A 72089-nucleotide genomic window follows, 5' to 3' on the forward strand; every position below is an offset into this window, starting at 1 on the left:
GCCAATTGACAAATTTCATTGTTATATTTGAACTCAGAATGTGAAATTCATTAAGAAATGGATCCTTTTGTTTCCAAAACTGGCAAAAAATAAAAATTTGTTGAACAGTGTTATTAGCTGAGGGCAGGATAGGCTTCCTTGAAGAGATAGGTTTTCAGAGATCGCCAAAAAGTGAGCAGAGTGGGAGATAGTCTGATAAATTGGGGTAGAGTGCCAGGGGATAGGAGAAGCTCTGGAGAAGTCCTGGAGATGAGCATGGGAGGAGGAGACCAGGGAGCTAGAGAGCAGGAGGTCTTGCAAGGAGCAAAGAGTACAGTTTGGGTGAAATTTAGCGATAAGATCGGTGATGTAATTTGGGGCCGAGTTATAAATGGCTTTATACGTTATTGTTAATGTTTTGAATTTTATCCATTGGGCAATGGAAAGCCAACGGAGGGTTGGGCAGAGAGGGTGGCAGATACAGAGCGGTTAGTAAGGTGGATGATTCTGGCAGCAGCATTCATGATAGACTGAAGAGGGGATAGCCTGCGGTGAGGTACGCCAATGAGGCGGGAGTTGCAATAGTCAAGGCGAGATGAGTGAATAGGTTGCTTAGTGGTTTCCGTGGTTAGGAACAACCGTATCTTGGAGATGAAGTCTACAAGATTTGGACAGCAATTGGATTTGGGACTGAAAAGACAGATGGGAGTCTAGGATTACACCTAGTACCCTGGCATGAGGGGAGGGACCGATGATTGTGTTATTGATCTTGATGGAGAAGTCAGGGGAGGGGGCACGGGCTGGGGGGAATACTAAGAGCTCAGTTTTGGAAAGATCGAGTTTGAGGAAGTGGAGCGACATCCATGCAGATATGTCCCTTAGTAGGTTAGGAATGCGAGAGGAAACTGAAGGGGTGAGGGGGTAGAAAGATAGATTTGTGTGTCATCAGCATAGAGGTGGTACTTAAAGCCATGGGAGTTTATCAAGTGACCAAAAGGGAGGAGGTGTAGATGGAGAAAAGAAGGGGTCCAAGGACAGAACCTTGAGGGACCCCTACAGAAAGAGGTAGTGAAGAGGAGGAGGCAGCAGCGTTATAGGCAATGCTGAAGGAGTGCTGCGATAGGTAGGAGGAGAACCAGGAGAGAGCAGAGTCTCAGAGGCCAAGAGTGGAGTTTGAGGAGGAGGGGATTGTCAACAGTATCAAAAGCCGCAGAGAGGTCAAGTAGTAAGAGTACAGAGTAGTGGCCATTGGTTTAGCAGTTAGTAGATTAGTGAGTTTTAGTAGGGCAGTTTCAGTGGAGTGTAGTGAGCGAAAGCCAGACTGTAAAGGGTCAAGAAGGTTGTTGTTGTCAGTGAGGTAGGAGCTCAGGCAATTGTAGAGTAAGCATTCTAGGAGTTGAGGTAAATGGCAGCAGGGAGATGGGTCTTGAGTTGTTCAGGTTGGTGGGGTCCAGGGCTTTTTAAGTATGGGAGTGATGTGCGCAGGCTTTAGAGGGGAGGGGAAGGCACCATTCGAGAGGGAGAGATCGAAGATGTGAGTGAGGGAGCATAGGATAAAAGAAGAGGGTAACCGTAGTAGTTGTGAGGGGACAGGATCCAGGGGCAGGTAGTGAGATGGGCTTCTGAGAAAACCTTAGTGACCTCCTCGGTAGTAGCAAGGTCAAAAGAGGAAAGTGTTGAGGGAGGTTTAGTATGAGGTATGCCAAGTGGGATGGATGTCTGTGCAGTGGCGATGCCCCTACGAATTGCATCAATCTTGTTTTTTAAATGATTTGCAATCTCATGAGCAGTGAGTGAGGTACTGGGTGGAGGTGAAGAAAGTAGAGTTAAAAGTAGAGAAGAGACGACGAGGACTGGATGACAAGGTATTAACCTCCCTAGCGGTATTCCCGAGTGTAGCTCGAGGTAAAGTTTCAGTACCAAAAGCGGTAACCCTGAGCTACACTCGGGCTTACCATGCGGCGTTGCACAGGAATTCCCTACAGCGCTTACCTTGTCCTTCGCTCCCGCGATGCGTCCCCGGCCATCTCCTACGGCCGATGCCAGCATCTGGCTTCCATGTTCCGGTCCCTGTGACGTTAGGCGCAGGAACCGGCAGCAAATTTGAAAATTTAAAAAAATACTTTTTTTAAAGCTATTATTTCATAGCAAAACATTCCTGTATCAAAGCATTTCACATACATTTTGTCCCTACTGCTTTGTCCTGTGCCCTGCCTGCATTTTGACTGTTCTTTCTGCCTGGAAACTTAGAAAAGTCCACGGCGTCCAAAAAGCGTCCCTTTAGGTCAAAATTGGTTTTAGACCGGCTAGAGAACAGCGATAGTAAATCAGAACTACTTGCAGAATTGAGTGATAATGATTCATGGGGGAAATTCGTCAGACACTGAAAACGATTTTGCGACTTTGCTCAGTGATGTGCGAACTTGGCGCTATATTTCAAATTTCAGTGTTTTTGGTTTGATTAGATTGAATTAAAATTATTATTTTTTATGAGTATTTATTAAATTATAATTTATGATTTTGTGTTTCAAGTTTTATCATATCCGGAATGTTTGCTAGACTCTTGTTGGGACAGATTTCAGGGAGTTATTTCTAAAATTACAGGCCTACAATTTAAAAACAAACAAAAAAAAAAAAAACATTTCCATGCAAAAAAATGGCACCGTTCAGCACCAAAAATCTGAAATCATACCGCCAGGGAGGTTAATAAGAGTGACAAAGTAGGCTTGTTTGGCAGCATGAAGGGAGGAAGTGTATGCTAAGAAAGCAGATTTATCTGTTTAAGCTTACCATTTCTGATGTCTGCTCTTCTTAGTGTCAATGCAATAGCAACCAGTTCTGTGGTTGCTGTGTTGCCACTCACTCTGTGCATGCTCCACAATGTCTTTTCAAGGTCTTCACTTTGCTCTGTTTGAGCCTCCACACATGATATTTTACATTAGCTGGGGGGTTGCAAAGTTAGAACTGTGCGAAACATGAAACCAGTAAACCAGAGAAAGAAATCCTATATAAATCATGACTCCCTGTGTAAAGTGTGGTGTGAAGATAGTGAAACAAAAGTCACATTACTATGGTGTTCAAGGCATTAAAGAGGCAAGAATCCAGGTATAATGTGCTATATAAAACATGAAATAATAGTGAAAATTGTGACAGTGAGTTTAATGTCACTTTAATATGAACCAGTTTCATGGCATCTGGTAACAATTCAGTGGTAGCATTCGATTACATAGTGCAGCCTTATCTTAGGGATTACGGATTGTGGGCTTGTATTCTCTTGTGGAAAAACAAAAAAAAAACAAAAACATTAAAGCTGGGTACACACAAACTGAAATTCAGCCTGGTATGTACCCATCTTTGACAAAAGCTTGTCATTTAGACTGGCTTCTTTTGGAAACTGTCCTGCTAGAAAACCAGCATGCGATCAGTGCATTCAGCCAACGGCTGCATCTGTGCACTCAGTTCTGGGAATTTGCCCCTGATCACAATACAAAAACAGGAACAGTTGGTTCAGCCTCTCAGCAGCACACCAAGAGGCTGAGCCAGCTGCCAGTCAGGCATCTGGGTGGATCCAGACATTGTCAGGATCCCTTTAAAGTCTGAAGTGGATCTCTGACAGCGGATTCCGAGTCACGAGAGCACACGTAAATGCACTCCTGTGACCCAAAACAGTATGTTGTACAGACCTGACAGCAGGGTTTTTTTTATACACAATCTGGTGGCTGCAGCCACTGGGATTGTGTATAAAACTGACAGGCAGACTCTTGCCCATTAGGTGGAAGCAGTCGGGGTGGCTGCGTTGCCGCATGATTGCTTCCACAGCCCCCGATAACTGCAGTATGAAATGCAATACATCCAGTGGAGTCCAGTAGGAGACATGCAGGATCTTTTAAAGAGAACCTGTCACAGTAAAGAAGAAACATCCAGTCAGCCGCACATTCAATAAAAAGCACTTTTATTATTTGGACATTTTCAAAATAGTGAATATGTACAAATAAAGGTGATTTTTATCGGATGTGCAGCCAACCGGATTTTTCTTCTCCAATATGATGCCTGCTAAGAACAGGGCCAGCACCTGCTAGTGTGCAGTGCAGGAGATACAGGTGGAGACCAGCCTTGAGCAGCGATTACTTTTCATTAAAGAGAACCGGTCACCTAAAAATAATCATATAGGGGATTTTGTACCCTCCTATGTGATGGGGGGGGGACCAAAGAACAAGTTAAGCCCAAGCACATAACATCCCCCCGCCAAATAAAATTGAGGCCCCAACTCCCATATATGCAAATGTAAACGCACATGGGTGAAAACAGTTTGCGACATATGTAACATATTGCCGCACACGATTGTGTTGCAGTTGTGTAGGGCACTTATTGCCAAGTACTGCATGCTGTACTTTTTCTCTAACACATGCGGTGTGAGGCAATCCACTGGCTCACACCACATGGCAACCGATACAACTTAACTGTCATGTCACATTTTAATAAAATGTTAAAAAAAAAAAAAAAATCGTGGCGCATCTGCACTGCAGTGATCCCACTGTTGTAACGCAGCGATTGGTGTGCATAGACCCTAAATCTCAAAGAATAAAAGCAATCTATTGTGCTAAGGCTTTTAAATTCCAGGATGTGACCTGCTTGAATGAACCACTAACCAAAACACAATACACCTAAATCACAGAAGTTTAATTTTGACAAGACTGTTGTCAGATAAAATACATTTATTTAATAAAGCAGCATGGTGCTTTGTAACCATTTCAGACTGGAGAGTATCACAGTAGCAAGATCAGTCCGACAGGAAACTGGCAATAAATATATGAAATAAACCTGACAAGATGGAAGCGTGACTTACGGCATAATGATGGATTATTCCTAAAAGAAATAAAATGACTGACAGATAATTCATTTAGTAAAAATTATTGTGGACATTGTTTTAAGTGCAGCAGTTGTATGCAATTAATACATCAGAATGGTTAATCATTCTGGGAATGACAGTCTATGTAAAATGTCAAAAAAAGTCTGAATTCTTATTTCTGAAGCTCCTTCATGCGGTTGAGAGCACTGCCAGCCTGGAACCACTCAATCTGTGTTTCATTGAAGGTGTGATTTAAGGAGATTGTCTCTTGGCTACCATTCTGATGGGTGATAACGCATTTGAGAGGCTGTGGAAGGGAGGGACAAAAAAAAAAAAAAAAGCAAAAAAAAGCAAAAATTATTATTGGCAAAATAAGGACTGGAACCAGAATGCTAGTGATAAAACAGACAAGTGTTTCTATAGATTTCCAAGGTACTCCCTGTACAGGATGAAATTTACTAGGGGAATATATATATATATATATATATATATATATATATATATATATATATAACCTAGTCCTATATTCCTATATCAACTGTACCAAAACAATCCTGTAAACCTCTTAAAAACATAGGCAGTAGGCTTGTAGATCTGCATGGAATTCTACCATAGGTCTACATGGCAGCTTCTACTTTTGTATGTACTGGGCAAGGATTGAACCGGTCAGGTTTTTATGGCAGTCTGCATCCCCATGAATCCCCATTTAGTGATAGCCATTTCTTCTGCATTTCCGGTCTAAAGATTAGGTCTGCTTTGAATGTTGCAAGAAAACGGCTGTTAAATGCGCTACGTATGATGTCTAGAGTAATGTTCAAGACGAGACCTACATGAACTAGACCTTAAAAGAGAAAGTAAAAAGGCAACTTTGTTTTGGATGAAATGAGTATTAAAATGCTCTACCAGTCCTACTGCTGTGCCCATGTTGGTGTATTAACCCTTACTATTTGTCTGGGAGATCACATCTCCATTTTAAAGAGGGCGTGCTCCAGACTTCTACCACCCCCCACCATTCTTGCTCATGTGGTTGATTGTTAGTCAGAGTTCATGCAATTTCCTTTCCTTCAATAACTGGTTGAAGGAAAGAATTTCTGATGTAAGATTTGCCTGTTGATGGGGGAATCTCTCCCGTTATGCTATTTTATTCTGACAACACTGTTCAACAGGTAAAAAGTTTTGGGCATAAAATTAGCTAATCTTACATAATTTTGGGGTGCTGAAAACGAAAATGACCCTAAAAAATGTTGATTGGCTCTAGTTTCCATGATATATTCACCCATCTAACGACGTAAGCCATTCAAAATTATGATGCAACTTCAGCTGCATATTGCGCAATTGATACTGGTGACCAATAGAAAATTGCATGTATACTGAGATGATGCAATATTAGCCTTTAATTGCATCACTTCACTGCATAAAAGCTGCAGTATCTGTAGCTGATTGTAGTTCGACAGTGTCTTTACATTTCGTTTTATGCTTATATAGGCTACTCAGTAATGCTTCGAACTTGTGTGAATAAAGCAGATAATTTCTGCTATATCTGCGGTGAAATAACTTTTATCTCACAAAAAAGGAGGATAACAGGAATGATTAAGAAAGCCTACAACTTGTATTTTGGCTGCAAGATAGGAGACCAGGACAGGAGCTGGGCATCACATATATGCTGCAATTCTTGTGGGACGGCACTGGAGCAATGGTTGAATGGAAAAAAGGCATCTATGCCTTTCGCTGTGCCAATGATTTGGAGAGAGCCAACAGATCACGTTAGTAATTGTTACTTTTGTATGGTGCCTCCAATTGTAAAAGGGCTAAATAAGAAGAAAAAGTTATCTGTGCACTATCCAAATATTCCATCGGCAATACGTCCAGTTCCTCATGGAGAGGGGCTACCAATTCCTAAAGCACCAGAATCCTTTGTGGTTGAGGCAAGTGAGGAAGAACCTGAAGCGTGTAGTCACGTGCAGTTGTAAGAGATAGCCCTTTCCTCGAATACAAGAGAAAAGCCAAGAGAAGCAAAACCGACACAAACTGAAGACAAAACTAGTGAGAATCCTAAGTATTAAAATGATTCAACTTAGCTTATGGCTATAATTTTTCTTGGTAATCCTATGCAATATATTATGCCATTTAGGCTTTGTTATGTAGTCAATATCACTTGCTTTATATTTGTGGAAAGACATCTATCTATATAATTATTGTGCATTATGTAGTCATTACGCCTATAGTAGAAAACTTTCCGTTTACAGAAAAACTAGAGCCAATTGACAAATTTCATTGTTATATTTGAACTCAGAATGTGAAATTCATTAAGAAATGGATCCTTTTGTTTCCAAAACTGGCAAAAAATAAAAAATTTGTTGAACAGTGCAACGGGAGGTTTCCCAGCCCTCAGAATACAATGACCACTGCTGCCAGCTATACCCGTGTGCAGTGATTGAGCTATTGAAGGACTTCAGTACAATCACCCTGTCAGGTTTTTTTGTTCAAATTCTGCAGAACCAGCCTGCCCAAAGATGGATTGAAATTCTGCAGAACCAGCCTGCCCAAAGATGGATTGAAATTTGGCAGATTTCTTCTCAACCACTTGAATTTCAATCCGTCTATTGGTAGCTTTAGAGGCATGTGGACTTCATAAAGAATCCTTTTACCAAAGTCTTGTATTTTTTTCCCCCTTGAATTAGACTAGGATTAGGTTACTAACTTTCATAGCAATGTCGATTACTGGGAGTCATGCAATTTGTTCCAATTCATTGCTTTGTTAACCCTTAAATATTTTAGAAATTAACTCTACAAGAACTGAAAAATGTACTAGATCAATTACTTTGCAAAAATGTCTGTTGTGCTCTCTTCCACATAATGTGACATAACTGTATCTGAAGGAGGATGGATAATGAAGCGATCCAAGATTTTCAGCAAGATTGTCAAATTAAACAATGTATCATTAAGTACTGATGCAGTCATAAAGGTGATGAAGACAAAGCTTTTTGAAGATTACCTTTCCTGGTGCCAGGTCCTTTAAACCAGCAAGTGTAATCTTGTCCTCAGGGTGAATCCTCTCATAGTCTGCTGGGTCAGAAAAGGTGAGAGGCAGAAGCCCTTGTTTCTTTAGGTTTGTTTCTAGAGGAAAAAAATAAAAATACAAATTGTAGCTTTATCTGTAATACAACCCCTGGCAAAAAAAGTATGGAATCGCCACTCTTGGAAAATGTTCAATTGTTTAATTGTGTAGAAAGCAAAAACAAACAATCACAGACATGCCTCAAAACTATTTTCATTTAACATCCCAACCTTCTAGCTTTACGAAACACTTAAAGGAAAAAAACAAAAACAAAAAAAAACAACAGCTTGATCTGCAAAAAACAGTTGCTGACTACAGAGGGGAAAAAAAATATGGAATCACTCAGTTCAGGAAAATATTATGGAATCACGGAGAGAAAATAAATAAATAAAAAGGGAAGATATACAAACAACTACAGAACACCACTAGTAGTTTGTTGCACCACCTCTGTCTTTTATAACAGCTTGAATTTAACTGCTGACAAACCGTATTCTTCATCAGTCCGGCTCCAATTTTCTCTTACTGCAGTTGCCAGATCAGCTTTGGAGGTTGGAGCTTTGTCAGACCATTTTAATTTCCACCATAGACTTTCAAATGGATTGCGGTCCAGACTATTTGCAATCCATACCATTGACATTATAGGTCTTTTAAAAGGGAAAGTTTTCACGGCTTTTGCCCTATGGCAAGATGCATTATCATCCTTTCAATTGATGGATACCAAACATCCTTTCAATTGATGGAAGAAAAAAAAAATGTCCAAAATCTCAATATAAACTTGTGCATTTATGGAAGCTTTAACGACTGTCATTTCCAGTTTCTGCCCATTAGTTCCTCATTTGGTTTGTTGTGCATTTACTGTTTTCAAAGCATATTGCTTTACGTTTCCTATCTTGATGCTTTGGTGTCTTCCTTGGTCACCAATACTCTTCCCTTTTACACCTTCCCATTTGATTTGGGTCTAAAATCTGGACCAAGATCTTTTGCAATATTCTGTGATGATTTACCTTCTTGAAGAAGTTTTATAATTCTCTCCTTTTTTTTTTTTTCAACAGACATCTCTCATGTCGGAGCCATGATTCATGTCAATCAGCTTGGTGCAACAGTTCAAGGTGTGCAAGCACTCAACTGCAGACTAATTAGCAGATTTAATCTGATGCAGATGTTAGTTTTAGAACCACAAAGTACATGGTGATTCCATAATATTTTCCTCAGAATCGAGTGATTCCATATTTTTCCCTCTTCTTGATCTACAAAAAAAAACAGTTACAACGGACTACAGTTTTATTTTTTTTTTTACGTGTTTCTTAAAGCCAGAAGGTTGGACTGTTAAATGAAAATAGTTGTGAGGCATGTCACATCGGCCAATCAGAGAAAGCCTTGTATTTGTTGAAAAAAAACAAGGCTTTCCTGAATGGCAGAAAAGCACTCAGTCCAACTCCAGAAGCAGTCAGGAAGTCACCTGTACGGCTTCTGAAAAGCAGCACCACTTTTCGCTAATTCTACTACAGTTCATTACAGCACATGCAGTGGCTGTTAAACAGAAAGCCAATCATCTTGGCCCAAACTAAAGTGACATTAAACCTCTCTAATTGGTAAAGCAGATGTCTGCACCAGCCTCAACATAAAGAGGCAAATAGATAGCACAGACAGCGTAGCGAAACTTTTTTTTTCCATAATTATGAAGATTTTAGGATGACAAATCATTAGTGCCAGTGAGCAGTTCCACTTTAAGGAACCATGTACTGCTTAGGAATACTTCTTCAGATTGAGGAATTGGTCATAAATTCACATCTTTATTAGTATTTTGACATTCCGTACAGTAAAGACTTGCTCCTAGACCATGGGTTTTATGCAGGCTACCTACAGATGGACTGGCAAAGTAAACTGCCTTCAAAGAGCACCTATTCAACCTAGCCCACTTTGAGAGACTCAATTTTTTTTGAGTGCTAAAAAAAAAAAAAAAAACAAACAAACACAACCCTGATCAAGGCACAGAGGGAAGAAAGCGGTGTCCTAAACTTTATTCCAAGATAACCACTGACCCTCCTGAGAATTTACCCCCCTTCCTGACCAGGCCATTTTTTGCATTACAGCACTGCGTTAGTTTAACTGACAATTAAGCAGTTATGCAACGGTGCGCCCAAATTAAATTTATGTCCCCCCACAAAATGAGCTTTCTTTCGGTGGTGTTTGATCACATGTTCGGTTTTTACATTTTGCACTATAAAAAATACAAAACATAATTTAGGCCTAAATGTATTCTGCTACGTGCAAAAATTAATTGGTTTACGCAAAAGTTATAGCGTTTACAAATGGAGATATAGATATATATATATATATATATATATATATATATATATATATCTCAGCGACTTATAGCGGGACTGCGGCAGGCATTCTGACACTGGGGGGAACTGTCACCAACATCCCCAGTGACACCAATACAGTGGATCAGTGCCAATAAAAACGCACTGACATTGTACTAAAGGCACTGGGCAGAAAGGGGTTAACATGTGGGGCGATCAAAGGGTTAACTGTGTGCAGTTTTACTAGGGGCTGTGTGTTAGTGCTTCACTGCTTGGCATGGCTGTACTGTGCACAGCCATACAAAGCAGTGTACACGAGATGACAGGGAGGAGAACTGTTGTTTACCAACAGTCTCCCCCCCCCCGTCGGAGATACACTGCAATCACTGGCCGGGACCCAGTGATTGACAGCCGCGGCTACAAATGGCGGCACGGGTAGGGAGCGCCGCGCACCCCCTACCCGGAAATGGATAAACACAATTTTGCGCACCCGTGCCACCCTGTAGCAGTATATCTGCTATAGGGCGGACGGGAAGTGATTACTATACCCGCTATCCATTTTTTTATTAATTTTATTTTAACAAACTGGCACAGCCATCAAAACAAAATTACAAAAATCCCACCCCCCACCCCCTTCCTTACAATAGTGCAATGCCTTCAGTTAAACATGCAGTGCAGGTGCCTCAACCATACCAAATATTATTTTCACATCGAACATACCCGGAGAACCACATGCAAGGTGACTATAAACAATGTATCTGAGCTAATTTCACGCAGATACCAAGAACCAACATAGTAGTCACAGAGGAGTGTTCACTGTGAGCACCTAGGCACCAACTCCTCCACCAATTCAAGAAGGCACATAGATCTAGTCTGCGGAAATTGCAATGTTGTCAACCAGAGACCGAGCCACCCCACTCCAAAAATCTTGAATCTTTGGACTGGACCAAAAAAATATGATCAAAGTCCGCTGAGAAAGACGTACAACGCCAGCAATCCGCCGAAGCGGAGGCATATATACGTGCCAGCCTAGCAGGCGTGTAGTATATCCTATGGACCAGTTTATATTGGATGAGTCTATCCCTGGCCCACACCAAGTTGTGGAAGGGACAGTCCCACATGTCATCCCAGTCATCTCCCTGTAAATCTGGGACCACAGCGATCCATTGCGCCCGACATTTCTCTAAAGACAGGTCTGGTAACAAAAAGCTCTTTATATACCACTGAAGGTTTTCTTAAGAGTATCAGAGCCAAGCAACTGCTCCAGCTCTGAGGATCTGGCAACTAGAGTCTTACCCCCAAACTGCGCTACGAAAGCATGATGGAGTTGAAGATATCTAAAAAAAATTCCAGTTGGAAAGGTGAAACCTGAGTTTAAGTTTGTCAAAGGAAAGAAGTTTATCATTCTTCAGTATATCCCTCAACTGCCTAATCCCCTTAGTAGCCCAAACTGCAGGATCAGGAATAGTGTTAAAATGCGTCAGAGGGGGATTAAATCATAGCGGGGAGGCAGGGGAGTATACAGTCCCATATGGTTGAAGAAGATGATTAACCTTATCCCACACTCCCAAGGTGACGTCCATGGAGCCTGTAATAGGGGCAGAAACATGGCAACCTCTGAAAAGCAAAATTTTGTAGCCCCTTGTACGAGCCCATTAATGCAACCTCCAGAAGAGTAGCAGCATCTTGGTCGCTACCTATTTTTATTTCTAACTTCAACTCAGTCACGCAGTTGCGGCCCAATTTGGCCTCCGGGAGGTGGCTCTGCAAATGTCCGCACTAGAGGCTGCTTTGTTGGTGAAAGAACACTCTAAGCTGGTATCTACATATCAGCTACCATTACCCCTCCAAACTCCCAAGATAGACAAACTTGAAGAGCAGTAGCAATCTGATCTCCCAACACTACAGGATGACTCATGGCCCAGAGGTGGTGGGGTCCCAAGTAGCCAGTGTTATTGCTGCATGGGATAAGGTCAGTTGAAATTCTTTCATTGGATTTATTACACTCCACTACGGTTATATACTATGGGGAGGCTGACACCTGCTCAGTGTCATAGGTTCTCTGCTGATGGGAATTTCTCATATTGTATGGGCCTCTCCTGAGGCTGCATCCTTCTGGTCTCCTATCACTAAAATTTATGGGGGGCAAATTAGCTTTGCCTAATATATGTAATCCTAAAAGGATTACTTGGCCACTTGGGGGGGGGGGGGGGGGGATTATATTGGTTAATGAATCCTTGCTACAGCACAAATTGGCTTATATTGCTAGAGGTTGTCCCCGTAAATTTGATAAAAGTTGGTCTACTTGGACCCCCTGTAGCTTATTTAACCATCACCCCTTAGGGGGCACCTTATGAGAAGGGAAGGGATAGAAGTGAGAAACATTTTTCTACTTAATTTTGTGCTATATGCCATCTTTGCCATCTTTACCAGTTAAGAAAATTTTTGTTGTATTGTAACAATGATGGGACTTCATTCGAATTTTGTTGCTTTTCTTGACTAAGCAATAGGATATTTGTCTATAGCCTGCATTTTATACCCATCATTGAATACCCCAATTACCTTTGTTTGTACTTTGTTCATTTGTAAAAAGAAAAAAAAAAAAAAACAAAAAACACACTGCACAGTGTGCTATGCACTGCAGATTGTGATTAAAATCCAGCAATCAGTGTCAATATATAGGGAATCCCTGTCTTGCCTTTGCATGGCGCTGAGCCTACTAAGGGTCCAGGATTTTGCCTGGAGTCAAAACTACAAACTTGTAATCACACCTAGAGGCCTGGGGACCACATCCAGCATTCTCTATCTGCGACATGTCCTGAACACCTCTGGGTAAAGAAACTACTTCCCCAGTTCTAGGTGCTGTCGACTGAGAAGTCTAATTGCCAATTACCCATGCCTAGGACATGCACCGTTGAAGTAGAGGAAACCACGTTCTGCCTAGTTCTACAGCATCCAAACTACTGTAGCGGTGCTTCTGGTACTTCCGTGAAGGTTGGTGTACGTCACTGCCACGGCATCTGATTGAATCTCTATTACATGACCTGACCTTCCAGTGGGACAGTCCAGTGCTGCAGAGACAGCCAAATTGCACCAGAGTTCAAGAATGTTTGAGAGATGGGATACTTCAAGACAAAAAAAAAAAAATATTAGGACTGCAACAAAAACATGCTCGGGACTCCTCCCCAGCCCATCAGGTTGGCACCAGTCCTGAGACTCCTCCAGAAAATGGGAAGGATTTCTAATACCAGAACTAGGATTTCTGAACCACCAGGCCAAATAACCTGGTCCTCAGCGCCAGTGTCAAACCCATCCAGGTACTCCAATGAAAATTGTCTCACTCCCAACCTATACAACATTTGGTTGTGGAATTCGACCAAAAATAAAAAGTAATTCGAAATCTTGCCTAAGGCTAGGTTCACACCTATGCAGTTTGCGTTTGATCAGTTTCTGCCGTGCTTTCTGCAGTGAGTTTTTGCACGAGTGATACTTTTTTTCCCTTTTGCTAGGCAGATTAAGAATGCAAAATGTATTAAAAACGAACTACATTCTTTTCTGCAGCGTCTCCACTGAAGTCCATAGAACCAAAAAATGCAACTTTTTTTGCATTTAAAAAAGTCCGACCCTTTCCAAAAAACGCACTGGTTGAAAACGTGGATATGTGAATGTGTCCCATAGGAAATAAGTGTTTTCCATTTTGCAGAAATGCACTACAGTCCATTTAACATTAAGTGTGAACCTAGACTAAAAAGGTGGATTTCCACCAGGTTCAAGACTAATTCAAAGCAGAGGGTCAGACGACTCCCAGACTGGAGAGCTCAAATCTGAAATTAGTTAGGCCAGACCATCTCCCACAGGATCTATAGTCAGAACTTAAAAAGAAAAAAAAAAAAAAAAGTTTGTTTGTTGATTTCTGAAGATTCAGGATGCATTTGGAGAGTCAAAGCCACGTTATTCAACACAGCCTGTGCTGACTGTTTGTTCAACAGGAGGGCATCCAAGTATCTCACAATGAAAATGTCACAAGAGCATAGTATGGTAATTCTGGTGTCAGAACCCGAGTTAAGACCCAAAGTATGGACAACAGGTTGAGGCAGGGCCTGAACTAGCAAGGTATGTACCACAAGCAAAGTGTAGAAAACAAAAAAAAAAATAAATTTTACATTTGTTCTTTTCCACTATAATCCCATTGAGATATTTTGACAACTTCCTAGAACCAGGGATAAATTCAAGCTAAAAACTCACCATGAATTCTTGCAAAGCTCTTTGTAATGATGGCTCTGCCACCTAAGTGTCGTGGTTCAAGGGCAGCATGCTCTCTGCTAGAGCCCTCTCCATAGTTCTCATCTCCAACTACCACCCATTTTATTCCATTTGCCTACAATAAATGGAGAGAAGAAACCAGAGTGAGTCATCCTTTGGAGCACTAGAGTACACATCAGCTGACAAGCTATTCTGCACCCAAACATATACTGTATGTAAAAATCTCACACAAAACGCTCCTTATACAAGTAAAAATACAAAATTTAAGTCCACTAAATTCTTCAAAATGGTAGCATAGTTTTATATTGTTTTTATCTAGTTAATTTTTAATTATGCAGGAATATTGTTACCCATGACCAAACTTTTAGATAAGATTACAATTTTCTTCAAGTGTATATGGTACAAATTCTCTCATCAATACAGCGGCTACAGATGTCATGGTAAAACTAACATTTGTTTTCAAAAGTTTGTAATGCTCAGAACCTTTAACATTTTTATTGTTTTTGTGCAATTTTTAATCATGTAGTGAGATGTGTGGGTTCCATTTACAAATTAATTACCGTATTTTTCGCTCCATAAAAGACACACACTAAGGCCTGTGCGTCTTATGGAGTGAATATGGAGTGGCCAGCCCACTATTTCCCCCCATGTTAGAGTACCAGGCCAGCCGCTCGGCTCTTCTCTGCAAACCTCCAGCGGTCCTACCCGTTCCTCAGTCCAACGGTGTTCAGTCTTCTCTCCCCGGCGCCAGCACGGGCACCCGGATGTGACAGCTTGTGGCTTCACAGCCGGGTGCCCACTGCGCATGCGTGAGAAGCGCTGCGCTTTGTGAATGGCCCCGTAGTCTGAAAAAACTGTCATGTGTCCCAGAAGATTACTAGGATGAAGGGGGAAGGACAACTTCGGGAAGTGGGAGCGGGTATCTGTCAAAGTTCAGGTACCCGCTCCCCAAAGTTCCACAGTCTCTGGTCATCCCCTGTACTGTGTCCGCAGTCCATTGGTCCAGAATATTTTTTTCTGGTTTTCCTCCTCTAAAATCTAGGTGCGTCTTATGGAGTGAAAAATACAGTAAAACAAGGTTTACATATGGAAACGTATACAACATGTAATTATTTTTATGTTCATCGTCCACGCTCCAAGTATCATAAAAGAGGTTAAGAAATTCAGACAATATATGTTCGAGATTAACAGGGACATACAGGATCAAAAATTGTGTGCCTTCCTCACTTTAACAGATTAAACTCCAATGACAGAAACATAACAGAGGTTTACTGCGGTTTTTGATGACCTCTATCATCTTAGTGCTCACTGGGACAAGATGCATGATATCTCCAAAAGCCACCCACAGCAAAAATCTAACATTCTAAAGCTGGCCATACACTGGTAAATCATGTTGGTATGTTCAATATTGCGAACAGTCTTCTCTGCGACGGTCGCTTAAAAGTACTTCAGAAATCAAATTTTCTTTTAACAAATTGATATTGGATTAAGTGGAATTTCCTGAAAGAAAGCCACATACATTGAAATGGCTGTGTTCTATATGGTGTAGATTTGTCAACACATCTCAAAAATGACAAGGCACAGTAGTAATACTGCAGCATCTTTTACAAAACGCAACAGCTAACACACGGAAACAGAGTACCAACGTGTTCCTGTGACACTGCCCTACTATAATACAGGACATTTCTAGTTCTTTATGTAGGATTGATCATGGAAAAAAACAACAACAAAAAAACAAAACCCGACAACCTTCAGCTTTGCAGTTTTCCTGGTCATAATATTCTGCTTATGCCCACAGTATTCCAAAAATGCATAAACACTAACTAGGCACAAAGAATGTTACCTTATAATAACGAGCAGTGTCAGGGATAGGTCCATACTCTTGGGTAGCACAATTCTTTACACAGTTTGCCTTGTTGTTTTCAATGTTGATAGCACCAATCAGCAGGTTGTTCGAAATGTTGTCCAGGTGACCCCTAAATTTCAGCCATGGCCCAGCAGCTGAAATATGATCTGTTGTGCACTTGCCCTTCACCTATAAAAAATAAATAAATATACAACAGAATCCGTCATGTGATTGTCAGTCACCAGCAATCTGTTCTGCCCCCCTAGAGCTCACTGGAGAGCAGAGCTGGGGAGGGGAGGGAGTGGCTGGCTAAGTCTGCCAGGAGCGCAGCTGAGAGGCTGAGTGTGCTGCCATTCCAGGCTTCTGGGTGCATCCTGATCAGAAGCCTGAAAAAAACCTGACCCTTAAGAACAGGTCACAGGAGTGCAGAACAAACTGCACTCCTGTGATCCATAGAAGTTTATCCAACAAAAGCTTTTAACTATACTTTTACTTATCTGTTGAAGCTTTTCATAAAGAACCCAGCATGTGTAAATTGCTACCCACACAAAGTGGATATTAACTCTACCTGGATGACAGTTTGCTAAACCAGCGTGTGTCAAAGTTGTGTTTTTCCCTTTTAGAAAATAGCATTTCCAACTTTTTTGCGTCTCATGACAGCAGATCTCTTCTAGCTTACTTACTATATACATGCACTGCAGTGACTGCTACAATCATTGCTCAAGACAGGCTTCCCAAATGGCAAAATATGCCTTTGCAATGAGCATTGCCACAGCAACTTCTAGTCTTCACTGCATGTGCATGTTGCAAAATGCCAGAATGACGATAGGTATTTAACAAAAGCTGTAGAAAAAAAAAAAAAAAAAAAAAAAAAAAGATAGAAAATGAATTATGACATTAAAACAAAATGATAAAGAGGGAGAGGTATATCCAGTGTGGTCCCTTGGCAGAGGCAAATTGTTTGATAGTTTTTTTTCATCATCTCCCCTTTTTTTCACCCCCCTTTCTGTTGCTCACATTATTTTGATCAATTGACATTGCTTGTTAAATATCTTCCAAATCCCTTGCTCAGTCTTAGAGATGGTCATAGCTTGACTGACAGATGGAAGACTCCTCATGGGCTCACCTATCTTCTGCCACTATATCCATATACAGCTGGTAAAATAAGCATTGAACATGTCACCATTTTTCTAGGTAAATATATTTCTAAACGTGCTATTGACATGAAAATTTTCATATGTAACAATCCATGCAATCCAAACAAAGAAAACAAAGATCCAGAATGAAGTTATGTGTAATAAAATGGAATGACACGGGGGGGGGGGGGGGGGGGGGGGGAAAAAGGATTTGAACACATGAAGAAAAGGGAGGTTCAAAAAAATGCATGGAAAGCCAAGAGACAGGCTGAAATTTATCAGTAATTAGAAAGCAATCCTGCCCCTTGGCAGTGCAAATTAATATCAACTAGTTCAGTCTGAACTGATGGCTTATAAAAAAAAAAAAAAAAAAAAAAGTGTCTCATTTACGAAGGTGTCACAAACATCTCATGATGGGTAACCGCACAGAGTTCTCTCAAGACCTTCGCAACCTTATTGTCGCAGAACACACTGATGGCATTGGTTACAGAAGGATTTCTAAACTTCTAAATGTTCCAGTAAGCACTGTTTGGGCCATAATCCAGAAATGGATAGAACATCATTTCACCATAAACCCGCCACGACCAGGTTCTCCTCGCAAGATTTCTGACAGAGGAGTGAAAAGAATTAACAGAAGAGCCGTCCAAGGGCCAAGGACCACTTGTGGAGAGCTTCAGAAAGACCTGGAATTAGCAGGTATAAGTGTTTCAAAGAAAAAAAAGTAATGCACTCAACCGCCATGGCCTGTATGCACGCTCACCATGCAAGACTCCATTGCTGAAGAAAAAGTATGTTGAAGCTAGATTAAAGTTTGCAGCCCAACATTTAGACAAACCTGTTAAATACTGGGAGTATATAGACTGGTCAGGAGACCAAAACTGAACTCTTTGAATGCCACAATACACACCATGTTTGGAGGTCAAATGGCACTGCACATCACCCCAAAACACACCATACCAACAGTGAAGTTTGGAGGTGGGAACATCATGGCGTGAGGCTGTTTTTCAGCATATGGTACTGGAAAACGTCAGATAATTGAAAGAAAGATGAAGGGAAAAAAATTTACCAAAACATTCGATAAAAATTTGCTGCCATCTACCAGGACGATGAAGATGAAACGAGGGTGGACATTTCAGCAAGACAATGATCCCAAACACAAAGCCAAGGAAACTCTCAATTGGTTTAAAAGAAAGAAAATAAAGCTAGAATGGCCCAGCCAATCACCTAAACTTGAATCCAATAGAAAATCTATGGAAAGAACTAAAGATCAGAGTTCACATAATAAGCACACGGAACCTTCAAGATTTGAAGACTGTGTGGAAGAATAGGCCAAAATCATACATGAGCAAAGCATGAGATTAGTTTCTCCTTACAGGAGGGTGTCTTGAAGCTGTCGTTACCAAAGGATTTTGTATGAAATATTAAATAAATTTCAGTTAGCGTGTTCAATACTTTTTCCTTGTGTCATTCCATTTTATTACACATCTTAATTTTTGAACTTGGTTTCTTTGTATGTATGGATTGCATGAGTTGTTACTGACATGTGGTGAAAATATCATGTCAATACCACCTTTAGAAATCTATTTACCTAGAAAAATGGTGGTGTGATCAATACTTGTTACCTGCTGTATCTATATCCAGATAGAGATTTATATAAAATGTATTATAGTTTTATAAACTATCCCCACTAACCTTGTGCTTACATACCCTTTCCATGTTTTAACATGAAGCCTTGCTCATTTGCTATAAACGGATCTGTTTTTGAACTATAGTAGTCAACATTATTTCCTTGTTTTCTGAAAAATTCAATACTTTTTTTTTTTTTCCCATTACTAAGAAAAACACAAACTGGTTAAAAGATATGAGAATTTAGTGACTAAATGTTTAAACCAACTATACCCCCTTCCTGTTTTCCTGAGTGTCCCTGTAACTGGGCAGAAAGAAGTTGAGAGCATAAAGACAGGCCTAAGGCAGAGGGTCATTTGCAGTTGAAGGAGTTCACCTTTCCACAAAAAAATAAAATGCAAATTTTTTTTATTTTCTTAAAATCGGAAAAAAAAAAAAAAATGTGCATTTAATATTTTTTTGTGTTAGGAGCTTCTAAAGCATTGCACCAGTGATCAGCAGATTGCTGATGTCATGCGGGTTCCCTGCAGACCGGTCATTGTATCAGCTTGCCCTTACATCCCTGTCGGGGATCGCCGCGCCGCTGGGCTCGGCGCAGTGCACCGCCCTGTGCAGGGACGCGGGCGCCGGGACCTGGCCGACCACGGCAACCAAGTTCGCGCATGCGCAGTAGAGACCGCGGGCACGCGCCTGGCACCAATGACAGCACAGGGCGGGATATTTAAACGGCCCTGAGCTGTCATTCAGTGCCTTCTGGTCTCTTTGTATCCTGTGAACCTGTTAAAGTAAGTTACTTAATCTTAGTACATTGGTTTTAAAATGTAATATTTTTAATGATATTACTTTTTAACCAGAGTGGTTTTAATTTATATGTTTGACGCATTTGATGTATTTTGCCTTTATCTGTACATTCCTATTGGAGTGCTATAATCGCTGTAAAAAGTCGATGCACCTTAGTATTTTCTAGTTTAATATATTTTTTAATATTGTTTCACCACGCTGTTCTTGTTACAATGGGGCATTAAGTATGTTCCATGTGTAATTTCAGCTAATCCACTTGCCCCGTGTTGATTTAGGAATGCAGTATCTTGTTCCCACTAAGATTACTGCTGAACCAACACTTGTATGTCCATAATGTGTTTTGGCTTCTTAAAAATGGCCGCCGCGAACGCTAGTGCGCATGCGCGACCGCTACTGCGCATGCGCGAACCGGCAATAACGGCGGCGCCGCATTGCGGTGTATTTTGGCGCTTTTTTATGTATAAAAACACTCCTTTTACCACTGGCACAGTCCCTCTGATGATGTGTACTCACACGATACGCGTTAGGGAAGTGCCAAGCTATTTATATCCTGTGTACATGTACCTCTGGTCTGGCCGTTTATGAGCAGCTGAACCGTTGTTAGTAAGTTCTTTTCTGATTATTTACCTACTTTAATAAACGATATCACACTATTTGAGGCCTTTTTCCACGGGCTCTTTATTTCTGGGGAGCCTGTAATTCTGAAGGTCCTGGGGCTGTGCTTAGCAAAGGACACATCTGCAAGTGACATCCCTGGATCCATGACACAGCTCCTCCTGGAACGGATGACATCTAGTGGTCGCCCTATAGATGACATCTCCTGGATACAGTGGCTGAGCACCAGGGGCAGGTCTTAAATGCTCCATGCGCTTTAATATGCGCTATCTGGTTAGTGCATTATTTGGCTATTATCATTTCTGAAAGTCACTACTTTTGGTTCTTTACATATTGGAGACTGTATGCATTTTCAGCACATCTGATGAACTTACACTGACATTTTACTGATCCACTATCATATGTGGTCTATCATATGTTTAATCGCTATTTGGGTTGGCGCTGCACTCTCATTCTTTATCAATTACTTTGGAGGTTCCCGAGGTGCCTTTTTGTGCAAGCAGCTACCGTACTTACACCTATACACTGCGCTCGATTTTATATATAGATTTTATATATAAGTTTATTTTATAAGTTACTGACCCGGATTGTGCCCTGACTTTGCTGCTTTCTCCTGTTCTTGACCCTTGCTTGCCTGACCTCTCCCCTGAATGCCCGCTATTGGATCTGACCTGCTGTTGCTGACCTGGCGTGACCCGACTATTCTTTTCCCGCTGCTCTGTACCGCACCGTCCCCATAGTTACCGACCAGGCTTGTCTGACCTTGCACTTGCTCAGCCATCCATCCATCCATCCCTCTCAACGGGGTCTCCAGACCTCCTCATACCTGGCTCTCTCCCGTGGGAGCCCCTGGCGAATACCCCTACCACTGACGGGTGTCCCCAGTAGTCACGACCTGGTCCCGGGGTACTCCAAGTCCATCCCCACCATCAGGGGCTCTGGTGAACAAGTACTCTGGGGCTTAGACTCCGTACGCTGGGAACGACCGATCAGTGGAGTGCTAGTGGTACCGCCAGGCGGTCCCTTACAATCCCATACGAGAAAGCCAATATTTGTGACAGGAAGAATCAGTGAACTACCACCATGGTAATTCACTGAGGACTACAAGTTGACTGTCACTAAGGCGGTTAGGACTTGTAGTCCATTAATTCACAGAGGACTGTGAATGAACAACGTGACCGTGTGGGCAGAGCCCCGTTTTTGAAAAGTGACAGCTAGTATGGGGAACGTCTACCCGTACTTCTGTTATAGGGAGAGGGGGCAGCACGGGGCGGCTGCAGGATTAGGAATAGGTTCCACCCTAAAAGCAGGTGTAACATGTTCCTAAAAGGTGAACTTTTGCTTTAAAAATCAACTTCATACACATTTGATGAGAAACAGGAAAAAAAAAAAAACCAGGACAACACAACTAGTTTTTTTTCACCTTTATGAGGATCTGCATATTTTCTAAGTCCTTTCCATTCCACTTGTCAAAAGGCTCCAAAAGCTGCAGGCGCTGGCTGGTGGGACTCACATCAACTCGTTCAGAACTCCCATCCTTTGGTGGGTACTGGTAAGTGTCCTGACCAGGGTCGAAGTTCTGAGGAAGAAAAGTTATCCGTATAAAAAATGCAGTTTACTAAAAGCACACAAAGCATGACAGGTTCTTTTGAAGGAGCCCCAACGTCACCTCTGCACTCTGTTTAAAGTGGTTCCAAAGCCATGACATTTTTACCTTCATGCATTCCCTGTATGATGGTTAAAAAAAAAAAAAAAGTGTCCCAATAGCTGTATTGCCCTTTTAAATACTCTGTGCCCATCTGCAGCGGCTCCCTCCTCTCTCCACTCTCCCTGGCTTTACTGAGATAGCAGAATGAGCCAATGGATCCCGCTGTCAAATCAAATCCTGTGAGCAGAGAGCAGGGGCAAAGCAGTGCTGTGTGTCTTTGGATGCACACAGCCTGACTTGGTAGAGAACCCACACATCTGCTCCCATAGAAAGCGCTTGCTTTCTATGCAGACACAGAAGAGGAGGAAGAGAAGAACACCAGCAGGGGAACCCAGAAAAGGAAATTCTTTACAATCACTTTAACATGACTGAACACAGACCGAGTGCCTGGGACAGTCACCACACAGTCAGAGGAAAGGTAAGCCCAAGACATATGAGGGGATGGGGGAGGAGGGTCAGCGGGTTCCCAGCATTGTAAAAAGGTGTAAAACGATAAATCACCTGGTTGCTCTAGAGTTTGTTTACATGTCAGTGTTGCCTCTGATGTAAGGATTATGTCAGCTGCAGTAAAAACAAATAAAAAGCAGTATTTTGTTTCAGGAAAGGTCTTTTGACAGCACATCCTGTGCTGTGAGATAGTTATTTTTTGGACAAAGCTAATAACACATCTCCTCCAACCCCCCCCCCCCCACCACCAGGCCATTTTTTGCATTATGGCGCTGCATTATTTTAACTGAGAAAATGCACAGTCGACCGGCAAAATTTACATCCTTTTTTCCTCCCCATGAATAGAGCTTTCGGTGGTATTTGATAAAAAAAAAAAAAAAAAAAAAAAAAAAGAATTTTGAGAGGGGAAAAAAAAAAAAAAAAAAAAAATCCCACAATATTTTTTAACACAAAAAGAGCCTCCTGCGCTGCCACTATACCACAAAGAAAACAACCCTGAACCCCAGAACCAGGAATGGCTGCTAGCACCCAAATATAATACCAAATAGTGGAAAACAACGGGACAAGGGTGATGCTGCGCTAATCCTATATAAGGTGTATATAAACTACATAACACTAACAAAACAAAAACAAAATAATAAATGGATCAGTGGAAATGAAAACAAAATGAGTCAACAGATCCGTGATCATAAATATATCAACATACATGTAGAAATATAAGCACCCAACTGAAAAATGGTGAAAAAACAAGCAGAGGTGCTGCGCTACTCTTATTTATATAGTGTGAACAAATCCAAGCATAAATGAAATATAACCATCAAATAACACATAAGGACGTAATGCCCAATGTGCGGGTAATAAGGGAAGTGTAACAAAAAAATAAGTGTACAAATGACCCAATATAAATGTACAACAAATTGTGCCACAAAAATGTGAACACACACAATAGTGTAGAGTCCAAAATAACTATTGTTTACATACAGTTCTCTCCCACAGTGACATCACAGAAACATCAGGCAATATCTCCTAAATGGCAAATACTTTTAAAGCCACCTACTTGTAAGTCATTTTATAGTACTTTGCATGGCGCAGTTTTGGTAGTAAAAACTCTTCTGGGCTTTAAGAACAGGATAATTGGGCACAGTTGGCATTTAAAACCCAAAGCTGGGTGATTAAAAACAAGGATGACTGCAAATATAAAGTGAAGCTTTAGCATATCAAACCATTTAGGGTAAGGTCACATCAGCAAGCCCCACTGAACGCTGGGAGGCAGTGCTGAACTCTATGCAGAGCACGGTCTCTTTCACAGAATTTTATTAGGCGGTCAGGAGTAACATTTCAGTACAGTTTATATTCGCCATATTGGTGTTGCAAGCAGCACTTTTTCCAGCACACACCACCACTTCACCGTTGAGTTAACGGACACTGTAGGAAATCCAGCAAGGTGCAAACATCTGGTATTAATAAGCCCTAAGAAATTAACACTCACAGATTTTGGCAGCTCATCTGCATCTGGTGGCTCCAGCTTAAACTTCTTTCCATCAGCACCAGTAAGAAAGTCTTTTTCTGGGTCAAATTTTAAGGTTCCAGCAATTGACAAAGCTGTGACTATCTGCAAATACAAAAAAGTGAGTTATGTACAATAAATGCTACATCTAGTTAAAAAGGAATAAAGATGAACAAACTGGCATAAGTAGCTTTCACGCAATAGAAGAATATGTGGATATACAGCGTGGCACCTCCTTTTGGCTTTGACAGGCTTTTTGACAGTTAATTAACCTGTTAAAAGCGGAGCTCTAGCAAAAACACCCAAATGCACCTTTTTACTTGCCAACACATTTTTAATAGTGCTCAGCCAGTCTTGTGACCCATGTATCTCAGCCAGAAAGCATAACCAGGTCAGTACCATCACTCTATTGAACTTAAATACACATAAGACAGCAAACTGCCTCAGTCTGCATTGGGACAAAGAAGCAGAACAATGGAGAAGCTCACCACTGTTCCCTCCTCCTGCAAGTGTGTTCTAACTGTTGTCCGACAGTAGCAAGCAAAGAAATCAAGCCTTGGTTTTTTTTTTTTTTACCAAATCAGGGATAACATTTCACCTCTTGCTTAGATACCACTGCTAGCAATGTGCATTATTCCCCTTCTCAAAGGGCATGGACAGGCCCAGGGTCTGTGTGTCCCTCATCAGTAACACCAACAAGATTGTTTCAGCATTAAATTGTGGCGCAGGAAGGATAGTGAAAACATTGAAAACAACCAAAATGGTATTGAGGCTACACAGTGCATATGCAGGAAAATGGGATTTTTGCACGCTCTTTTGGGGTATCCCACCACTTGCAGGATTAGAACATTTTTTTTTATGTAGGCCAGTCCAGGATAACCCCTCCCACAACAAGCAATACCAAGAGCATACTCAAAACACAAAAGGGGCTGGGCTTCATGCCCCTGAATTGACTCCCAGAAAAGGATTTTATGGTGAGTACAAAAATCCTCTGTCCATTGGGGTGCACAAAAAGCCAAACGTTTGGCATGTCTAGAGGCAGTCTAAGGATTGGGCAAAAGCAGATGGCTTAACAGGCCTAGAATGAACAGAACTAGGGACTGTCTTCATCTTAAAAGAGGAACACCTGATGGTGGTACTGGAAGATAGATGAATAGACTATTTTATATTTCTCACACACAAAGATAGATTTGTAGAATAGCTCGATCCATCTCACAGCCATATACACTATCTATACCTCACACAAACACATCTAAATCAATGTCACACACACCAAATCGGCCATAACATTATGACCACTGACAGGTAGTGAATAATATGGATTATCTTGTTACAATGACATCTGATTGTGTTGAAAGCAGGGAAAAAAAAAAAAAAAAAAAAAAAAAGTTGCATGGGCAAGTGTTAATAATGTAATGTAATATTTGAGCAACTCTGATGAGGGCCAAAATTGTAGCAGCTAGATGACTGGGTCAGAGCATCATCAAAACTGCAGCTCTTGTGGAATCTTCTTGGTCTGCAGGGGTCAGGACCTACCAAAAGTGGTCCAAAAGGAGGAAAACTGAACTGGCAAGACAGTCATGGGCAGCTAAGACTCTCTGATGCATGTGGGGAGTGATGGATGGCCTGTGTAGTCCAATCCAATAGAAGAGCTACTGTAGTTCAAATTGCTGAAAAAGTTTATGCTGGTTCCAATTGAAGGGTGTCAGAACACACAGTGAATCACAGTTTTCTGTGTATGGGGCTGTGCAGCAACAGACTGGTCATGGTGCCAAGCCTAATCAATATTATGTAGTTTGTCATAATGTTAGACAGAACAGTGTATGTATATACTTTAAGTTATTTCATATTTAAAAAAACTGGGAGGTAATGTTTCAAGCAAGTTAGGTAGGGAGAATATATATATATATATATATATATATATATATATATATATACATACACACACACACACACACATATACATACATACATACATACATACATATATACACACACACACACACACACACACACACACACACACATATATACACACACATACACACACACACACACACACACACACACACACATATATACATACATACACACACACACACACACATATATATACATACATACACACACACACACAATTTCTCAGTCACAACAGTCAATCCATAACAGAAGTCCATTTACTTTGGCTAAAGCAGATATGGCAACTACCGTATCTTAAATTTAATAGTGAAATTCTAAACAAACGCAAAGTAACATACCTCTGGAGATGTAACAAAGGCATGAGTCTCAGGGTTGGCATCATTCCTTCCAGTGAAGTTTCTGTTGTATGAAGTCACAATCGTGTTTTTCTCTCCCTTTTTAATGTCTTGTCTATACAGAACACATGCATAAAGTCAGTTGTACCTCTGCATGTGTGTACTGATTACACTATGATGTAAACTAATATCAAAAAGCTTTAAATCCAAATCAGAGTCTAAATTTTAAAGATGCCACTCTTTTGCGAATATTCAGGGATTTTTATATGGATAACCAGATAAAACAAAAAATAAAAAAAAACAAAAAAAACCAAAAAGGAAAATCAACCACAATAAAAATGGACTTTGGCTCAACCTCCTCCACTTCTTATCCCTTCATGTAATGGAAACGTAAAAACTAACACCTCTCAAAAAAGATATGTTAATTCCCAACATATGCTGCTATACATTTTTTTTATTTTCTTAAATTTCTGCTCATTAACACAAAGAAAAAAAAAACGTTACAAGCTTCACCCATCATGTGCCCAAAAAGGTTACAAATATTAATTATATTGTCAAAATATATATTTAAAGGAAGTGGACAGGCTGTTTAGCAATTACATTCAAGTGTATGAATTTGAGCGAAAGTCTGATTTTATTGTGATTTTTGATCTCAGGCTTTATTTTAATGGCTTCCACTCATTATTTGACCTGGTAAGAGATGTCCTTTTAGGTTTTGGGATAACCAGATAACAGCAGTATACATGGCATTTTGTTTTTCCTATTCATTTAAAATCCAACATACCTGTCCCATTGACCAATACAGGGTCCACAAGCATTTGCAAGTACTACACCACCAACATTACGGAGGACATCAGCCTGGTCAAAAGGAAAGGAAAATGCAGTATTTTTTTTCTGCTCAAAATCAAACTGAAAAGTAGTAGATCAATTAACATGGACATGCTGGGCATTACAGCATGTAAAATTTACATGGTATAGGACCCCACTTCCCACAGCATTATTACATTGCTGCTGCTCAGTAAAGTACTCCTGTTTATAGCAGTTTGGATAGGTTTCAAATAACACCACCATACTAAAAGTTGCAGGCTAAAATGTTGATTTAAGGCTTTCAGGCTTCATTTACATATACAAGTGGTTCCCAACAATATAAACTTGGTCAGCTACTGTCACAAACAGCAAATCAAAGCCATTCCCATTTCTGAATTACAGTATGGCATAAACATGCTTTTTTCGGGGACCCATAAGGATTATTCAGTAAAGATGCACAAATAGTATGTTTGGCACAATTGTAGGATTGGCGGATGTGGAGATTGTGATAAACCGCCTGCCTCTCCACCCTGGCCAGAGGAAGACTTATTCACTGAAAAAATACAAGGCTTCTCCAGAATTGCAGAGATATGCCAAGACTGAATCTTTATATATGGCAGTAAAAGGAGAAGTCCCTCTTACTATTGCCAAAACACAGCACCACTTACTGTATGTAGCCAAAACCTTTACAGTCCGATACAGCAGCCAGACTGTTCTGGCACATAACCAAACTACTTAAAGTGAAATTAAACCTGGAATTTCTAAATTTCCTATGAACTTGACTGTACATGAACTGCACTGGCTTTGGATTTTGTTTTCCCATACTATTTGGGTTTTCAAACTTGCCATTAATTACTTATATGTAACAAGTGTCAAAAGTCATCTGTACAAATTCAAAATCTGCACTACTAGAATGTCAGACAACCAGCACTTACATAACCGTCTCTTTCGATGGTGGCTCTGATTTGCTCAGAACCTGGAGTGATTGTAAACTTGGATTTGCACTTCAGACCATGCGCAAGAGCCTGCTTTGCTACAGCTGCTGCCCGACCCATATCTTCATAACTGGAATTTGTACAGCTGCCAATAAGACCTGAAATTCAAGAAGCAAGTTAATACTATTTTGCATTACAAATAAGCCCCCCCTCCAAGAAAAAAAAAAAAAAAAAAAAAAAAAAAAAAAAGTTTAAACCAGTTTCCTTGCAAACTAACCAACTCTGATATCCAAAGGCCATCCCTTCTGCTCTGCAACAGCTCCCACCTGAGATACAGGTGTTGCCAGATCAGGGGTGAAAGGTCCATTGATGTGTGGCTTCAGCTGTTGGAAGCAAGGAATAATTAGGTGTCATTCACATGTACATACTGTTCCGTACGCTCGTATAAAGGGCCATCTTTACCTGCACAGGTGTTCTGTGCAGCCATCCCAAACATATCAACAGGCAAACAGCCACACAGATCACCAAGCGCATCGAGTGTACATCTGTGCAGGACAGTCACAGATCAGAGCGCAGACTGATCAGTGCACTGGTCCCACATGGATGTACACTCAGGGATGCGCCTGCAGATTCAGCCAGATCCAAGCTAAGGTTCACTTGTCATCGGAAGAAAACAAAAAAAACCTGAAAAACAAAGTGGAAGCTTGTTACGAGTTCTACAGGTTCATCCATCTGTATTTACCTCATCCAGGTTAAGTTCAATCAGCTGATCATATTCACACCCTTCATCTGGTACCAAGTTACTCCTGAACTCCTCTGCCAAAGATGCAATTCCTGAAACACAGAAAATGAATCAACATTTCAGATTTAGATCAAAATTTGTCCTTCCTGGAAAGAATTTGTAAATCTCAGGAGAATAATCAACCTAGAGACCAGACCAGTTGGTAATGCCATCTGATTTTGTCCTTCCTCAGCTGATGGCTGAACAGCCAAAGATGAAGCAGCAGACTTATGAGCTCATCTTTTCCACTCTGCTCTATTCCTGTTCCTTAACATGACAAGGCTGCTTCGCTTTCTCCCAATGTAAGGTGATAAAAAGGGGCAGATGGCAAGTCATAACTAACCGCTTTCCCACCGCCCCGTAGCAGAAATACTGCTACAGGGCGGCAGGGGTTGCGCAAAATCACGTGTATATAAAAACACATGTGATTTTGCATGTCCAGATTAAGGGGGTGCGTACGTGAGCCGCACATCCGCCACCATGTTGATCACCGGGTCCCAGCCGGCAATCACCGTGAATATATTGCTCTGCATAGCAGAGTAATACAAAGCAATGTGCTTACACAGTAAACTGCACACGCAGTTAACCCTTTGATTGCCACAGATGTTAACCCCTTTCTGCTCAGTGTCATTAGTACAGTGTCAGTGCTTTTTATTAGCACTGATCACTGTACTGGTGTCACTGGGGATGTCAGTGACAATTAGTTCCCCCAGAGTGTCAGAATGCCTGCCGCAGTCCCTCTAAAAAAAGTCACTGATTGTCACCATTATTAGTATATAAAAAAAAAAAAGGAAAATAAAAAATTCCAATATCTATACCGCCATTTGTGGATACTAACTTTCACGTAAACCCAATTTACACGTATTGGGATTTTTTTTTTTTTTTTTTTTTTAAACAAAGATATGTAGCAGAATACATTAACCTAAATTTATGACTAAAATGTGTTTTTAATTTTTCCTTCCTGGACATGTTTAATGGAAAAAAGTCAAAAATATTGTTCTCAAAATTGTTGGGTTTTTTATAGCGCAAAAAAAAAAAAAAAAAAAAACCCAAACTGCAGAGGCAATCAAATACCACCGAAAAAAAAACTATTCGTGAGAAAAAAAAGGAAAACAAAATTTAATTTGGGTGCAGCGTTGCATGACCGTGCAATTGTCAGTTAAAGTAATGCAGCGCCGAGAGTAAATCCTCTGGCGAGCAAGTGGTTAAGGTATGTATTTTTTTTTTTTTTTTTTTTTTAATTGGTATAGCTTTATAAACTTATGCAGGCAGTTCAGCATCAAGCTTCTATTCTTTGACAGTCTTCTGTAAAGCATGGCTGAAAACCACTACCATGACTGTTAAATTAATACACAAAAACTAGAAGCAGTCACAAGATGTGAGTTTCTCAGTCTGGTATAAGCAATATACACGTAAGCGCAGATGAGTCAGGGAATGTGTCATTGCACATCCATGAAAATGCAAACGTAATGGGCCTTTTCTCAGGCAGTATGGTATCATGATAAACCATGTAAATAATGTGCACTGAAAGCCAAAATCTGTATACCTATTAAAAGGTAAAATTATATATATATATTTTTTTTTTTTTTTTTTTTATTAATAATAATAATAATAATAATAAACCTTTTGGCTTTAGAACCTCTAAACAAACAGTCACAGCTACAGAAGCTGCTCTAGTTTTGTATGATGAAATTTTTTCTCTTTAGGCAAGGCACCCTCTATACATTTATGGACAGTCCCAAGACACCCTTGAAAATTATGGACAGTCTCAAAGCACCCCATTCTAAAGTGTAAAAAAATATTTTAATGGTTTTATATAAAAACGCAGCATCAACACATGTAGGATACCCAATGTTAGAGCGGATTTATTCTTCCAAAGCAAAAAAACACACTGGTCAGTATTCCAATGTTGCTCTTTTCCCCCCAGTTTTTCTCCATCACTCAGCTAATGTGACCCCAGCATTTACAGCCTCCCTCTCGCACTAAAAAAAAAAAAAAACCCACACACACAAACTGTAGTGGGCAGCTATCACTGACACCTGTACGCCTTATCTGTTGAGCAGCCCCCCGTGTGGATGCGTTTTGGAATGCGTCCTTGCATGAAACGCAGGCACAGCAGCCTGCACTAACGTGAACGAGTGGTTAGTAACATGCAAATAATTGAGCTTTTCAAACAGTGTTAAAACATACAAACCTGAGCGGCCTGTTTTTTCTAAATAAGTTTTCATCCGATGGTTATAAGGGAACACAGATGTTGTGGCTCCAATCTCAGCTCCCATGTTACAGATGGTGGCCATACCAGTACAGGATATAGAGTCCACTCCTGGACCATGGTACTCTACAATGGCTCCTGTGCCACCTTTCACTGTGAGAATGCCGGCTACTTTTAGAATTACATCTTTTGGGGAAGACCAGCCAGATAGCTTTCCAGTTAATTTAACACCAATGACCTAAAAGGGAAAAAAAAAGTAGCAAGATTTTGAAGAATTTGGAGTGTGTATAGTAGAGAATTTCAACAATTCATTTATAACATTCTGAATGTTGCACCCAAAAAGCATACTGACTCCGTTATGAATTTATTTTAAACATTGATTTCTACAGACAGTGGCTTCAGCTTTAGAAATTATGCACTTTATATATTTTATAATGTTTTGCTCTCCTACACGACAACCAACCAAGAGACTGCTTCTCCACAGAAAACAAAAAAATTAAAAGCCCCACCCACCTTCACCTCAGTGTTTTTCCTATCAGGCTATGATGTAAAGATTATTTTTTGTTGTGGAGTCACTTTTTTTTTTTATAATTTTTCACCCAGTACACTCTTTGGTAGCGATGCTGGTTATAAAAAGGTGGCCTGGCAGTTCTCATTTAGGATGATTCCCAAGCATAGATCTGCAAGGGCTCCCTAAAGTGTAATCACTTTGCCCACTCTAAGCCAAGGCAAGGATGAGACCAAATTCTATGGCATGTGACACCTACCCACTTAATAGAGAGATCATGCCTCCATCCTGATGGGCCAGCCTGGCCCCAGCTCTGTACCACTGTCAGGCCAAGTACTCGGATGCAGGACATGGTATTTGGAAGACCAAGCAGATGCAACTTTAGTGCTTGAACACACAACACCTGGAAGTGTTTTAATTAGCAATTTCCACCTGAGTGATACTGGAATAAAAGATGACCCACTTCCATCTTAGAAATCTGCATGGATGGCAGAAACCACGTCCAACACACAAAAACACACACAAATGTACCTCTCCTGCAGATCAGGCCTAAACATATTTGAGTCAGTTTTGCATATTGTTAGCATTCCAGTATAGGCCTCGGGTCTGCATAGTTTTGACTTGCAATACACAACTCTAGCCTCAGCCATGATGCAGAACATTCCAGATCTCCATTCACTCCAGATTACGCTAAACATGACACTGGGGTCAATTTGCTAGGACACAAAATTGTTTTGCTATTCATGGACACTTACAGTGTAGCCAATGTTGATGCAGTATCTTACCGCATTACTATTAGTATGATGTAGTCCATTTCCTGTTTCTCATTGGAAAGAAATACTGTTTAAGCAAATATATTCAATCTCCCTTTGAATTGCTTATTTGGGTAGTTCAGTTTACACAACACTAGTAACCATCAATATGGCACTCATTTACATTGACATAATCATACAAAAAACAGTCTTGTACAGCGAGTTTATAGGTTAGGGTTAGCCTTCATTGGCTCTCATGACACTGGGAGCTTTACACAGAAGTCAGATGTATGACCGCATCCTCCATGGCCAGCAGCAGGGCTGCGGGTTGCCAAGGGAATGTGTCGTGGTTTGTAACCAAGACACAGCACCCCAACCAATAGCGCTGGTGAATAGTGGAGAGGACATGCATTGATGGTTTAACATATTTGTTATAGTGGCAATATACCAGGTAATCATACTTCATTGTCACTGCATTTCATGGGCAGAGATGCAGTCTATTTGTCAGGTATCCATGCCACAAGCTTTTGGTTTTGCTTGCACTTATTCTCCTGTGACCAAACCCAGAAGGAAGATCGGACGAAGGACGAAGCGCTCGGGAACAGCTGAAGGGCTTCATTTGACAGTTAAGTCTGCCATATCATATGGTGCAGACAAGCACATAGGAGTTTAATTTCACTTTAAGGCTTTAACAAATTCTCCTGACTAAGACGAATTCCTCAATACCTTAAAAGCTGAACTTCAGAACTGCAGCCTTCTCATCTATGACTGGTTTTTCCACCATTTCAAAAATCCATGTTAGGCATTGTGATTGTATGCTAGTGCAAGAATGTACACAGCAAGCAATAGGAGGAGCTCGACATTGGTGTAATAAAAAGGAGGCGGGGCAATAACCGTGCGGGCAGGCTGATAACAATAGCATTACGGTGATTCTGTAGATGCACATGGCCTAGCTCAGGAGTGCACCCACACATTTGCCTCCATAGCACATAGCTTGCTATAGGGGCACACACAGGAGAGGAGCAGCAGACCGTGCTGGCGGGGAACTCCGGAAGAGGTAAGGAACCATTTTGTGCAATACCACTGCACAGAGCAGGCAAGTACAGCCATTTTAGCAATAAACCCCCCCCCCCCCCACACACACACCACACAAACAAAAAACCACCAAAAAAAACCCAAAAAACACAACACGCTTTACAACCGCCTTAAGTCCTTGAAGTTCAGACTAATCTTCCCTGTTAGCGCTGTACATTGATATTATAGTGTTTTGTTTTGGTGGAGACAGAGGGCTTGCCACGTTGTGCTAGCTGCTTTATTTTTTCCTTTTCTTTTTTGTCTTGCACTCACCATTTATTCTTTGATTATAATTTTCCCTGTTAATTGGTGTATGCACATTAAAAAGGTTTATGATGGGGTTCACCTGGTAAACTTTTAAGCCATTTAATAGTTCTGGAAGACAATAACATTTCTTCCATTTCATTAGGCCCAAGTGGCTTTGAAAATTTCAGCAGAGAATTTTTACACTTTGCTTGTAAGTTGCAGAAGGAAGTTTATGCAAAATGCAGGGGTCTCCAAACAAAAAAGGGCCAGTTTACTATCCTTCAGACTTTAGGAGGGGCCGGACCGTGGCCCAAACATTGGGGTACAAAGTCTCAAGCCCAACATTAGCGAATAAAAAAAAAAAAAAAAAAAAAAGGTCTCGGGTGTGGTCAGTTGCATATGGCCTGTGGTCAGGAGGATGAGGAGTTCCCCATCATTGCAATCACTGGAAGGAATATTGGTCCATCATTGATGTCAGTGGATGGAATAGGGCCCCATCATTGATATTAGTGGGAAGAATAGTGTCCCATTGCTGGTGTCAGTTGGTGGAATTATGCCCCACTTTTGGTGTCAGCATTAGGAATAGTGCCCCAAGGGCCAGATAAAGGCTAGCAAAAGGGCCACATCTGCCCCTTGGGCCACAGTTTGGAGACCACTGCTCAAATGTATAAGGTTATCTCCTGACCAGAGTGAGTTTCTTTGGGGATCGAAGGCTTTTATCAATTACTGAACCAGGACCTTTCCCCTTTAGGTGTAGGGTACCATGAGCTCTGGTTATAAAATAAATGTGATTATTATTATACAGGATTTATATAGCACCAACAGTTTAAGCAGCGCTTTACAATAGAATATACATAAATAAATCCCTAAGTGTGCTGCTGTATTAATCCCCATGAAAAAATGTAAACAGAATTAGTTACAATCCTCAATGCAGAGCTTAACCTCAATATACAGTCAGGTCCATAAATATTGGGACATCGACACAATTCTAACATTTTTGGCTCTATACACCACCACAATGGATTTGAAATGAAACTAACAAGATGTGCTTTAACTGCAGAATGTCAGCTTTAATTTGAGGGTATTTACATCCAAATCAGGTGAATGGTGTAGGAATTACAACAGTTTGCATATGTGCCTCCCACTTGTTAAGGGACCAAAAGTAATGGGACAAATGGCTTCTCAGCTCTTCCATGGCCAGGTGTGTGTTATTCCCTCATTATCCCAATTACAATGAGCAGATAAAAGGTCCAGAGTTCATTTCAAGTGTGCTATTTGTATTTGGAATCTGTTGCTGTCAACTCTCAAGATGAGATCCAAAGAGCTGTCACTATCAGTGAAGCAAGCCATTAGGCTGAAAAAACAAAAACAAACCCATCAGAGAGATAGCAAAAATATTAGGCATGGCCAAAACAACTGTTTGGAACATTCTTAAAAAGAAGGAACGCACCGGTGAGCTCAGCAACACCAAAAGACCCGGAAGACCACGGAAAACAACTGTGGTGGATAACCGAAGAATTCTTTCCCTGGTGAAGAAAACACACTTAACAGTTGGCCAGATCAAGAAAACTCTCCAGGAGGTAGGTGTATGTGTGTCAAAGTCAACAATCAATCATTGGTGAGCCTCAAAAACAGGAAGGCCAGATCAGAGTTTGCCAAACGACATCTAAAAAAGCCTTCACAGTTCTGGAACAACATCCTATGGACAAATGAGACCAAGATCAACTTGTACCAGTGATGGGAAGAGTATGGAGAAGGAAAGGAACTGCTCATGATCCTAAGCATTCCACCTCATTAGTGAAGCATGGTGGTGGTAGTGTCATGGCGTGGGCATGTATGGCTGCCAGTGGAACTGGTTCTCTTGTATTTATTGATGATGTGACTGCTGACAAAAGCAGCAGGATGAATTCTGAAGTGTTTCGGGCAATATTATCTGCTCATATTCAGCCAAATGCTTCAGAACTCATTGGAAGCCGCATCACAGTGCAGATGGACAATGACCCAAAGCATACTGCAAAAGCAACCAAAGAGTTTTTTAAGGGAAAGAAGTGGAATGTTATGCAATGGCCAAGTCAATCACCTGACCTGAATCCGATTGAGCATGCATTTCCCTTGCTGAAGACAAAACTGAAGGGAAAATGCCCCAAGAACAAGCAGGAACTGAAGACAGTTGCAGTAGAGGCCTGGCAGAGCATCCCCAGGAATGAAACCCAGTGTCTGGTGATGTCTATGCGTTCCAGACTTCAGGCTGTAATTGACTGCAAAGGATTTGCAACCAAGTATTAAAAAGTGAAAGTTTGATTTATGATGATTATTCTGTCCCATAAATTCATATATAAAAGGTTTGTTTGATACTAGAGTGGGAACACTCAATGGAGAAATTTGATAGTGTCAATACACTCGTATATAAAATCACAATCGACAGTTTGTATAGATGCTGGTCGGTTAATTGGATCCTGTCTAAATTGGTCCTAGTATGTGTAGGTATGAATGTGAGTTAGGGACCTTAGATTGTACACCCCTTGAGGGTTAGGGACGATTGTGATTCTCAGTTTACATGTAATCTTATTACCCATGCTGGCTAACCTGTGAACGATCAATCTGTATGCTTACACATTTTCAGGCGGCTCCATTCACATCCACCTCCCCTAAGGCAGCCAGCGGCAGCTGCAGGGGAAGGGAGGGAGCGCTAACAGATGGGCCATAGTGAGTCCCATGAGTGACATCACTGCTGCCAGGCAGTGCCAGCTGTTGAGCACTCCTCTAGCCTGCATCCAGTGCTGGCTGACAGGAGAGAGCAATTTCATGACTGGAGCAGCCTGAAAAAAAAAAAGGCAAGTATACAGATTTCTTACACAGGCTAGTCAGAATAGATGTCAGGAGGGAGGGGAGGGAGCATTTTTAATATTAGCTAGATTTATACTAGAACTCTACTGTCTTAAACAGGTGGGAGAGCAGTCCCTCGTTTGGCTGTCGTGTTAATGCGGTGGAAAAAAAAGATTACCAATAGAAGTAATCTTGGGCTTTTGTATATTAGTGCAATACAAATGCATTTTACAATTATTGGTACATCAAATTTATACTTTTATTTCAGTTTCATCAGCTAACACTGGCAATCATGTGCGCACTGTGTTCAGTGATTGCTAAACAAGTCAGGACTGTCTCCTATAGAAAACACTTTAGTAAACGTATGTGGCATGGAAAAAAAGGTCATCAAGTGTAAAACATCTTACCTTGGGACATTTGAGTTCCCAGGGAATTCCAGCCATGACATCCACAGCATCAGCACCCCCAACACCAATGCAAATACCCCCAAGGCCTCCTCCATTTGGAGTATGAGAATCTGTACCAATCAGGAGCACTCCAGGATAGGCATAATTTTCCAGGATAATCTAAAAAAAAATTAAAAAAATAAAAAATGCATCTGGCAAAGCAAATATGTACAAACTTACAAATAAAAGGATGCCTCAGGTCATGCTCAGGAACAGATAGATAATCACTGGTCCTGCAAGCTTTCCCAATTAAATGTTGTGCTCTAAAGCAAAATCCTGAAACTAAGGCTGGCCATACACTATACAATTTTCTTACAATTTCTGTCCAATTTCCTTTAGATTTATCTTCAGCTATGTAGTGCAAGGGCATACCCAATTGGATACAATTTAAAGTATCGCTTAGGTTTGACCTCATATTGTATGGTTTTTGGACAATCTATGCAAAGATCTCAAGAAAATTATATAATGTATGGCCAGCCTTAGACTTTTCTTGGTACAGCTGCACAAGGAATGTAATCATTGATGTGGTACAATGGGGAAAGTGATTATCTGTGGATATTTCTACTTAGCAGAACTTTGGCTGGCCACACATTAAACAATTTTCTAGAGAAATTTGCTTTGGATTTACCAAAAACCATATAATAGGAGGTCAAACCTAAACAAATTTCGGTTGTATTCAATTAGGCAGGCCCTTGCGCTACATAGTTGAAGGTAATTCTAAAGGAAAATTGACAAGACATTGGACATAAAATTGTATCATGTATGGCCAGCCTAATTTACAGATTCTTACAGGTGCTATGCTGAACATTAGGATGGAACAAAGTTACAGTACCAGGTATTCGGTCATCTGCCATTACATAAAATTAAACGTTACTGCTCTGTGATAGACTGTATAGAACTCAGGAATGCCAAAAAGGCATTTATTACTTCAAAACCTTTTTAGCTAGACATGTCCTTTTACAGTTTCATAAGGCATGCACAACATTAAATCGCAGCGCATGTGATGCATCACTACGAATGTCAGAAGAAGAACATCTCGCCTAGGGCCATAATTTATGACTTGTGGTCATCTCTAAACTGATCATTAAATGCTTTTAAAACCATTAAAAGTGGTTCTAAACCCCAATAGTGTGCCTACATCTAAATGATAGGTCACAATCAGCCCCCGATTTACACTGAAAACTCGTTATTAAAATGTCTTTATGCTTTGCTACAGTGGTGGTCACGCAATTTCCCCCTGGACTGGCCAGGGGAGCGAAGCCAGAGTAGATCACTTGTCTTATGACATCACCTCAGCATTTCAAGGCCCTCTTCTCAGGCCATGCAAAATGGATTGGCACGATCAGTCAGGAATTGGATCTGATCCACCCACCAATGCCTTCAGGCAGATCATTGACAGCTCCACTCTACTTTACACAATCTTTCGTTGGCTGTCACTGTACTCAACAGGAGGGCAGCATACAGGCTTGTACAGTGCACCACCTGTGAATCTTGTCTTGTCTTAGTCTGATCATTAAATTCTGGCTCAGCTGAGAATGCTCTGCAATGTGAGCGGATGTTAAAATGCCATGCTGGCTCATGGGCTGCTGTTAAGACTATGTGGTTGTAATTCCTTACATATACCCAGTAAAATGACTGGCCTCAGGTGATACACAGAGGAAATTAATCCTCCTAATTTGTATTAGCAGCCCTCTTCTCTACAGCAGTTCAAAAATCAAGAATTTATACAGCTTGTATGAGCTTTCAGAAAGGAGGCAGGGATCTGAAGTTACACTCTGCAGAATGCCATGAGGAGGGCTCTGAGAGCCGATTGGAGGGAAGGGACACACCCCCATTCACACAGCAGATAGTGTGTAGACACTACTACATTGAAGGAAGAGAGTGTGCAGTGCGGTGGCAATGCTGCAAAGGCTCTGTGAGCCTGCAGATCATTGCCACCACACTATTGGTGACTACAAGGTATACCAATAAATTATCTATAAAGATTTTTGATCTAAAGAAAAAGAGCACAGCCACAATATAGGAATTATTAGAAAGGGTTTTATTTAATTTATTTTTGAGTCTAGGGACACAGACACTAAATCAGATAAAACTTCTCAGGCTGCTCACATACATAATGTTTGAAATGTATCAGTTTTCATCATATACTGACACTAACTTTAGGAGTGTCAGAGGCTCTCTGTAAAAGGCCCTGAAGTCACACCAAGGTCACTGCCTGAAATTTCCAACACCTAAAGCTGTGAGGGAAAGACTGCACATTATCAGTGACAGCACCAAGTTCAGCGAAAACTCAGCCTGTTCACTGCCGTCTCTCATAGCATTGATGGCTTCACAAGCAGCAGCTGGACACCCAGGAGGACCAGGAGGTCTCATCCCATCAATAAAAGCTTCCCTCAAAGAGGAGCCGCTTGTCAGCCATGGTCTCAAAGACCTAAGGGTCCCTTATTTCAGGGCAATTTTTACTTGTACATAACTGCAGTTTTCCCCATTCCTAGGGTGCTTAGACCAGTACTTACCCACATTTATAAAAGCCCACAAACCAACCTGAGCCCTTTAAAATGTTCACCGAATTGATTAAGCCCAAGAACAATGCAATGCGTTACCATTTCTGAAAACGAAATATTTGCTGAGGAGTACTTCTATACAAGTTCCCTGAAAAAACCTGGTAACCGTTTCCAAGAGTCCCAATTCCCAATTCCAGGTCTTCTATACCCCATTTAATCTCCAAAATGGGGATACAATCTCCACATCCGATACTCAAAATTCATTGATTTTACAATTTACATTCCACTCAAAGCTCTCCTGAGCTTCCAAATTGTGTGGAATATGGAGGTTCAAATTTCTGTGAAAATCTGCTTTAACCAGGGATGTTGGATTCCTATTGCCTGACACCCGGGACAAGTAGTTCTGGGCAGATAGTCAGTTTCTACCTTTAGCCCTGCTGCTGCAAGCAGCAGGACTCACCTGTCAGGTGAAGCAATCGGTAGCAGCACTGCCGCCGACTGCTTCCACACAGTGCAAGCCTCTCAGTGCCTCCGGCGCAAGGTCTCCCGGGCTCCACTTGTGCCCATCAGTGGGCCCAGCTCGCCATCGGCTAGAGGGAAGGGAGAAGAGCGGACAAGTCTGCTCCCCTCCCCTTGTGCTGACCCGGAAGTGATGTTATGAGGTCACGTCCGGGTCCCCATTGAGAGATTGTAATGTAATCCCTGGGAAAGAGCAATCCCCAGTGGAGCAGAGGGGAGACATCCAGGGTCTTTTAAACCTTGGATGTCTCAAAGAACCAATCACAAAAAAAAAAAATCACCACATTAAGGGGACTTTGTGATGTGATGAAAGAGAAAAAAATTTTTTTTTTTTTAAATTGTAAAAAATTCCATTTACACCCAAGCACATACTATACCCCCCGCACATACTATACACACACACGTACAAACAAAAGCACAAGCTGGGACACCTACGCACGAAACGGTTGATAGCGATACAGGTTACATATTGCCACGCACACCAGGATGAGAGCAATAATCTTAGCACCAGACCTCCTCCATAACGCTAAACTGGTGACCTATAAAAGGAGCTTTAAAAAGTGTCAACCTATAGAAAATATAGGGTACTGAAGTTCATTGCCATTTCACAAGTGCACACAAATTTAAAGGTTTGACAGGTTGGATATTTACTTGCTGCAACCTCATCTTTCATATTTTACAAAAAAATAAGGCAATTTATTGCTTTCTTTGTGCCTTAAAATTAACTTACTTGTATATTTTACTGAAATTTTGCGGTAATAGCATGCAACATACAAAATTGGAACCACCCCTATCTTATTCTCTGAGGTCTCTGCATTCAGAAAATATACAATGTTTGGGGGTTTTATGTAATCTTCAGGCCTAAAATTTTTTAAACTTGTGCAAAAAACGGCTGTGGCAGCGAAAGGGATAAAGTATAAGCCCTGACCCACCCTTTCCTGACGAGCAGCCAATCGGCGCTCATTACACTGCAAGGTCTCTCTCCTCCCTGTTAGTCCCCGGGTGTGGTGCTGGAGACAGGCAGGGAGGGGAGGAGGAGATAAACGTGTAATATTTTTAACATTGCGCTGTTTAAGTCGATATAAAGCCTCTTGTTTTTAAAAGCCCGACATTCCTAAAATCACGTCCGATTTAAATACAGTTTTGGTTAAAAAAGTTTTATCTGGACAAGTAGATTGTCATGAGGAACAAGTAAATTGGGGCCCCGATTTAGTCCCTGGCAAATAGCTTTTTCAAAAATTTAAAACACCCGTTTAACATTCCCAAACTGAACTGAAAAGTTCTTTAAAGGCTTCAAAGCTGCTTGAAAACATCCCATGAGCTTGCTGTACACAATGACCTTATACAGGCTAAGGCCTGGAGCCAATACAAGTGAAGAGAACACCTCTTACTAAGGGGAAAGAATGTATAAGAGCAGCTTCTATTCAGATTTTTACAAAAAGCACTGCCTAAAAACAGCCTACATCTAAAACCTGTTGGGTGACAGCATCCAAGATAAACCTACAGTAACCAGTCTTTGCCATTACAAACCACAGAACACTCTTGTCTCACCTGATGGATGATGCCTGATCCTGGTTTCCAAAAACCAACGCCATATTTTGCTCCAGAAGTTGCCAAGAAGTTATAGACTTCCTTGTTTATATCCTAAAAAACAGCCAAAAGACAGTTCGTTTTTGATAGTGTTGGGGGAAGGCTTGGAGCCAGTGTCATGTTTTAATAAACATCGTGTCTTAATGAAAATGACAAATGGAGGCCAATAATTCCTTAACCACAACTGTGAAAGCATCACCTGACCGAAAGTATGCAGCAGGCCATTATTCTACAAATGCATGAGATACTGCTCTATAGTATCAAAGAGCTAGAAAAACCACCTCATTGTAAAACACGGACATAAAGTACACTGCTCAAAAAAGTTAAAGGAACACTTTGAAAACACAGTGAGGTCCATATATATTTGGACACAGGCACAATTTTCACACTTTTGGCTCTGTATGCCACTACAATAAAATTAAAACAAAAAAACAGTCCAAATTAATTTGAAGTGCAGACATTCAGCTTTAATTGAAGGGGTTGAACATAAACAAAGTACAAACGTTAGGAACTACAACTATTTTTATACACAGTCCATCCATTTTCAGGGGCTCCAATATAATTGGACAAATTTATATAATTATAAAATAAAATGTTCATTTTTAATATTTTGTTGAGAATCCTTTACTGGCAATGACTGCCTGAAGTCTGGAACCCATGGACGCTACCAAAGACTGGGTTTCCTCCTGATGCTTTGCCAGGCTCTAACTGCAGCTGTCTTCAGTTCTTTGTGGGTCTTTCTGCCTTTAGTTTTACCTTCAGCAAGTGAAATGCATGCTCAATTGGGTTCAGATCAGGTGATTGACTCGGCCATTGCAGAATATTCCACTTTTCCTTCAAAAGCTCCTGGGTTGCTTTTGCAGTGTGTTTTGGATCATTGTCCATCTGTACTGAGAAGCACCTGCAAAGTGCTGCATTTGGCTGAATCTGGGCTGACAGTATCTCTAAATACTGCGGAATTCATCCGGCTGCTTCTGTTTTCTGTCACATCATCAATAAAATGCCAATGACCAGTGCCACTGGAAGCCATGCATGCCCATGTCATCACACTGCCTCCACCATGTTTTACAGATGACATTGTATGCTTTGGATCATGACTGTTCCAACCCTCCACCAAACCTTTCTTCCCATCATTCTGGTACAGATTAATATTTTCATTTCATCTGTCCAAAGAATGCTTTTCCAGAACTGGTCTGGCTTTTTTAGATTTTTTTGGGCGAAGTCTAATCTGGCTTTTCTGTTCTTCAGGCTTATGAATGGTTTGCACCTTGTGGTGAACCCTCTGTATTTGCTCTCGTGAAGTCTTCTCTTGATTGTAGACTTGGACAATGATACACCTCCCTCCTGGAGAGTATCCTTCACTTGTCTGGATGTTGTGAATGGGTCTCTCTTTACCATAGAGAGGATTCTGAGATCATCCACCACTGTTGTCTTCTGTGGACGTCCATGCCTTTTTACGTTTCTGAGCTCACCAGTGCGTTCTTTCCTCAAAATGTACCAAACTGTTGATTTGGTCACTCCTAATGTTGCTGCTATCTCTGATGGATTTGTTTCGTTTTTGAAGCCTTACAATGGCCCATTTCACTCGCATGGACATCTCCTTTGAACGCATGATGTAGGTTTCACAGCAAGATTCCAAATGCAAATACCACACTTAGAATATTCTCCAGACCTTTCACCTGCTTAATTGATGAAGAATTAACAAAGGAGTAGCCCACACCTGGCCACGAAACAGCTTTTGATTCAATTGTCCAATTACTTTTGGTCCTTTGAAAAAGGGGGGGGTGGCTACTCTTAAGAGCTGTAATTCCTAAACCCTTCCACCAATTTTGATGTACATACCCTCATATTAAACCTGAGCTGCTCCCGGACAGTCTGAGATGCAACCTGGAGCAGTCTAATGGACCTAAACAGGACATCCCAGAGGCATTCTATTGGATTTAGGTCAGGCGAGCATGGGGGCCATTCAATGGTATCAATTCCTTCTTCCTCCAGGAACTGCCTGCATACTCTCGCCACAGGAGGCCGGGAATTGTTGTGCACCAGGAGCAACCTAGTGCACCACCGTAGTGTGACAATGGGTCCAAGGATTTCATCCCGATACCTAATGGCAGTCAGGGTGCCATAGTCTAGCCTGTAGAGGTCTGTGCGTCCCTCCATGGATATGCCTTCCTAGACCATCACTGACCCACCACCAAAAACAGTCATGCTGAACGACGTTACAGGCAACATAACATTCTCCATGGCTTCTCCAGACCCTTTCACATCTGTCACATGTGATCAGGGTGAACCTGCTCTCATCTGTGAAAAGCACAGGGCACCAGTGGCAGACCTGCCAATTCTGGTGTTCAATGGCAAATGCCAAATTGAGCTCTGTGGTGCTGGGCAGTGAGCACAGGGCCCACTAGAGGATGTTGGGCCCTCAGGCCACCCTCATGAAGTCAGTTTGATTGTTTGGTTAGAGACATTCACACCAGTGGCCTGCTAGAGGTTATTTTGTAGGGCTCTGGCAGTTCTCATCCTGTTCCTCCTTGCACAAAGGAGCAGATACCGGTCCTGCTGATGGGTTAAGGACCTTCTACAGCCCTGTCCAGTTCTCAGAGTATTGATGTGCCATCCTGGAGGAGTTGGACTGCCTGTGCAATATCTGTAGGGTCCAGGTATCACCTCATGCTACCAGCAGTGACACTGACCCTAGCCAAAATGTAAAACTAATGAAAGAAAAAAAAAAAAAAAAGTGGTCAGTGGCCTCCCCACCTGTAAAACCATTCTTGCCCATCTAGTGCACCTGTTCATTTCCTTAACACAAAAGCAGCTGAAACTGATTAACAACCCCCTCTGCTACTTAACTGACCAGATCAATATCCCAGGAGTTTAATTGACTTGATGCTAAAAAGTGTTCCTTTAGTTTTTTTTGAGCAGTTTACATTCACAAATGTAGTTTAAAGGTTTGCACAACACATACCTTTGCTCTTTTAAGGTCCTTATCACCACCAAGCTGGGCCTCAATCAAATGGTCACAATGGATAGTTGAAGGCACTGACACTCTGGGCAATCCACTACTAATGAACTGCATCATCGCCATCTGGGCTGTGGCATCCTGCATAGCAACTCTATCAGGACGTAGTCGAAGGTAAGTCTTGCCTCGCACAATGTCTTGCTTTGCTGGATCATCAAGATGACCATATACAATCTTCTCCGACAATGTGAGGGGCCGGTCCAGACTTAAAAATAATTAATAATTAAAAATTAGTGAATTTAGGTAAAATTGTGATAAAGCAGGATTTTAATATTAAAAAAAAATTAAATAAATAATATATATATTAGGAAGTAGTTAAGCATCACCTCTTTTTAGGTGCTAGAATCTTGCAGTTAAAAGGAAAGTGCGACCATTGCTTTCATAGTCAAATACACCGACCCCCTTTCCACAACCTATGCCTTCTACTGAAGAACACTGGGTAGACTCATTCACCAAACAGGAGCCATCATTGAGAAGCGGCACACATTTCCTTTACAGAACATCCCATGACTTCCAGCTAGTGAGGCACAATGCATTTTGCGTTGTCTGAAACCCAGCAGGAAACCGCTTTCTGGTCCTAAAGCAACATACAGGTACACTAAGGCCTCAATTAGAATTGCTGTGGGGAGTGGCAAAGCAAAAACACAATAAAGTGTGTCCTACGGGTCCAAGATCTGAATAAATTAGTCATCTAAAAGTATAAAAAAAAACAAAAAAACAAAACTAGAAACATGAAAAGGAAACCCCCATGCCTATAACAAATGAGTTGGGGGGGGGGGGGATTTAGATTGTGCACTGTATATTCTGAAACAGGGATCCAGTCTATTCACAGTGGTAAAGACAAATGGCTGATCTGCAATTTTCTCCACCCCCTAACCTCTCCAGCTTCTGCAAAGGCAGTAGGAGTATATATGCCACTCTGGGGATAATTTTGCTTGTTTTTGCAATGCAGAGTTATGCTCAGCAGGCAGTACTACCATGTTACCACCTATCAATGCCTTCAGCAAAGCAATAAAATCTGATTACTCTTCAGAAGAGTAGTGTAAACAAGTCCTAAAGCAGAATTTTGGTTAAAAAAACAAAAAAAATAAAAGGAATGAAAATTGGGGATCATACAGTACCAGTGTAATAAATGTATCGCTTGCTCTGCTGGCCTCTGGTTACGGTCATCCTCCCCTAGTGCTAGACATCTCTCTACAGGACTACAGAAGTTAGGAGAAGTGACTGAAGCATTGCGCTGTTCCCTCTCCCCTTCCTGTCATCTTGGGCATTCACAACGACAGTATTCTTCTCCCAGATTCCGTGAGTGGAGTGGCAGATAAATGACAGGGCTCCCTAGTCAAATTACAGAGCGTATTGTTTTCTGGGAAAATTCAAGTTCTGCAAACAGCTAATGGGACAGAAAAGGGTGAGCATATTTCAGGTGGAGGACAAATCCAATCTTTCCTCTTTCAAGTGCTCTGTCCTTTGTCCCCTGCCATGTGATACGTTTCCTTCCACTGGCCTGACATTACTACATAACAAAGCAGTGACATATGGAGCGACAGGTGCGAAGATTCTGCTACAAGCCACAGCTCTTAAACAGAGCGAAGTGAAGATTCACCTCCTGCTGGAGAAGTTCAGTGCCTATTTTTACAATATTGTTTTTGGCAACAGTCGCTTTACATAAATACATGGGCTGCCATCGCAGACCTTCTGAAAGATACATTAAAGCGTTCAGTGCCCCAAGATCTACCCTGGTGATTTGATACAGAGTTTCATAATAGGGAGCAATTTCCTATCCCAAGTCTCCATAAATGTAACTTTTTGGTTGTACCCCCAATGATTTTCACCAAAGTCTAAATTACAGTTCTGCACAGCTGTTCCAGGTCAGCACCTCAAAGTACCAAAAGTCAATGAAACTGAATGACAGCAATGGCCATTTATATATTTTCCAAGTGTATTTTTTTTTCCTTCAGCACATTGACAAGACACAGTGACACTACAGTGACTATCCTAAAATCCAAAATCATGGTCTTGTTTTTTCCCCACCTTCAAGACTATACCACTTACCGTTTATGAACAATGTCAATATTTTTTTCCATTTTTTCATAGCTGATATATTCATTGGGTTCAAAGTGGCTCATTGCAACTTTGGCTCTCTGGCACAGGACGGCTGAAATATGGTACCTCCGTGCTCCATGGCCTAAGGCTTGCTAAAAAATTAAAATAAAAAGATGCAAAATTAGACATTACATCAAAAATTGTACAAGGAACGAAATAATCAAGTTTAAAAAGTCATGAGTCAGCCATTTCAAACCTGCTGCAAACAATCTGGTTCCCTAAAATGAAGCAGTCTTGTGATGATTTGTGTGTATGTGGTAAGTGAGGGGGGGTTGTTAAGATCTGTCTCCTACTTTACCATCACAAGGCCTCCTATGTGATAGTGAGAAACCCTCTTAATGGAGACATCAGGAGTCCAACACACACACTCTATACTAGTCTAAGCAGGGGACGCCAGGCTGTTATGCTGGGATTAGGACAGCTCAGAGCTGAACACTTCTGCATTCAGTCTCCATGCAGGAGATCCAGAAAAGTCCGTTCCCTGATCTCCTATTCCAAAGGTCCCAGGATCACAGATAAGCAAGGTGAGCCCAGGGAAAAGAAAAGGGCTGCCACCAGTACTGTGATACCTGAAAGTAGACATGATCTAGGCAGCTATGCCATCTGAAATCATTTCATAAATCTCAGAAGCCTGCATTTAATAAAGCTGAACTGAAGCTTTCATTTAACAAAATTAGTTTGTTTGAATCAAGCTGGACCAAACCATTTCATTCACTAACCACTTGCCCTGCAGAGGATTTACCCCCCTTCCTGAGCAGGCCATTTTTTGCGATACAACGCTGCATTCAATCTCCACGCGGGGGGGGGGGGGGGGGGGGGGGGGAGGCACATGCACCACCCCCTACCCGCGCTGCCATTCACCAGGGTCTGGTAATTGCCGAGGATCTCCAACGGGGGGGGGAGACTTGTGTGCAAACACAGATCTCTCCCGTCAGATACAAGTTACATATCGCCGCACACGCCAGAAAGAGCAATAATTCTAGCACCAGACCTCCTCCGTAACGCTAAACTGATTACCTATAAGAGGCTTTAAAAGCGCCACCTATAGAAAATATAGGGTACTAAAGTTTGTTGCAGTTTCACGAGTGCATGCAAATTAAAGGTTTGACATGTTGGATATTTACGCGATGCAACCTCGTCTTTTATATTTTACAAAGAATTGGATAATTCATTGCTTTTTGTGCCCTAAAATTAACTTGAGAGTATATTTTACTGAAATTTTGTGTTTCCTAGATGTTTGTGATAATATCGTGAGACAAAAAATTTTAAATTACCGTTATTTTATTCTCTAGGGTCTCAGATTTCAGAAAATATATAATGTTGGGGGTTTTGTGTAATCTTCAGGCCTTAAATGATTTTTTAAAAGTGTGCAAAAAATGCAAAAAAGACCTGGCGGCAAAATGGATAAAAGGATAAGCCAACACTCCCCTTTCCTGACAAGCACCCAATCAGTGCTCATTACACTGCAAAGTCTCTCTCCTCCCTGCTAGTCCCCGGGTGTAGGGCTGGAGAGAGGCAAGGAGGGGGAGGAGGAGATAAACAGCGCAATGTTAAAAATATTAACCATTTGTCACCATAAAGCCCCTTTTGTTTTTAAAAGACCTAGACATTACTTAAAGCAGATTTAAATAAGGTTTTGGTTAAAATTCATGATTTTTATCAGGACAAGTAGATTGTCATGAGGGATAAGTAGATTGGCACACCAATTTAGTCCCTGGACAAGTAGTTTTCTCAAAAATGTCCACACTCCTGAGTATTGTTAGACTGAATCCTTACAGGCCAACCCTGAAGCCTGGATGTCCAATACCTCAGAGCCAGCCTCAATGCCCAAAGTTCCAGGACATTGATGGGTAGAACCCTCTCGCGTGGAAGCCACGTTCCCTGAACTGTGGCCTCCTCCAGGACAGCCCCCAGACCTGAGAGGCTGGCATCGGTTGTTACAAATTTCTACACCACTGGCCGAAAGGATCTCCCTTTCTCCAAATTGTGAATTAAACACCAAATCAGGCTTCGCAGTACCTCTGGAGACAGAGACCTACAGTAATCCAGGGCCAGAACCTTCTTGTTCCAAACAGAAAATTCCTTTGCAGCGGTCTGGAGTGGAATTGGGCACAGGGAATAGCCTTGAACGAGGACACCATCTTCCCCAACAACCTCATACAGAGGCGAATTGAAGGATATCTTTTGGCTTTTAAACTGCACATCTCGTTCCTCAGGGTGCAACATTTCCCTAAAGGCAGAAATACTTTTTCCTGAACTGTGTCTAAAATCATCCCTAAATACTCCAGGCTCTGTACTGGCACCAGGGCCGACTTCTTGAGCTGTTCTAGGATCTGCATCACAAGGACCACATCCTGCTTCTGATCTGGCACCGACCCACCTCTGAGCAACAGATAGTCTAGATTAGGGTCTCCAAACTTTCAAAATAAAAGGTCAGTTTACTGGCCATTAAACTTTAGGGGGGCCAGAATGTGGCCAGTGAGAGTAGAAAATGCCCTGGCATTGGTGGGTGTAAACTGGCCTGGTGGTCCAGGGGAATAAAAAAAAAAAAATTGCCCCGTCGCTGGTGTCATTGGGAGGTATAGTGTCCCATAATTGGTGTCATTGGTAGGTATAGTGTCACAATTGGTGTCAGTGGAAAAATTAGTTCCTCATATCTAGTGTCAGTGTAAGGAATAGTGTCCCTTCATTGGGGTCAGTGGCAGTAATAATGCCTCGCATCAGTAGAAGGAATAGTGCCTCAAGGGCCGGATAATGGCAACAGTTTGGAGACCCCTGGTCTAGATAACCTATGACCGATCTCTCTCTCCAGAACCCCCCTCGCCCCAAGTTCTGAGCAGCCCCAACACCAGAGCAAGAATTTGTGAAAACGCTGGTAGAGTTATGAACTGGAAATGCCAAGCTCCTACAGCAAACTTTAGAAATCTTTGGTGAGGAATGAATAACGCACATGTAGGTATGTGTCTGATGTCTATGGATGCTAAAAATTCCCCGCCCTGTAAAGAGGCCACTACTGACTGAACAGATGCAAAGACTGGACATTTAGAAACAGATTTAGCCCCTTACTCTACGTTCACTGTAAGTTGCACGATTTCAAAAGTTGGGCTTGATGTGAAGTCGGGGAACATGCCAATTTCAGGTGCGATTTGCAAGACATCTGACACAGATGTCTATGCAAATCGCACGAAAAGTAGTGCATGTACTACTTTAGAAATCGGTGCGGCATCGACCAAGTCAGAACCGCACCAATTTGACTGCTGTAATTGCAGGCAATAGGCTGCAACGTGGCATATGATTTGCAAGTCGTATGGCATGCAAATCGCATGCCAAGTCGAACCCAGTGCGACCGGGGTGTTAAGGTTTAAAATGGGCCTTACATCCCCATTTGGCTTTGGGATTGAACAGGTTTGAATAAAACCCCCAAAAACCTTTCATCCACTGGAACCTCCGTGATCACCCCGAGACAATAGTCGATTGAGAACCGTAAAATCCCTTCTCTTCTCTGGATTAATCCGTACATTTGATCTTAGAAACCGGGGAGGCAGGAAAACCTGAAACTAGTCTATACCCCAGAGAAATCGTAGAAATTACCCACTTGTCTTGGATTAGAACCCTCCAGGCAGCAACAAAACTCAAAAGCCTCCCCCCCCACTCGAAGTGGGGGCACCCCTTCATAAGAACGCAGACTTTGGATCTACCTTGGATGACTTTGCACCCAGGGCCTTGTCAGGTTTTGATTCAGAGTCCTACCCCTGGAGGCTGGGACCTGTGTACGGTAAAAACGACTGCCTGGTAGATGAGAAGCCAGCAACCGAAGTCCCTGACACCTTAAAAAGAAAAAAAAAAAAATGGTGCCTGGAACCCTTTTTAAAAAGGGCAGAAGAGAACTTTCCCCCTGAAATCTTTTGGATTTGTCCAAATCTTCCCCAAGTAGCCGCTCTCCATGAAAGAAAACCTGCCAATAATTTTTTGCATGGCAGTTCTGCCGACCAACTCAGCCACAAAACCCTGCGCATGTGTACTAATAAGAGGGCTCAGCAAGAAATTTGCTGAACTGAATCCTTAAGAGCATCAACCGCAAAACAAAGTACGTGGACATCCTCCAAATCCTCAGCCGAGTATTTCCCCCGAACCGACTGTCTTCCCAGCAGTCGGTTGACACGGTCAAAAAGACTTGTTAGGGCATGTTAAAGACTTATCCAGGGATGAAATGGCTGCATCCACTACAGGCATACCCCATTTTCGTAAACTTTTCTTCCATTGGATACAAAAAAGAAAGCCTCTTTACTGGAACTAAAAATCATGTCTGGGTGATCTCAGTCAGCATGCATAATTTGCTCCAAAAGAGCATGTACTGGAAAGGCCTGAGTACTTTGTGGAGCCCAGAAAAGAATAAGTAATCTCAGAGGTTTCTATCAGAGGTAGCCTGAATCCAGATCATACCATATCAGAGAGGTCCTGGACCAATAACCTCTGAGACTGAGAGGCAGAGACCACCTGCTTCTCCTCAGGCTGTGACCCCCTCAGACAGACTACTACCTGACCCTCATGCAGTTCCTCCTTATCCTCAGGTTCCCTCCATCCCGGCTCCAGGATTGGTGGTTCTAGTGACAGGGATATCTCAAACTTCTTAATCCCAAGAAACTGATGTAATCATCCCTGCGATCTTATCCTCTGAACTCGCTAAAGCAAGATAATCCTTGGTTACATATGCCGAGGCAGATGCTCCAGTAGTAGCCACAATACCAGAAAAAAGGCAGTGGGCTCAGACTGCCCAGTCGCTTCTGGCCTCTCAGGAAAGGGTATTACAGCGGACATTCGACTAGGTTCCTCAGGACCTGGCAGCGGCACATTAGTGCCCCTTCCTGTTGTGCCTCCAGCACTCCTCTTTCTAGAAGACATCACTTCAGACAGTGAAAAAAACCTACGCACCTCCAATAGTAAACAGACTACAAAATACAGCTATGAAAGTAGTGTGCTGAAGAAAACACTCGATGCAAATTGTGACCTTACAGGCCACCAAAGGCGGATCCTGACTGGCCAACACTCCTTGCCCCTCAGGGGAGTACACACGTGCCCACTAAATAGCCTGCTCTGTGTCCCGGCCACAGGAATCTATCAGCAGCAGCCCATGCCTCCTGATAAATATGGGCAACTTCAGTTTCCGGCCAGCTGCTCTGCTAGGGACCAAAATGCTCCCTCTAGTGGCCCAAACAAACAGGCAAGCATGTCCCGGGCTAAAATGTTGTGAGCATTGACCCTGGTGGAAAATTTGGCCAAAACAATAGCTCCTTTTCACTTCAAATTTGAGCTTATTTTTCCCTTCCCAGAGGTTAAAAAAAAAAAAAAAAAAAAAGGGAGGGATAGCTTATCAGTCCAGTCGCAAGTTTCTGACCTCCGCCAGGCACCAACCTTCGCCCATCACGGTGGGCATAGTCAGAGAACTTCAGGGATTCAGTCCCCATAATGTAGGGCCACTGCCTTGGCGTCCCACTGGAAAGTGCCTTTGTCAATTTAACCCTGTTACCGCTCAGTCAATAGCAGAATGACGACCTAGCGGGACTCTCGTTGATCTGGGTGGGCATCATATGACATCCTTCCAGGATCGTGCCACGCTGTGGCAAGATCTGTCACTGGCTGTGTATCTTGGACACAGCCGTTGACAGATCTGTGTAACGGCCCATTGCCAGTACCATATGATCTGCTGTGACCAATCAAAGCAGGTCACATGACAATTGTAAACAATGGATGGCTTCCTTTCATACCATTGTGTCACTAGCTGTAATTGGTCACAGTGATCACATGCACAGACTGGGCCAATCACAGCCCATCTATGTCATGTAATTAGCTTTGACCAATCACAGCTAATCAAAAAAAAAAAAAAAAAAAAAAAAAAACCCTGAATGAATTGATTTCAGTTAAATGCTTGCTTATAGCAAAGAAATCATTTGCTATAAGCAATGTGTCAAAAAAACAAAGAAAAAAAAAACCCACACTCGCCACACCTTCTTAAATACCTCAGACTGTCTACTTTGCAAAAAGGGGCCATTTGGGGGATATCTGTTCTGACATTTTAGGGCCTCAAGAAATTAGATTGGCTGGCAGTACATCAGGATTGATCAAAATTTCAGATAGATCCCATAGTTTGTGAACTCTAACTTTTCTACAGACTAAACAAATACTGATTTGGGTTATTTTCACCAAAGAAATGTAGCAGAATACATCTTGGCCTAAATTTATGAACAGCTATTTATTTGCTCTTTTCTAACAGAAACAAAAGAAAAAAAAGTGTTTAATATTCAAACTTTTTGGTGTTTTTTTTTTGGTAATTTAGCAAAAAATAAAAAAACAGCCCAGTAGTGAATAAATACCACCAAAAGAAAACTCTAGTCATGTGAAAAAAATGATAAAAATTAAGTTTGGGTACAGCATTGTATGATCATAACTGTCATTCAAAGTGTGAGAGCACTGAAAGCTGATAATTGGCCTTGGCAGGAAGGGGGTAAAAGTGCCCTGTATTGAAGTGGTTAAAACTTCATATGGTTCCATCTACGTGGGGTCCAGCACCGTAAGGCTGCATTTCTAGATTGTAAGCTTGAAAGAGCAGGGCCCTCAATCCCCTCATGTTTTGCATTGTATTGGTATTGTTCTGTCACATGTTCTGTCCCCCTCTGTAATGTACAGTGCTGAGCGAACTATTGGCGCTTTATAAATACTGTATAATAATAATAATAATAATTACAGGCCAAACCCCAAGGACTCTTCTCCTTATCCAGCAAGGCTTGGGTTAAAGTCCATGATTATCGAAGGAACCGTACTAGACCTTAGGTATGCTCCAGGAGCACAAGCAACACTTTCAGTCACCATCCACCTTACAGACACTGGTGAAAAAACTGAAGTACTTCTGAAGTAGGAGGGGTTATATAGGGGAGGACCTACTCGGCCAGTGTCCATTCACCTAGAGGTGGCATATAACCACAGTCATTATTATTTTTTACTAAAAGGTGAACTTCTACTTTAACGCTGAGCAGCCACATATATAAATTCATTGGGAATGGCTTCTCTGTGCTGAGAGCAACCTCACCCAGCAACTAAGATGTCACAGACAGCTCCCAATGTGTACTTCTGATCATGTGAAAAGGGACCTAATGCCACAGCTAAAAAAAAAAAAAAAACCCTGCAAGTTGCAAAACCTATATGGAGTTTAGATACGCTTTATGCCAAACTAACCTAGCTTCTGATGCCTGTGTTTGTCAAATGCAGATAATACCAAGAAGTCTAGGGGGTCATTTATTCCACAATCTCTGCATCCATTGTCCACTATTGCATGTGCATTTGTGAATGTTTATTCTGCATTTACAGAGTATTTCCAGTGCATTTGCAGTGTGTTCAGAATAATTTCTTCATTTATGTCACCAAGCTGCCTTTACACACATTTATGTGTATTTTGTATTTTTGCTGCAGTGGTGTAAACCAGGTTCATTGGAATTAGCGGTGCACCGAAATGAAAATTCGGGTGCCAAAACCGAAAATTCAGGACACGCTTGGCCGAAAAACACATTGGACAGTTTTTAAAAAATAAATATATTTTTTAAAACGCAATTTTTTTGGGGAAAAAAAATAAACTTTAATGATTAAAAACAAAACAAAACCAATATATACCTAAAATTTTCGTAAAATATGAAAGATGTTACACTAAGTAAATAAGATACCAAACATGTCATGCTTTAAAATTGCACACGCTGGTGGAATTGCATCAAACTACAGTACTTAAAAAAATCTCCAAATTAAAAATTTCTACAGGTTACCAGTGCAAAGTTACAGAGGAGGTCTAGTGCTAGAATTATTGCTCTTGCTCTGACATTCATGGTGATACCTCATGTGTAGTTTGAACCCAGTTTACATATGTGGGTGTGGCCTACATATGCGTTTACCACTATGTGTGAGCACAGAGGGATGAGGGCATTTTTTTTCTTTAAAGGGACTGTGTTAAAAAAAAAAAAAAAAATTCAATCACTTTTATTCCTATCACAAGGAATGCATGCATCCCTTGTGATAGAAATTATTAGTGACAGGTCCTCTTTATGGAGAGATATGGATCAATAAGACCCCACATCTCTCCTCTACAATGTAAAGCATTAGATTAAAAAAAAAAGCATTGATCTAGTGCTTTTTTTTTTTTTTTATAAAAAGGCCTTGTTTACAAGGCAACGGAATCGGAAGTGACATTGTTCCGGTCCTCCAAGGGCATAGAGGTGAGTGGAAACCATCTTTCCTTCACTTATCTCTATGCCCAGCGCCAAGATCGTTCAGTGGTTTCTCAGGTAAGGCTGAGAACTAATGAGCAACGGCGAGGGGCAGCAGCGCCAGGCGGGGTTATTTTCAGCACTTGTATCGGTGCTTATTTTCATATCGGCCAACAGGGGTGTTTTAGGTGAACCCCTAATTGGAAATCATTCTTGTACATGCTTTAATCCTGCTTTTAAAAACACACCTGACTGTGTCTGATGTAAGGTCTCATTTACACCAGTTACAGAAGAAAAAGAAAAAACAAAAACTAAAACGCAGTATGAACGCATATACAAGAAAAACACATTAATTCCAATAAGCCTAGTGATACCACAACAGTCCTTTCCTGGGCATTTGCGACTCCTTTCTCACAGGAACAGACAGGGTGCTTTACCTGTCTAGCAGCTGTCCATTGCCAGCAGTGAGGTGAATGGGGAAGTGTGGTGCATGATTCAATGCATTGAAGGGCAGCCTTTTCTTTTTTGGTTTTGTGCAAACTTTATTTGAATTGCATTAAAAGTACACTTCATGGAAATGCATGATGCACTGCTATACAGTGCCATGCAATTCTGTACAGTGCACTGCGATAAATACAGCATTTCTGCATTTTATCACAGCAGTCCGCATTGCACAATGCGTAAATTAGCCTTAAGTACAGCATGCTGCATTTTTCTGCACCAGAACACACAAACACAATTAAATGAAACTTGCAGAGAGCAAAGAGAGCACAAATAAAAAAATTAAAAAAAAGGGGGGGGGGGGAGCAATAAAAACACAATTTATTATTTCAGGTATTTATATAGTGCCATCAATTTACGCAGCACTTACACGTGACTGTATAATATATATATATATATTTTTTTTTATACATTCACATCAGTCCCTGACCCTGAAGGGGCGTACAATCTAAGGTCCCTAATTCACATTCATACATATACATACTAGGGCCAGTTTAGACAGGAACCAATTAACCTACCAGCATGTCTTTGGAGCGTGAGAGGAAACTGGAGTACCCGTAGGAAAGTACAGGGAGAATATGCAAACTCCAGGCAGGTGGTGCTGCGGTTGGGATTTGAACCAATGACCTGAGTACTGCCAGACGGAAGTGCTAATCATTTAGCCACTGTGCTGCCCACCATTACAAGAAAATGCAGTGAAAACACACAAAATATACAGAGAACAGAGTTTGGAGTAAATGACCCATAAGAAAACGTGTCTGTAAGAAGACATAGCATTACTCGGAGACTTGCTGCAATTAAAGGTTTCAACTTCACGTTAGAATTTGAATAGGTGGTTCCCGATGGAATTTGTTTTACGACAGCCGTAAGTGAAGGTGACACCAGGGAGCCTCCCAGGATAAGTGCCACCCACTTGGCAGAGTAAAGCTGTATCCCCGACACTACTCCGGCGGTCACCTTGGTGTCACCTTGAAGAGCACAGCTCATGAGGAAAAGCTAAGTGAACCCGCAACGCCACAGCCTGTCACTGCAATACACGTCTATAACTCAATGCCATACGTCCGTTACCATGGAGACAGCAGGCGGGTCACCTACATGCACAAAACACCAGGACCCCGTGCATCAGAAATACACTTAGAAGGGCCGGAAATCACGGCTTAAACCGCGCACTTTACGTCCAACATCCCCAACTAAACCACACAAGTGCTCTGGTCACACACATAGCATCGCCCACTATGTACTCGCTCACCTGAAGCCGGCCAGCTAGCAGACAGTAGGACGCCATTTTGTTCACTGACAAAGATGAGGCCACGTGGGGTAAGGCGTCACCACATTCGTTCTTATATAGAATGTGTTGTGGGCGTGGTTCCTACAGACAGAGGGGCGTGAAGGAGAAGATCCTAGAAGAGGAGTATAGCTGGTGCTGGCAATGTATATCCATCAACCATTCTATACAATACCATAGACCTTCCACTGGGATTCAGAGGAACATGATTTAGGAGAATGTGTGGGAAGTTTGGCGTGTTTTACCTCATCCCTAATAGTTGTGCATAGTGCACCATCTACCTGCTAGGACGGGCTGAGTGACTGGAGCACATGAAGGTGACCACTTGTGCCCTTTAGTCACGTGTTCTTCTGTCACAGAGTGGAATGTGCTGTTACTTATTGCGCATGGGACAAATAAAACCATTAGTTATCTCATGGAATTTGTTATTGTTACATAGTTCTTCTACCGTGCCAACAGTGTGTCCAGCATGGTACTTTGTTACCATATGTTGTGGGGAGTCATTTTCATGCACTTTAACCACTTGCCCTCCAGAGGATTTGTGAGATCTGTGTTTATATAGCGGTCTCTGCCCCTTCAGAGATACTTGGCAATCACCGGGTGCCTGCGAGTAATAACCAGCTGGGACCCGGCCATTGACAGCCGAGGCCATAAATGGCGGTTCAGAACTGCAAAATCACATACATACATATATATATATATATATATATACACACACACACACACACACACACACGTGATTTTGCGCACCAGTGATGCCCTGTAGCAGTATTTTTGCTATAGCGCGGTGCAGAACTGGTTAAAAATTATCAATGATCGGTGTGAACATGTCTATATATGTATGTGTGTATTTAAAGTGTAAGCTCACCTTTTCAGAAAAAAATTAAACAGTGAACTAATACCGTACACCCTCCTCTCCACTGTACTTGCCTTTGTGGGCAATGAGCGGTCAGTACCCATGCCAGTTTAGCAGTCTGTGGATTTAAAATCCCCACTCTTCTCCCTCTTTCTGCAGGGCTCCTGGGATGGATCAGAGTGATTCTGACTAGTCAGTGCCAGAACAGAGCATTGCTCTGATCTGTCCCAGAAGAGCTGCAGAAATAAGGGGGAGAAAAGTGGAGATTTCAGATCCCCAGACCACTATGATGGCATAGGCTTTGACAGCTCATCACCTACGAAGGTATATACAGCGGGGAGACCCTGTACGGTGTTAGTTCAACTATTGTGAAAAGCTGACCCTCTAAAAAAAAAAAAAAAAAAGTGAACAGATAAAAGGACTTGAGGAAACACGTTACTTAGAGGTGTTGATACACCATCCACCATGTTGTTTACTTTGCTGCTGCAGATTAGACAAACTTGTAGGCAGTAAAGTGCACAGGTGAAGAAGCCCATCACCATACACTGTGGGAGTTCAAGGATAAGTTCACCACCTTTTGGACAAAAAAAATAAATGCACATTTTTTTGCAGGCAAAAAAAATGTGCATTTATTATTTTTGTCCAAAGGAGCCTGTAAAGCATTGCACCAGCGATCAGTAGATCGCTGATGCCATGCAGGTCTCCTGCAGACCTGTCAGAATATCTGCTTGCCATACGGGATGTATAGTCAAGCAGATATTCTGACAGGAAGCTTGAATGAACTACCCGGCGCTCCACAGCGCCGTGGTAGTTCATTGAAAACTACAAGCTGACAGCCGCTAAGGCTGCCATGACATGTAGGTACTCATTCACAGAACTCTGTCAATGAGCGACGTGGCTGTGTGGGCGGGTGGAACATGTAACATGTTCCAAAGGTGAATTTACCCTTTTAATCGGTGTTGAATGCAAAAAAATAAAAAGATTCCCGCATCCACACAAGCTGGGGGGGGGGGCTACATATGGATCGAAATTTGATGCTGAACTGGCCAAATTAGGATACGTGTGCACCCGGCTTAAGAACAATAGAAGGGATTTTTTTAGAGTTAAGTTAAATAGAATATATAGTATTTTTAAATCAGAGTTTAGTGTCACTTTAAAAAAGCCTATCCTAAAAACAAGGATATAGCTGGGGAGAGTGAGGGGTACAAGGGTTGCAGCAGAGAGCCTTGGACACAGCGGGGGGGGGGGGGGGGGGTGCAGAGATTAGTTGTGAAGAAGAATGCTGTTGATATGGGTGCAGAGGTGAGCTGAAGTGGGGGATTGATGTGGAAGAGCAGTGGCCCCTTGGATGGGGTGGGGGAGAGCAGAGATGAGCTGTGAAACAGGGACTGTGGATGTGGGTGCAGAGGTGAGCTGGAGTGGGGGGGGATTGAAGTAGAAGAGCAGTGACCCTTTGGATGAGGTGGGGGAGAGCAGAGATGAGCTGTGAAACAGGGAGGCTGTGGATGGGGTGCAGAGGTGAGCTGGAGTGGGGGATTGAAGTGGAAGAGCAGTGACCCTTGGATGGGGTGGGGGGGAAGAGAGTGCAGAGATAACCTATGGAAAAGGGAAGCTGTGGATGTAGGTGCAGAGGTGAACTGTAGGGGGGAGGGATGCAAAGGTAACCTGCGGATAGGGAGCACAGAGATGAGTCATGTATAGGGGTGCAGAAGCAAGCTGTGGATAGGGGTGCAAACGTGAACTGTGGACAAGGATGCAGAGGCGAGCTGTGGATAGGTGCAGATGTATGCTTTGGATATCAGTACAGAAAAGCATATGTAATGGAGTTTTGTCTCACCGTTTCTGTTTAGTATTGCCTTGCTGTGAAACAGAATTATTAAACTGTCCCTATACTATTTAGGTCAGTATTGCAGTCCACCTTACCAGACACAAACAACACAGAAGGGCATCTCTGTGTCCAGCAATGTGTGGTGCAGACCTATGCTGCATTTCATGGATATAACTTTGGAAGTCATCTTATGCAATCTGATTCACAAAACTGTTGTGGGCACCTAACTGCATCTCTTTAGACACAGCTTTGTGCCTTTATGTACAACCAAAGGCTCTAAACAAGTATCAAATCCAGTTACAAAGTGATGCACAAGCCTCATAAAGAAAATTATAACCTTGCTTTACCTTTCCTAATTGTGCTACCATCACCTTCACTCTCTCTCCCAGACTCTGCAGCTCACAGTGGGAGGCTTTCAGCAATAAAAAAAAGTAGTGGACAGGACTAGGTGTGGTCAGGTGCTAATTGACAAGCTATATAACTGTGAATAAGCAATGACACTGATGATAGTAACATCATCTGGAAAAAAAAAACTGCATGCAAATGCAAGCAAGCACAGTCTACAAGAGAGTGGCAATGGTGCTCTGAATTCAGGAGCAGTGCATTTTTGCTGCCATGCCCTCACAGGAAGCTGCATTAGGTGAACTTCACTGGCAGGATCAACAGATATTAGAGGGACTTTGCAGTGGCCGAAAAGAAAACTAGGTTCAGATGAATCTATAATTAGGTACTACACCACATATTTTTAATGGAAAGCCATAGTTCTATTTTAACACTTAAAGGAAACTTGGAGTCTGGCACTGCTGGTGTGCAGAACAGGCATTGAAATGAGGAGTTATCACTGCAAGCTGACTTATCTGGCTTCAGGTCTGTGAATATACTGAGGGAGAACAGACTATTTTTCTCTGTATAGGTTTGTTTATATATACACTCTGTCAGCTCAGGTTTACTAGTATAAGGAAGAATACCTGTACAAGAAAAGAGAATATATTTTGTTTTTTGATACTTTGCTGCTTTCTGTCAGCTGAAAGCATTCCACACCTCCAGACATATGGAATACCTGCTCCCCCACCGCACAGTGTGCTTCCTCCTGCCACAGAGACACACACATCACTACAGGACATAGGAGCTGACAGAAGGAACCACAGCATGCAGCAAGGGGACCTCTGAGTTCCAAGATTCAAGTTCAATGGTCCAAATTCCAAGTTCAGAATACTAAGATCGGTGTTCAAAGTTCCAAGATCCAAATTCCAAGTTCAGTGTTCTGAGATCCAAATTCAGAGATCATTGTTCCAAATTCTGTGATCTGAATTCTGAATTCAATGTTCCAAATTCTGTTTTCTATGTATCTAGTTCAGTATTCCAAGTTCCAAATTCTGTTTTGCTTAATTTCCGAGTTCCATGTTCCAAGTTCAATGTTCCGAATTCTGAGTTTCGCATTCCAAGTTCAGTGTTCCATGTTCAGAATTCCAAATTCCGCGTTCCATGTTCAGAATTCTGAGTTCCATGTTCCAAGTTAGGTGTTCCGAGTTTTGTGTTCCGCATTCTAAGTTCAGTATTCCAAATTCCGAGTTTCATGTTCCAAGTTAGGTGCTCTGAATTCCAAGGTACAAGTTCAGCATTCCATGTTCCGAATTCAGTGTTCCAAGTTAAATGCTGCATTCAGTTTTTTAAGTATCAACGTATTTACACCAACCTCATTACACAATCTTTTCACAAAGAACGTTTGTTGTAAAAATATGAAACAAATAAAGCTTTTAGAGGAAAAAAAAGAAAACGGAAGTCTATCATTGTCCAATGAAGTGAAAGAACATTTTCTTACGTACACGTACAAAGGTCACTGCGTGTTCGGCAGCCAATCAGTAGACGACTTTACAGCGAGGCTCGGAACGCGTACGTTGTTCCTGCGCTCTGTTCCCGGTGTGGAAAGTGAGGGAAGATGGCGAAGCATCATCCAGATTTGATATTTTGCAGGAAACAAGCCGGAGTGGGTGAGTCTCTCGGGGACCGGGAGTGAGAGGTGGGCGGTCTGGGATGAGCCCGGTGCTGGGATGGTTCTCAGGGTCTCTGATTGTAGTCAGGCTCTGCTGATGTGATATACATGTGGCGCCTGTAACTTCCTTTCATGATGAATGCACGTAGCTCACGAGTTATTGTAATTGAATAGAATCTCTGGCCGCCATCACATATGTGGGCACCGTGGTGGGTTAAGTGAACCTTTGGTCCCTGGTTGTCTATAGTTTATGCCCCCCCTTTGTACCGCAGGAGTACTACTGTTAGGGCTGTGTGAAGTCCAGGGCAGTTGTTAGCAGCAGCAGATTCTATCGTAAGGAGGATGGGGTTTGGGCTGTGTTAAAGAAGCTGAGGTATACCGGCAGCAGTACATGCCAGTTATTGCCCACAGCCCAGAGTCCCTACATATCGGGGGACTGTGATCCTTCCTACAGCTGCTGCTATTATCCAATGCTTCAATAAAAGAATGACTACAGCAGTATAATGAGCCTCTAAGGCAAGGTATATGCCATACACATGTGATGGACCATGTGTGCCCATTCCTGCGTGTCGGACAATATATTGTTTAATTGGGCTGCCCTTCACAAGAAATACACAAAACAAGTCCCTGACCCTTTCCCAAAATTGCAAAACCCCAAACCGCGTGCTGCAGTGGTACTATGCAGCTTGGCGTGCACTAGCAGTTGTGTGGGGGAGCAGAAATGCACAACATGTGACCCTGTATTCATATGCAGTGTTCCATCTGAATGAGGCCTCGGTCACACAGGCTCCCTGATCTGTACACCCATGCAGAGGGCTGTGTTGATGCACCTGGGAGGTGCCCATGGTCTAGACCTATGGTCTCCAAACTGTGGCCCGGGGGCTGGATGCGGCCCTTAGCTTGCTTTTATCCGGCCCTTGGGGCATTATTCCCCCCCCAATCAGCAAAATTGGGGCACTGTTCCTGCCACTGACATTAATGATGGGGCACTGTTCCTGCCACTGACATTAATGATGGGGCACTGTTCCTGCCACTGACACCAATGATGGGGCACTGTTTACTCCCACTGACACCAGGACATTTTCTTCTCCCACTGGCCAAAGTCTGGCCCCCCTAATGTCTGAAGGATAGTAAACTGGCCCTTTGTTTATAAAGTTTGGAGACCCCATGGTCTATACAGCTGGGTGCAGTCAGACTGAGAATCAGTAGCTGGCAGGTAGTTTGCTGTGTCTGCCTTTTATTGATTTTGACAGGCTGCTAGCAGTGGGCTTTACATACCTCCTGTGCCTCCAGTGTGCCAAACTATATACAAGGGGCATTGAAGTCAAACCGGAACTTTTAATTTTACAGGTATAAAAAGGGATGCTAGCGTGGCGATACTATAAGCAGTAGTAAGTGGCAAGTGTGTCCTATTACTGATAGGCGGCACACACGTCGCAGGCCAGTCCTGAGAACGTTAATCAAGATGGCAAACAGTCCGTGCGTGGAACAGCGTATGATGTAGGTTCTTGTGAATGAAGGCGTAAGACCCTCAGTTATTTGCAGAAGACGTCAAGCACAGTACATTGATGAGCTCAGCCGCAGTAAGACATTTGAATGGTGTAAGCGTTTGAAAGATAGCTGTACATCCGTTAGTGACGGTCCTGGCTGTGATGGTTCCCTGACCACAGCAGTCATTCCTGTGAACATTCAGCACCTGAAACGCCCGTTCCTGGATAACTGACACCTAAGCTGTCGTGAAATTGCACAAGAGACGAATCTTTCTGTGGGAACAGTGAACTAAATGATGACAAAGTGAAGCAGGCTGTCCTGGGGAGGGTCAGGCGTACTGACAAATCTTTCTATGCCGACGCTTTCCAGGCATTAAACGCTAGGATAAGTATATAAATGTAGCACGGGAGTATGTCGAAAAAAATATATAGTGCTTGTATGTGTATATATACAATTATTTTTTTTTTCTTTGCTGCATGCGTATAGCACTAAACATATATTTCTGGTACACAGCATGGTAAAGTTCTTTACAAGGGAATTAATTTTAGATTTTAATGTAAGTAAGAATGAAAATGCTTGTTTCGAACTTTCCATTCAAATGGAACAGTGGGGACACCATAGTTTTTAGTGGAAGACAGCGTAGCACTGTGTTCTAGCATTTAGGGCCAGTTCACACTAGAATGCGGTGTGGGAAAGGCACATTCCATTTACATTTCCTGCATTGCCCTCAAAACACACTTCCTTTGTGATCTGCTTTGGGTGACAATATAATGTTAACAGCACCCCAAATGCAGATCGCAAACTGTACGTTTGCAGGCACCAAATTAGAGCACCGCTTTACCATGCAATTTGGTATGGCGCATTTTTAAAAGTAGTGCATGCGCTACATTGTCCATGTTCCAGTGCGATTTCAGCCTGTTCAAATGAATGGGCTGCAAAATCCATTGCATGGGAGCACCTGCCGTGTTCCTGTGTGATCCCGGTGTGAATGGGCCTATATATTTCAGGCATTTCCTGTGTTAGTAACCCTTTTATTCTGACAATTTTTTTTTTCCAGCTCTGCTAAAAATGTTCTTTTGGACTAAAAATACTTATAACCCTGAACATTTTATTAATATTTTGTTGCCATAAAGAGATGGCAGTTGCAAATAATCTTTTGTTAAACAGTTGTGCAAATACTGTGCATCAAACCTGTATTTCTAGTAATACCATTTGGGATTATATTGTGTTTGCATGTTTTAAGTGTTGTTGCAAAGGGTCTTTATATTAATGTCAATGTGATAGTTCTGCTTTTTTTCTTTTTAATAAATTCACAGACCTTTCTAAAATTCTGTTTTTCACTTTGTCATTATGGGGAACTAAGTGTAGAATGATTAGAATGAAAAAATAACTTTAAACTGTAGTATCAGGCTGCAAAGTGAGGTGGGGTCTGAATACTTTATGAATGCACTGTATATGTGATCTTAAAGTGTTACTAAACCACACCACCATAAAATCAGTCTGTATATGTAGTAAAGCATGCTCACTGTGCAACCTAAGGGGTTATTCTTCTGCATTGTGTAAAAAAAAAATAAAAAAGCCATTTGGTCCTGACCTCTCTGCCCCTCCTCTTGTTCAAATGTCCATGTCTTATCTCCTGATCAGACAGTCTGAACCCATAGCCCTTCTGCACATGCTCAGTTTAGTGTATTGCTAGAGAGATTTTTCTTTTCTTGGGAGATTGCATGTGATCAGTACAGGGCCAATCAGCACTGTCCAGACAGTGGGTCACGGGTTTTGCATCCTCCTAGAGCAGAAAGAAAACTCTTCCTACAAGCTCCTACTTAACTAGTGCTCTGCTGAACACTGGTAGAAGTCACAAGACTGCTATATACTGCTGAAGAGAAGGTATTTTAGCAGTTTATATTTACTAAAATAATTGCACTTCCATGTTCTGTGTACTGTGGGAGATCAGATATAGTGAATGCAGGGTCCTGGGTTTAGTAACACTTTTTAAAGCAGTTGTTTCTAAACAAAGAGTTTACTGTCCTTCAGATTTCAGGGAGGCTGGACAGTGCCCAGTGGGAGTAAAATACCCCATCTTTGGTATTAGGGGGAGAAATGGTACCCCATTGTTGGTGTCCACAATAATGCTTCAAGGGCCGGCAAGCAAAGGGCCACAACCAGGCCACAGTTTGCTGACCATTTCTTTCAAGTGTTACTTAACACTAGGTGTTTTATGCTTGGATGCATTGTCTGCATTACGATAAGGTACTGAAGGCAGCAGAGCACTAAGCTTCTCCTGCCATCCGTACAATTGCTACGAGGAGGAAGAAGAGGCATGACCTGCTGTGCGCAGTTCATTTGTGGATGCTCGCAGCACTAGATGGGAGTGTGCACTGCTAATCAAGGAGACACCCACAAACAGGGAGGAAATTTAACAGCTTGGGGACCAGCCACAGGATGAGACCAGTGATAATTGTAAAAAAAAAAATAATCCTCTCCTGTAACTGTGGACACCTTTACACAAGTCTAATCATTGGAGATCAGGCTCAGTTCCCAGCACAGCTAGAGAACTGGCCACGCTGTGCTCTCTTGCCTGTTGTGATTAATTTTTAATAGGAAAGCAGAGGGGCTGGCAGGAACCAGGGAATTCATATAAAGGAAGCAATACAAAGAGAACAGGGTACTTTTTTTTTTTTTTTTCATACAAGTACATGGTACAGCAGGCACATATCAGGAATATGAAAGGTTGGGTTTATATATTCTTTAAGTGCAGTTCTGCTTTTGCAATCAAATTTGGGTAACTTCCACTATTTGTTTTTATTCACACAGCATACCTAAAATGTCTTTTTTACAATTTTTTTAGTTTTCCTTAGAGCAAGGCTATGTGCTCACTGCAAGCTACTCTGAGCAATTTGAAACCTCCATTTTTTTATTTATTTTTTTAAATCTTTAGAATAGAGCAAGTAAAAATGTTAGGAACAATTGTCCGCTGTTAGCAGCAAAAGTGGAAATGCGTCCCCCTGTCCGAAAAAAAGACACAGTGGGGAAGATTCCTGCATCCACAAAGAATATGTGGATGGGGGAATCGGTTCAGTTTTTGTTCAGCCCACTTGCTGATCAAAAAAACGAAATGGTGTATTTCCAGCTTAAGAAGGAATGAGCAGAAAATCATCTAAGCTAACAGTTATCAGAAACTTAGTTGCAGTTATTTCTGCCCAAGGGAGCACACCAGTTGCTAAAAGCAAAGGTTTAATGTACTTTTGCCAAACACAAATGGGTACATTCACTTTGATTATTTTCCTTTATATACAGTAAATAAGCATTATCTGTTTGACTCCTTTGTTTCATTGGGTTCTTATGATCTAGTTGTAGGACTTGTGTGGAAAAACATCACATTTTAGGTCCTATTGTAAAAATATTGAAAGCTCAAAAGGGTGAGGGTGAAGCACACAGCAGGTTGTAAAATTACTTCTGGTATGGTTGTAGGAGAGTTGGCGTCTTTCAATTTGCTTTAGTTTGAGAGGTTAAAACAAAAATGAATGAACATTTTCAGAATACAGTTTCTCTGATTTAAAGATTTTGATTGAAGAAAATATTTTTTGTGTTTTTATAAGAACATTTTATGGGTTTATGGGTTTATAAATGCTATAGTCATAGACTAACCTTTTGTGTTTGTTTGTTTTTTTGTTTTTTTTAGCAATCGGAAGATTGTGCGAGAAATGTAAGTACTGTAGTAATTTCTTTATAACTTATACAAATTGTATACTTTAAGAGAAGGTCTTTCTGCCGAACTGGTCCATCCAGAAGAAACGCATTGGGATATTACAAAAAAATTGGCAGCTTTAGCTGCAAATGCACTATATTGCCAAAAGTATTGGGGTGCCTGCCTTTACACGCACATGAACTTTTAATGGCATCCCAGTCTTAGTCCGTAGGGTTTAACACTAGAGATGAGCGAATCGAACTAGGCGAACCGGAATTCGAGTCGAATTTCAGGAAATATTCGATTCGTGTCGAAACCGAAATTTTGCCTACTTCGGGTGCGCGAATCGAACATTTCCCGATCAGCCGGCAAAAGTGTCCCTGCAGTGAGCTCCGCTATTTCTGACAGTTCTCTGACAGAAGGAACACATGTTTAGCGGTTGAAACATTGTATCTATTAGTTTACATTTAGGATACAGATGTTTCAACCACTGTACATGTGAAGAAGTTGTGAGAGAACTGTCAGAAATAGAGGAACTCTGCACATACACTTTTTGCCGGCTTGGAATTATTCTTCTTTTCATCCTACTTCTTCTTCTTCTTCATCCTCAGAAGAAGAGGATGAGGATGAGGATGAAGAAGAAGAAGAAGAAGAAGAAGAAGAAGAAGAAGAAGTAGGATGAAAAGAAGAATAATTCCAAGCCGGCAAAAAGTGTATGTGCAGAGTTCCTCTATTTCTGACAGTTCTCTCACAGCTTCTTCACATGTACAGCGGTTGAAACATCTGTATCCTAAATGGAAACTAATAGATACAATTTGTATCTATTAGTTTCCATTTAGGATACAGATATTTCAACCGCTGTACATGTGAAGAAGCTGTGAGAGAACTGTCAGAAATAGAGGAACTCTGCACATACACTTTTTGCCGGCTTGGAATTATTCTTCTTTTCATTCTTCTTCTTCTTCCTCATCCTCATCCTCATCCTCATCCTCTTCTTCTGAGGATGAGGATGAAGAAGAAGAAGAAGAAGAAGTAGGATGAAAAGAAGAATAATTCCAAGCCGGCAAAAAGTGTATGTGCAGAGTTCCTCTATTCTGCAGATACACTTAGAGGAGCTCTGCAGATACACTTAGAGGAGCTCTGCACATACACTTTTTGCCGGCTTGGAATTAATCTTATTTTCATCCTACTTCTTCTTCTTCTTCTTCTTCTTCTTCATCCTCATCCTCAGAAGAAGAAGAGGATGAGGATGAGGATGAAGAAGAAGAAGAAGAAGTAGGATGAAAATAAGAATAATTCCAAACCGGAAAAAAGTGTATGTGCAGAGCTCCTCTAAGTGTATCTGCAGAGCTCCTCTAAGTGTATCTGCAGAATAGAGGAACTCTGCACATACACTTTTTGCCGGAAACCGCTGTATGGAGTGAATGTCCCAGAACTGTCAGAAATAGACTATTTATGACAGTTCTGGGACATTCACTGCATACAGCTGTTTTAACCGCTGTATGGAGGGAATGTCATGGAACTGTCAGAAATAGACTATTAATGACAGTTCTGGGACTGTCCTTCAATGCAGCGGTTGAAACATTGTATGTATTTGTTTCCATAAATGGATCCATTTATGGAAACAAATACATACAATGTTTCAACCGCTGCATGGAAGGACAGTCCCAGAACTGTCATTAATAGTCTATTTCTGACAGTTCCATGACATTCCCTCCATACAGCGGTTAAAACAGCTGTATGGAGTGAATGTCCCAGATCTATCAGAAATAGACTATTTATGACAGTTCTGGGACATTCACTGCATACAGCTGTTTTAACCGCTGTATGGAGGGAATGTCATGGAACTGTCAGAAATAGACTATTAATGACAGTTCTGGGACTGTCCTTCCATGCAGCGGTTGAAACATTGTATGTATTTGTTTCCATAAATGGATCCATTTATGGAAACAAATACATACAATGTTTCAACCGCTGCATGGAAGGACAGTCCCAGAACTGTCATTAATAGTCTATTTCTGACAGTTCCATGACATTCCCTCCATACAGCGGTTAAAACAGCTGTATGGAGTGAATGTCCCAGATCTATCAGAAATAGACTATTTATGACAGTTCTGGGACATTCACTGCATACAGCTGTTTTAACCGCTGTATGGAGGGAATGTCATGGAACTGTCAGAAATAGACTATTAATGACAGTTCTGGGACTGTCCTTCCATGCAGCGGTTGAAACATTGTATGTATTTGTTTCCATAAATGGATCCATTTATGGAAACAAATACATACAATGTTTCAACCGCTGTATGGAAGGACAGTCCCACAACTGTCATTAATAGTCTATTTCTGACAGTTCCATGACATTCCCTCCATACAGCGGTTAAAACAGCTGTATGGAGTGAATGTCCCAGATCTATCAGAAATAGACTATTTATGACAGTTCTGGGACATTCACTGCATACAGCTGTTTTAACCGCTGTATGGAGGGAATGTCATGGAACTGTCAGAAATAGACTATTAATGACAGTTCTGGGACTGTCCTTCAATGCAGCGGTTGAAACATTGTATGTATTTGTTTCCATAAATGGATCCATTTATGGAAACAAATACATACAATGTTTCAACCGCTGCATGGAAGGACAGTCCCAGAACTGTCATTAATAGTCTATTTCTGACAGTTCCATGACATTCCCTCCATACAGCGGTTAAAACAGCTGTATGGAGTGAATGTCCCAGATCTATCAGAAATAGACTATTTATGACAGTTCTGGGACATTCACTGCATACAGCTGTTTTAACCGCTGTATGGAGGGAATGTCATGGAACTGTCAGAAATAGACTATTAATGACAGTTCTGGGACTGTCCTTCAATGCAGCGGTTGAAACATTGTATGTATTTGTTTCCATAAATGGATCCATTTATGGAAACAAATACATACAATGTTTCAACCGCTGTATGGAAGGACAGTCCCACAACTGTCATTAATAGTCTATTTCTGACAGTTCCATGACATTCCCTCCATACAGCGGTTAAAACAGCTGTATGGAGTGAATGTCCCAGATCTATCAGAAATAGACTATTTATGACAGTTCTGGGACATTCACTGCATACAGCTGTTTTAACCGCTGTATGGAGGGAATGTCATGGAACTGTCAGAAATAGACTATTAATGACAGTTCTGGGACTGTCCTTCAATGCAGCGGTTGAAACATTGTATGTATTTGTTTCCATAAATGGATCCATTTATGGAAACAAATACATACAATGTTTCAACCGCTGCATGGAAGGACAGTCCCAGAACTGTCATTAATAGTCTATTTCTGACAGTTCCATGACATTCCCTCCATACAGCGGTTAAAACAGCTGTATGGAGTGAATGTCCCAGATCTATCAGAAATAGACTATTTATGACAGTTCTGGGACATTCACTGCATACAGCTGTTTTAACCGCTGTATGGAGGGAATGTCATGGAACTGTCAGAAATAGACTATTAATGACAGTTCTGGGACTGTCCTTCCATGCAGCGGTTGAAACATTGTATGTATTTGTTTCCATAAATGGATCCATTTATGGAAACAAATACATACAATGTTTCAACCGCTGCATGGAAGGACAGTCCCAGAACTGTCATTAATAGTCTATTTCTGACAGTTCTATGACATTCCCTCCATACAGCGGTTGAAACCGCTGTATGGAGTGAATGTCCCAGAACTGTCAGAAATAGACAGAAACTGTCACAGAACTGTCCTTCTTCTCATCCTTCTCCTTCTTCTCATCCTTCTTCTCATCCTTCTTCTCATCCTTCTCCTTCTTCTCATCCTTCTCCTTCTTCTCATCCTTCTCCTTCTGCTCATCCTTCTTCTCATCCTTCTCCTTCTTCTCATCCTTCTCCTTCTCCTTCTTCTCATCCTTCTCCTTCTCCTTCTTCTCATCCTTCTCCTTCTCATCCTTCTCCTTCTCCTTCTCCTTCTCATCCTTCTCCTTCTTCTCATCCTTCTCCTTCTTCTCATCCTTCTCCTTCTCCTTCTTCTCATCCTTCTCCTTCTCCTTCTCATCCTTCTCCTTCTTCTCATCCTTCTCCTTCTCCTCATCCTTTTTCTTCTCATCCTTCTCCTTCTCCTTCTTCTCATCCTTCTCCTTCTTCTCATCCTTCTCCTTCTTCTCATCCTTCTCCTTCTTCTCATCCTTCTCCTTCTTCTCCTTCTTCTCATCATTCTCCTTCTTCTCATCCTTCTCCTTCTTCTCATCCTTCTCATCCTTCTTCTCATCCTTCTTCTTCTCATCCTTCTCCTTCTTCTCATCCTTCTCCTTCTCCTTCTTCTCATCCTTCTCCTTCTTCTCATCCTTCTCCTTCTTCTCATCCTTCTCCTTCTCATCCTTCTCCTTCTCCTTCTTCTCTTCCTTCTCCTTCTTCTCATCCTTCTCCTTCTTCTCATCCTTCTTCTTCTCATCCTTCTCCTCCTTCTTCTCATCCTTCTTCTCATCCTTCTTCTTCTCATCCTTCTCCTTCTTCTCATCCTTCTCCTTCTCCTTCTTCTCATCCTTCTCCTTCTTCTCATCCTTCTCCTTCTTCTCATCCTTCTCCTTCTTCTCATCCTTCTCCTTCTTCTCATCCTTCTCCTTCTCCTTCTTCTCTTCCTTCTCCTTCTTATCATCCTTCTCCTTCTTCTCATCATTCTCCTTCTTCTCATCCTTCTCCTTCTTCTCATCCTTCTTCTTCTCATCCTTTTCCTTCTTCTCATCCTTCTTCTTCTCATCCTTCTTCTTCTCATCCTTCTCCTTCTCATCCTTCTCTTTCTTCTCATCCTTCTCCTTCTCCTTCTTCTCATCCTTCTCCTTCTTCTCATCCTTCTCCTTCTCCTTCTTCTCATCCTTCTCCTTATTCTCAGCCTTCTTCTTCTCATCCTTCTCCTTCTCATCCTTCTCCTTCTCATCCTTCTCCTTCTTCTCATCCTTCTCCTTCTTCTCATCCTTCTCCTTCTCCTTCTTCTCATCCTTCTCCTTCTCCTTCTTCTCATCCTTCTCCTTCTCCTTCTTCTCATCCTTCTCCTTCTTCTCATCCTTCTCCTTCTTCTCATCCTTCTCCTTCTTCTCATCCTTCTCCTTCTCCTTCTTCTCATCCTTCTCCTTCTCCTCATCCTTTTTCTTCTCATCCTTCTCCTTCTCCTTCTTCTCATCCTTCTCCTTCTTCTCATCCTTCTCCTTCTTCTCATCCTTCTCCTTCTTCTCATCCTTCTCCTTCTTCTCATCCTTCTCCTTCTCCTTCTTCTCTTCCTTCTCCTTCTTATCATCCTTCTCCTTCTTCTCATCATTCTCCTTCTTCTCATCCTTCTTCTTCTTCTCATCCTTCTTCTTCTCATCCTTTTCCTTCTTCTCATCCTTCTTCTTCTCATCCTTCTTCTTCTCATCCTTCTCCTTCTCATCCTTCTCTTTCTTCTCATCCTTCTCCTTCTCCTTCTTCTCATCCTTCTCCTTCTTCTCATC

At 41.7% G+C, this 72089-nt stretch overlaps 2 protein-coding genes and 1 long non-coding RNA gene across 3 annotated transcripts in view; 1 reads left to right on the forward strand and 2 right to left on the reverse strand.

Moving 5' to 3' along the window:
* Positions 1-4638: 4638 nt before the first annotated feature.
* ACO2 (aconitase 2) lies at positions 4639-56847 on the reverse strand. Its single transcript, XM_089681976.1, has 17 exons — positions 56715-56847; positions 46668-46810; positions 44562-44820; positions 41558-41650; positions 36945-37103; positions 31114-31369; positions 28881-28972; positions 28416-28521; positions 28139-28296; positions 27181-27254; positions 26400-26511; positions 24124-24246; positions 21903-22058; positions 16299-16490; positions 14438-14570; positions 7824-7945; positions 4639-5135 (listed from the first exon to the last, which is right to left on the reverse strand). Exons 1-17 carry the CDS (start codon positions 56748-56750, stop codon positions 5001-5003), a joined length of 2349 nt encoding a protein of 782 aa, XP_089538102.1. The 5' UTR covers positions 56751-56847; the 3' UTR covers positions 4639-5000.
* LOC149458686 (uncharacterized) lies at positions 34761-35244 on the reverse strand. Its single transcript, XR_016313397.1, has 2 exons — positions 35162-35244; positions 34761-35065 (listed from the first exon to the last, which is right to left on the reverse strand). It is a non-coding gene; the product is annotated as an uncharacterized LOC149458686 (long non-coding RNA).
* A 4440-nt stretch (positions 56848-61287) lies between the features above and the next one.
* The window catches only part of PHF5A (PHD finger protein 5A), an 18425-nt gene continuing 7623 nt past the window's right edge, over positions 61288-72089 (forward strand). The window contains exons 1-2 of the mRNA XM_089681977.1: positions 61288-61425; positions 66601-66624. Coding sequence (XP_089538103.1) covers positions 61374-61425; positions 66601-66624 — 76 coding nt within the window. The 5' untranslated portion in view covers positions 61288-61373. The remainder of the gene's footprint in view (positions 61426-66600; positions 66625-72089) is intronic.

This window comes from Staurois parvus, unplaced genomic scaffold (assembly GCF_062004578.1).
Source record: "Staurois parvus isolate SC_StPar_1 unplaced genomic scaffold, SC_StPar_1.0 ptg000282l, whole genome shotgun sequence".
NCBI classification, from domain to species: domain Eukaryota; kingdom Metazoa; phylum Chordata; class Amphibia; order Anura; family Ranidae; genus Staurois; species Staurois parvus.

Bases quoted from the DNA above. Each gene is read 5' to 3' on its own strand.
- ACO2 (XM_089681976.1), bottom strand. From the start codon at position 56,750: ATGGCGTCCTACTGTCTGCTAGCTGGCCGGCTTCAG. The intron at 14,571-16,298 runs GTAACATTCTTT...CATTTATTGTAG, and splicing joins ACACTGCTCGTTATTATAAG to GCAAATGGAATAAAATGGGT. The intron at 5,136-7,823 runs GTAATCTTCAAA...TCCCTTCCACAG, and splicing joins AGGACCTGGCACCAGGAAAG to CCTCTCAAATGCGTTATCAC.